Source organism: Bos indicus x Bos taurus, chromosome 29 (assembly GCF_003369695.1).
Source record: "Bos indicus x Bos taurus breed Angus x Brahman F1 hybrid chromosome 29, Bos_hybrid_MaternalHap_v2.0, whole genome shotgun sequence".
Taxonomy (NCBI): domain Eukaryota; kingdom Metazoa; phylum Chordata; class Mammalia; order Artiodactyla; family Bovidae; genus Bos; species Bos indicus x Bos taurus.
In genome coordinates this window covers 12,704,247-12,776,160 of record NC_040104.1, presented here as the reverse complement: position 1 = coordinate 12,776,160, position 71,914 = coordinate 12,704,247, and the positions used below count along the sequence as shown (strand labels likewise).

Here is a 71,914-nt window from a genome sequence, read left to right as displayed (position 1 = left end):
GGGCAGAGCAGTGCCTGGAGAATCCCAGGGATGGGGAAGCCTGGTGGGCTGCCATCTATGGGGTTGCACAGAGTCGGACACGACTGAGGTGACTTAGCAGTAGTACTTCAATTGCATGGTATCAGTATTGGAAGAAATGTCATATGCATCCACAAGATATTTTATATCATCCAACAAACGTACAAGGAAGAATTGTGTGCTAGGTTCTGGGTTAAAGGCTTCAAAGTCAAAGTTGATGAAGACAAAAGTAGTCTTTATCCTAAGAGTGCTAGCAGTCTAGTTCTCACAAATTCATGGCCCCAGGAGGCAGGAGATATGATACCAGGACTAGGTGGCCGTGTTTAACCCTAGGCCACAGAGGCCTTACCACTGGGATCAACCTTTCATCCACTTCACCCATGCGGGAAAGGAAGGCAGTTGGCCATGTTTTCAAGAGAATCGGAACTTAGGGTATTTATGTACAATCTACTGATTTTAATGTTAGCAACTAATTTTTTTCCAAAAAAACAGTGGTAATGGAACCTTCACAGTGATATGCTGGAATCAGCCTTCAGTTTCTGCAGGTTTTTATTTCTTGCCTACAGTTGGGAGTGCAATGGGGACAGAGAGGAATTTAATTCATGTGGGTTGATTTAAAAAGAGACTGAATGCATACTGAAAATGTGTGTTTCCTTTATATTTATAAAGAAAGATCATCAGCGACATACAACCCAACAAAATTTAACTGCTGAAGATAAATGGATATATTTCTTATATAATTTCCCTTAGGGTCTATGTCATGAAAAATTTTCTCTGCCAAACCAAACTTAGAAGAAAATAATTTTGAAAAGTCTTCCCAATCAAAGAAGACAAAACTACTGTGGCAGCCATAGTAAAGACAATCGTGTTTAATGATTCATCCAAGACTCCCAGGGCCTATTCCTGCTTGAGATCTATCCATGCCTGCCTCTTGAATACAACAGGGGCCTCTCCTGTTGCCAGGTGTGTTTACATGGGGCACTGTCACTTAATCCTAATTTTTGCATGTTGTTTAAATTCAGTTCTCCTGGTTAAATCCCAACAGGGGGAATATGACATCACTGACAAAGGACACAACTATATGCCTTTTGAACTATGGTGTTGGAGAAGACGCTTGAGAGTCCCTTGGACTGCAAGGAGATCAAACTCATCCATCCTAAAAAAAATCAGTTCTGAATATTCACTGTGAGGACTGATGCTGAAGCTGAAGGTCCAATTATTTGCTCACCTGATGGGAAGAATGGACACATTGGAAAAGACCATGATGTAGGAAATATTGAAGGCAGGAAGAGAAGGGGAAGATAGGATGAGATGGTTGGATGGGCATCAGCATGTTGATGGACATGAGCTTGAGTAAGCTCCGGGATTGATGATGCTTAGGGAAGCCTGGCATGCTGCAGTCCATGGCGTTGCAAAGAGAATGACACAACTGAAAAGACTGAACTAAACTGAACAAATTGAGAACAAAGAGACCAATAAATCTAATTGTATCAAGCTAGTGACTAGCTGTCCATAACAACACATTACTTAAGTGGCTTTAAAATTCAGAATTATGGCTACATTCAGAGTGGAATATCTTCTAAGGAAAAACAAAAATACTGCCCATCCAAAAGAAATCAAAAGAAAAACAGGAAAGAAATCTGAAACTATATTCAACAACTTACTGTTCCTCATAACTTCTGTTATTGTGACAGAATCATAAGCATGTTAACTGGTAAAAGCAAGACAATAATCAATACTGATATTCTGAAGTAATCCTTTCAGTGGCTAGAAAAAGAGGTTCACACATAACATAAAGAAGTTTAATTCAACCCTGCTGTCTTAAATCTTGAACTGAAAGCATAAGTTTGTACCAACTAATTATATTTATTTTTATTTTATTTTTTAAGGAAAATGTGTACTTCCTACTCTGACCAATGTAAAGCCTACAAGCAATGACAGCTTGATAACAGTGACTATTCTGAGGTCTAACATGTAGCTTCTAAATACATTTCCCATCAGACAATGCATGGATTCTTAAAGAGATGGCTGATTTCAGGATTGGGTAAATAAATGCACAAAATAATCTTGGGAAATGTGAAGGACCAGAAAGCTAAGGCACTTCGAAGCCCAATGGGGACTGGAAAGAAAGTTTAGGAATCCAAAGGAAAAGGCCAAACATCTACCAGTGTGTTGGGCAGAATGATGTTTCTACTTCTCAATACACTGTTTATGTTTGCCATACCTTTCCTGCCAAGAAGCAAACATCCTCTGATTTCATGGCTGAAGCCACCATCCACAGTGGTTTTAGAGGTTAAGATGAAGAAATATGTCACTGCTTCCACCTTTTATCCTTCTATTTTCCATGAAGGATGGGGCTGCATCCCATGATCTTAATTTTTTAATATTCAATTTTAAGCTGGCCGAATGTGTCCAGATGTTAATAGGCAACATTTAATTTGTTGTTGTGATAGATTGCTAGGGCACCAACTCACCATTCTGAGCATTGAGAAAGGAAAATGATCATGAATATTTATGCTATTTTTGTTTCTATTAAGCATATGTTATGTAACTACAAACAGTTCCAGGAAAACAAGCTAGACTGTCCCTTCTGGGAGTGATGAGAGAGTGATGGAGAACAGCTATAATACAGAAGAAGCCTCACTCACTGGCCTGCAGCTCACCTACTGCTGTGGAGGTCTGGTTCCTAACAGACCAAGGACTGGTATTGGTCCTGACCCACTGTGCTGGTATTGTGGACTCCTGCTCTAAACCCAATAGTGGGACATTCTGTAAGACAAACCACCCTGTTTCCACCCAGTTTCTGAATAAATAAAAGGCATTAAAATTGGGAGAGGAACAGCTATTTATTCTTAAAGGAGAACAACCACGTGCAACATATGACTACATTCTTTCAAGAAACTCTGAAAACTGCCTTTTGAGAATCAGGGATATTTGTACATGGACTGGATATTAGATGCTAATTTTATTGGGAACAAATGAGCATTTTTTTCACATCCTATCATTTTACCCCAAATACTCATTATGTATAATTTCTGAAATGTTCATCTTGTCCCTAAAATACTTCAGGAAAAATGAATAAGGAGTAAAACAGAGAATGAAATGAGGGTCTGTCTTGATTTAAAAACAGACCTGCATAGCTGCTATGGATTGAATTGTGTCCACCCTTGACTCCCAGTGTGATGATATTAGGAAGTAGGGCTTTGAGAGGTACACAAGTTGACATGGGGTTTTGATGGTGGTCCCTAATGATGGGAGTAGCCTCTCCCTCTTTTTCTCTGTTATTCTCCCTTTCATCCTTCTCTTCCCCACCACAAATGAGAACATAGCAAGAAGAGAAAGATCTGATGCAAGTCAAGAATGTCTTCACTGGGAACTCAATTGGCCACCACCTTGATGTTGCACAGTCTCTGGTTTATGACAACCTGTGAGAATAAGAAGTTAGTTTTTTAGTTATTGATGATGAATGGTGAAATATAGGTTTCATGACCCTCTTCTTTATTATATTTGTTATGTTTGAAATCGTTTTGTAGTAAGAAGTTTATAGAATGAAGTTTTTGTCTTAATGATACCCTGAGGGGCCCAAGATAGCAGATTCAGGCAGGTCCCTGATGAGTGAGTGTTTGGAGAATCACATGCTTCTTACTCTGACTCTTCTCGTCATCTGAAAACCATCCCCCCATAATTGACAACCTTACCTCCAACACTATCTGTATCTCCACTCCCCTGCTAAGCTACTGACTCATCTTGTTGGAGATCTAGATGATTCAGGACAGGCTCTGGAAGGAGAAGGAATACAGACAGTTTTAGAAAGAATGATCTGGACAGACCCTGCCTTGGTTTTCCCTTCTTTGTTGCCATCTGCAGGTGAGGGATAGGACCTGGGTTGAGAGGAAGCCACAAGTGAGACTGCATGGATATTTGCCAGAGAAGGGAGGAGGAATTCACAACCCAATAACCAGGAAGTGGGCAGCTTGCACAGGACCCAGGAGGGAAGGAAGAAGCACTGGGAAAAGAATTGCCTACCTGAGGGCCAGACATACTTGAATCTTCCTGTAAAACTTGGAGATTGCATCCTTCCTGCTTTAATATCTGCTCCAGATGTAGAGGGGATAGAGCTGTACTCACTGCTAATGAGTCACAGGGAGAGGGACAGCCTCCCCAAGGAGCCCTTTGATTCCACTCTAACTGTGGGTATCATCCCAAGCCAGAGAGCAAATGGCAGGTCATCCAAAAGATGACCTACTTTAAATAGTATTTGAAATGCTACAAAATTTGTCTAAGAGTTCTGGCATATCTTGTTCCCAGTGTTTTTTAGGAGAGATGATTCATTAGCCTAATTTGAGTTCTGCTGAGGATTCTACAAGCTTCCGCATTGGTAACTTCTGACTTATAACTACCTGATCTGATCCCACTGAAACCATATGATGGTAAGTTCCAGTGGGCAAGGCCTCTAAGGTCCTCGGTGTCACAGCAGCTGTGTGCCAAGTGGTCTACCACTCCCAGTCCTGAGCCAAGAACCCATGAATATCACCAGACAGTTACATCCCCCTGCCTATCAGAGGCAGCCTCAGCATCCCCAGTGACACCCACCTCTGAGCCACTTGTCCACTGATTGGCACTAAGCTTTAGTCTGGAACAAGTATTTTGGAGCAAGTCCAGTCTCCCTCATCCAAGAGGTGGGAAACTGAACCCTGGGGTGTTTGATTCACCTTAAGGCTGCAGGTAAGTTAGTGAAGACTTGGGACCCAGGAACTCAGGTTCCCAGGCTAGGAGACTTCCAGGAATGGAAAGATGAGAGAGAGCTCAATTGCATCATACTGATGGGTAGATTTCAGATGTCTGCAAGCACCAGAGTGGAATTTCCATTCCCTTTGCCCCTGAAGTCTGGTTCCAATTTTATCAGCAGAGCTGCCTCCATGTAGCAGCACAAAAGCAATATCCAGGGCTGTTTCTTTCGGGTTCCAGGCACAGTGGGGGTACCCCAGCTGTAGTGACCCCAAGAGGCAGTCCTGCAGGTGGTTACAACTCAATCCGAACTCAGAATTCAAAGAGCTCCCAATCCTCATTCACACAACACAGACCTTGGGTGACTGGATAACATGCACCTGCATTCAGGCGAGAAGCATTCCTTTCTCAGCCTTCTGGTAACTTAGATAAGTGTCTTATGTTTCCTCATGGAACCCCTGTGTGAGCGAGGGTGGGGTTTGAGACTAGCCTGGATGAAACGGATGTGTTCCCACTTCGATGCTCAAAATAGACCTTGGAGCTTCAAAGGCCTTGAGAGGGTTACAATCACACTTATATTTTTTCAGGACTTTGCTTTATGAATCTGGTTGGAGAAAAAGGACAGAAACACAGGACAAGGCTGGACATCTCTGGGTCCCAGCTGATTGTGAGTTGAGTTTCATTCACCAGGCTTCAGAGTCAGGTGCTGATGTTATTCACAAGCCACCTTTGAAGAAGGAATAGATTAAAGAGTTTTTGGGCAGAGAATAGTGTGGTCAAAGGGCCGTGGGAATCACACAGGGTGAGATGAAACAAGAGTCATTACTTGTTTCTTTGCTCTATCAGTTCCTTGGCGTTTCTACTCATGAGAACAAGTACATGGAAATAGAGGCATTGGTGATGCTCCTGGCACCTGATGCTCCTGGTGATAACCAGTTTGTGGACACATCCCTGAGTCCACAGCATATTCAGCCTCATGATAGCCCTAGGTTCTCCCTTCTTGGGAAGGCTTACATGCCTCATTGCTGCTAACTCACAAGTGAAGCATGGGATGAGGTCATGGTGGTTGTCCTGTAGGCCAAGTTCCAAGCATGGAAGGAAGGTTGGCAGTAGAAGGGTAGCTATTTATTAAGCTTTTTTTCCTTGGTACTTAGCAGGGTCTACTTCCCACATCTAAAATGATTTTCTCCCAGCATTTGCATGGCCAGGTCCTTCTCAACATTTACCATCATCTCAAATGTGTCTCTCTCAGGCTTGCTTTCCCTCACCACTGCACTCTCTCAAGCACAGACCCTGATCCAAAAAGTGCCTATAAACACTTCCCTCCATCAAAACAATAATTATAGTTACCAAAGTGGAAAGGTGGGAGAGGTATAAATTGAGAGTTTGAGATTAATATATGTATACTACTTTATTTAATAGATAATCAACAAATACCTACTGTACAGCACAGGAATTTTGCTCAGTAGTCTTTAATAACCTGTATGGGAAAAGAATCTAAGAAAGAATGGATACATGCATATGTATAAGGGAATTAATTTCCCATACCACTAATATTAATACAATACTGTAAATTAACTATACTCCTATATAAATTAAAAGCTGAATTTTGAAAAATGCATATGTCTAGAGAATCATGGAGATCTTTAAACTCACAGGATTCCAGATATGATGCTGGAGATGGCAGAGTGGGGGCAGAAATCGAGACATTATCTGAGGTTGCATTTTCCTGAGCTTTGGTGTCTTTTTGCTTCTAGTGTCACCTTTGATTTGTCTTTGGAGGATCTAATACAAAGGCTCTGAGACATCAGTTCAGAGTTAGTTGAAGGATGAGAGGGAGGTGCTAGTGGGAGAGTGAAATCCCAGCTCCCTAGTCTTGGGTTGGGGCACGTTTGAGGCATATCTTATGTCCAAAGTTCCCTATGAAAACAGGCTGTAGCTTCCCTCTGCATGACTTGCATGATATCAGATGCAGACTGATTCATCCATTTTCATGTCTTGCTTCCCCTGATACCTAATTTATGTCTCTTTAAGAATATTTTTAATATAAATTGATTTACTTTAATTGAAGGCTAGTTACTTTACAATATGGTAGTAGTTTTGCCATACATTGACATAAATCTGCCACAGGTGTACATGTGTTCCTCATCCTTAACCCCCTTCCTTCCCCCCTCCCCATCAAATCCCTCTGGGTCATCCCAATACACCATCCCCAAGCACCCTGTCTCATACGTCAAACCTGGACTGACAATCCATTTCACATATGATAATATACATGTTTCAATGCCATTCCCCAAAATCATCCCACCCTCACCCTCTCCCACAGAGTCCAAAAGATTGTTCTATACATCTGTATCTCTTTTTCTGTCTTGCATATGGGGCTATCATTACCATCTTTCTAAATTCCATATATATGTGTTAGTTTACTGTATTGGTGTTTTTCTTTCTGGCTTATTCATTCTGTATAATAAGCTGCAGTTTCACCCACCTCATTAGAGCTGATTCAAATGTATTCTTTTTAATGGCTGAGTAATATTCCATTGTGTATATGTACCACTGCTTTCTTATCCTTTCGTCTGCTGATGGACAGCTAGGTTGCTTCTATGTCCTGGCTATTATATACAATGCTGTGATGAACATTGGGGTACATGTGTCTCTTTCAATTCTGGTTACCTTGGTGTGTATGCCCAGCAGTGGGATTTCTGGGTCATGTGGCAGTTCTAGTTCTAGTTTTTTAAGGAATCTCCACACTGTTTTCCAGAGTGGCAGTACTAGTTTGCATTCCCACCAACAGTGTAAGAGGGTTCCCTTTTCTCCACACCCTCTCCAGTATTTATTGTTTGTAGACTTTTGGATAGTAGCCATTCTGACTGGCGTTACATGGTACCTCATTGTGGTTCTGACAACGCCGAAATCAGATTGATTATATTCTTTGCAGCCAAAGATGGAGAAACTCTATACAGTCAACAAAAACAAGACAAGGAGCTGACTGGCTCAGACCATGAACTCCTTATTGCCAAATTCAGACTTAAATTGAAGAAAGTAAGGAAAACCACTAGACCATTCAGATATGACCTAAATCAAATCCCTTATGATTATACAGTGGAAGCTAGAAATAGATTTAAGGGCCTAGATCTGATAGATAGAGTGCCTGATGAACTATGGAATGAGGTTTGTAACATTGTACAGGAGACAGGGATCAAGACCATCCCCATGGAAAAGAAATGCAAAAAAGCAAAATGGCTGTCTGGGGAGGCCTTACAAATAGCTGTGAAAAGAAGAGAAGTGAAAAGCAAAGGAGAAAAGGAAAGATATAAACATCTGAATGCAGAGTTCCAAAGAATAGCAAGAAGGGATAAGAAAGCCTTCTTCAGCGATCAATGCAAAGAAACAGAGGAAAACAACAGAATGGGAAAGACTAGAGATCTCTTCAAGAAAATCAGAGATACCAAAGGAACATTTCATGCAAAGATGCGCTTGATGAAGGACAAGAATGGTATGGACCTAACACAAGCAGAAGATATTAAGAAGAGATGGCAAGAATACACAGAAGAACTGTACAAAAAGATCTTCATGACCCAGATAATCATGATGGTGTGATCGCTGACCTAGAGCCAGACATCCTGGAATGTGAAGTCAAGTGGGCCTTAGAAAGCATCACTATGAACAAAGCTAGTGGAGGTGATAGAATTTCAGTTGAGCTATTCCAAATCCTGAAAGATGATGCTGTGAAAGTGCTACATTCAATATGCCAGAAAATTTGGAAAATTCAGCAATGGACACAGGATGTAAAAAGGTCAGTTTTCATTCCAATCCCAAAGAAAGGCAATGCCAAAGAATGCTCAAACTACCGCACAATTGCACTCATCTCACACGCTAGTAAAGTAATGCTCAACATTCTCCAAGCCAGGTCTCAGCAATATTTGCACCTTGAAATTCCAGATATTCAAGCTGGTTTTAGAAAAGGCAGAGGAACAAGAGACCAAATTGCCAACATCCGCTGGATCATCAAACAAACAAGAGAATTCCAGAAAAACATCTATTTCTGCTTTATTGACTATGCCAAAGCCTTTGACTGTGTGGATCACAATAAACTGTGGAAAATTCTGAAAGAGATGGGAATACCAGACCACCTGATCTGCCTCTTGAGAAATTTGTATGCAGGTCAGGAAGCAACAGTTAGAACTGGACATGGAACAACAGACTGGATCCAAATAAGAAAAGGAGTACGTCAAGGCTGTATATTCTCACCCTGTTTATTTAACTTATATGCACAGTACATCATGAGAAATGCTGAGCTGGAACAAGCACAAGCTGGAATCAAAATTGCCAGGAGAAATATCAATAACCTCAGATATGCAGATGACACCACCCTTATGGCAGAAAGTGAAGAGGAACTAAAACGCCTCTTGATGAAGGTGAAAGTGGAGAGTGAAAAAGTTGGCTGAAAGCTCAACATTCAGAAAACGAAGATCATGGCATCCGGTCCCATAACTTCATGGGAAATAGATGGGGAAACAGTGAAAACAATGTCAGACTTTACTTTTCTGGGCTCCAAAATCACTGCAGATGGTGATTGCAGCCATGAAATTAAAAGATGCTTACTCCTTGGAAGGAAAGTTATGACCAACCTAGATAGCATATTGAAAAGCAGAGGCATTACTTTGCCAACAAAGGTCCATCTAGTCAAGGCTATGATTGTCCAGTAGTCATGTATGGATGTGAGAGTTGGAATGTGAAGAAGGCTGAGCGCTGAAGAATTGATGCTTTTGAACTGTGGTTTTGGAGAAGACTCTTGAGAGTCCCTTGGACTTCAAGGAGATCCAACCAGTCCATTCTAAAGGAGATAAGCCCTGGGATTTCTTTGGAAGGAATGATGCTAAAGCTGAAACTCCAGTACTTTGGCCACCTCATGCGAAGAGTTGACTCATTGGAAAAGACTCTGATGCTGGGAGGGATTGGAGGCAGGAGGAGAAGGGGACGACAGAGGATGAGATGGCTGGATGGCATCACTGACCCAATGGACGTGAGTCTGAGTGATCTCCGGGAGTTGGTGATGGACAGGGAGGCCTGGCATGCTGCGATTGATGGGGTCGCAAAGAGTCGGATGCGACTGAACGACTGATCTGATCTGATCTCATCTGATAATGAGCGATGTTGAGCAACTTTTCATATGTTTGTTAGCCATCTGTATGTCTTCTTTGGAGAAATGTCTGTTTAGTTCTTTGGCCCATTTTTTGATTGGGTCATTTATTTTTCTGGAATTGAGCTGCAGGAGTTGCTTGCATATTTTTGAGATTAATTCTTTGTCCATTGCTTCACTTGCTATTATTTTCTCCCAATCTGAAGGCTGTCTTTTCACCTTGCTTATAGTTTCCTTTATTGTGCAAAAGTTTTTAGTTTAATTAGGTCCCATTTGTTTCTTTCTGCTTTTATTTCGAATACTCTGGGAGTTGGGTCATAGAGGAGCCTGCTGTGATTTATGTTGGAGCGTGTTTTCTCTGTTTTCCTCTAGGAGTTTTAGAGTTTCTGGTCTTATGTTTAGATATTTAATCCATTTTGAGTTTATTTTTGTTTTGTATGGTGTTAGAAAGCGTTCTAGTCTCATTCTTTTCCAAATGGTTGACCAGTTTTTCCAGCAACACTTGTTAAAGAGATTGTCTTTTCTCCATTGTGTATTTTTGCTTCCTTTGTCAAAGATAAGGTGTCCATAGGTGTGTGGATTTATCTCTGGGCTTTCTATTTTGTTTCACAGATCTACATTTCTGTCTTTGTGCTAGTACAAGTACAATACTGTTTTGATGAATGTAGCTTTTTATTCGAGCCTAAAGTCAGGCAGGTTGATCCCTCCAGTTCCATTCTTCTTTCTCAAGATTGCTTTGGCTATTCAAGGTATTTTGTATTTCCATATCAATTGCAAAATTATTTTTTCTAGTTCTGTGAAAAATACCATTGGTGGCTTGCTAGGGAATGCATTGAATCTATAGATTGTTTTGGGTAGTATACTCATTTTCACTATATTGAATCTTCTGATCCATGAACATGATCCATCTATTAGTGTCCTCTTTGATTTCTTTCACCTGTGTTTTATAGTTTTCTATAGATAAGTCTTTTGTTTCTTTAGGTAGATATATTCCTACATATTTTATTCTTTTCATTGCAATGATGAATGGAAGTGTTTCCTTAATTTCTTTTTTATTTCCTCATTATTAGTGTATAGGAATGAAAGGGATTTCTGTGTGTTGATATATATCCTGCAACTTTACTATATGCAATGATTAGCTCTAGTAATTTTCTGGTGGAATCTTTAGGGTTTTCTATGTAGAGGATCATGTCATCTGCAAACGTTGAGAGTTGTACTTCTTCTTTTCCAGTCTGGATTCCTTTTATTTCTTTTTCTGCTCTTATTGATGTGGCAAAAACTTCCAAAACTATGTTGAATAGTAATGATGAGAGTGGACACCTTTGTCTTATTCCTGACTTTAGGGGAAATGCTTTCAATTTTTCACCATTGAGGATAATGTTTGCTATGGGTTTGTCATATATACCTTTTATTATGTTGAGGTGGGTTCCTTCTATTCCTGTTTTCTGGAGGATTTTATCATAAATGGATGTTGAATTTTTTAAAAAGCTTTCTCTGCATCTATTGAGATAATCATATGGATCTTATCTTTCAATTTTTTAATGTAGTGTATTATGTTGATTGATTTGTGGATATTGAAGAATCCTTGCATCCCTCAGATAAAGCCCACTTGTCATGAAGTATGATCTTTTTAATATGTTGTTGGACTCTGTTTGCTAGAATTTTGTTAAGGATTTTTCCATCTATGTTCATCAGTGATACTGGCCTATATGTGGCATCTTTGTCAGGTGTTGGTATTCGGGTTATGGTGGCCTCATAGAATGAGTTTGGCAGTTTGTCTTCATCTGCAATTTTCTGGAAGAGTTTGAGTAGGATAGGTGTTAGCTCTTCTCTAAATTTTTGGTAGAATTCAGCTGTGAAGCTGTCTGGTCATGGGCTTTTGTTTGTTGGAAAATTTCTGATTACAGTTTCAATTTCTGTGATAGTGATGGGATTATTAAGATTTTCTATTTCTTCCTGGTTCAGTTTTGGAAAGTTTTTTTTTTCTAAGAATTTGTCCATTTCTTCCCAGTTGTCCATTTTATTGACATATAGTTGCTGAGAGTAGTCTCTTATGATCCTTTGTATTTCTGTGTTATCTTTTGTGATCTCTCCATTTTCATTTCTAATTTTGTTGATTTGATTCTTCTCCCTTTGTTTCTTGATAAGTCTGGCTACTGGTTTGTCAATTTTATTTATCCTCTCAAAGAACTAGCTTTTGTCTTTGTTGATTTTTATTTTGGTTTCGTTTGTTTCTTCTGCATTTATTTATGCCCTAATTTTTAAGTTTTATTTCCTTCTACTAACCCTGGGGTTCTTAATTTCTTCCTTTTCTGGTTGCTTTATGTGTCAGATCAGTTCAGTTCAGTCACTCAGTCGTGTCCGACTCTTTGCGACCCCATGAATCGCAGCACGCCAGGCCTCCCTGTCCATCACCAACTCCCGGAGTTCACTGAGACTCACGTCCATTTATTTGACTTTTTTCTTGTTTCTTGAGGTAAGCTGTATTGCTATGAACCTTCCCCTTAACACTGCTTTTACAGTGTTCCATAGTTTTGGGGTTGTTGTGTTTTCATTTGTATTCGTTTCTATGCATATTTTGATTCCCTTTTTTTATTTCTTCTGTGGATTGTTGGTTATTCAGCAGCTTGTTGTTCATCCTCCATATGTTGGAATTTTTAATAGTTTTTGTCCTGTAATTGAGATCTAATCTTACTGCATTCTGGCCAGAAAATATGCTTGGAATTATTTCAGTTATTTTGAATTTACCAAGGTAAGATTTATGCCCCAGGATGTGGTCTATCCCAGAGAAGTTTCCACGTGCACCTGAGAAAAAGGTGAATTTCATTGTTTTGGGGTAAATGTCCTATAGATATCAATTAGGTCTAACTGGTATATTGTATCACTTAAAGTTTGTGTTTCGTTGTTATTTACCTGTTTAGTTGATCTATCCATAGGTGTGAGTGGGATATTAACGTTTCCCACAATTCTTGTGTTATTGTTAATTTCTCTCTCTCTCTCTTTCTCTCTCTCTCTCTCTCTCTCTCTCTATATATATATATATATATATATATACATACATATAAATTTTGGCTGCACTAAGACTTCATTGCTGCTCAGAACTTCTCTATTTGCAGCGAACTGGGGCTACTCTGTAATTTCAGTACACTGGCTTTTCAATCCTGTGTTTCTCTTGATGCAGATCACAGGCTCTAGGGCACTCAGTCTCAGTAGTTGTGGCCCGCCGGTTTTGTTGCCCTGGGGCATTTGAAATCTTCCCAAGCCATGTCTCAAATGCGTATCTTAAGCACTGGATCAAAAGGGAAAACACTCTGGAAGGAATTTGAAATTCATCACTTTTACATGAAACTGGCACCATGGCCTATTTTTAAGGAGACCAATAGAGGATTGTCCGCTACTTCAAGTAACCTCCTGAGACCAGGACTGATTTAGGTTCCCCTCCCAAGTGTTCCTACAGCATCTTGAAGCTGTCCCCACCATGTCGCTTTGTTCTTGCTTGAGTTTATGAAACCCACAGTAGACCACAGCTTCCAGAGGGCAGGCTGTCACTTGAGTCACTTGGGAGTATATGTCAGTAGATCTTGTCTCATTATACGAGACTCTAATGTCAAGACAAGGCTAACACAAAGATCACTTATTCTATTATGAGTGTTAGGTTACAGGTTCAACTACTGTAATCGAACCTTAAATAACATTGTCTTAGATACAATACAATTTCAATTCTCTTTCATATAATATTAGTGTAGGTCTCTCCACAGAAATGGGGACCTGCTTCTTTCTTCTTACATCTTCCACCTTTGCTACTTACCTCTGGTCTAACATGGCTGCTCCAGCTCCTGTCATTACATCTGCATTCCAGCTAGTGGGAAAGAAAATAATACTTCAATTTGGAAGTGACATATCACCTCTACTCAAATTCCACTGGCCGAAGTATCTTCCATGGTCGTGGAAAACCTGGGGGTGGTGGGTCCACAGAAGGGCAGGGGAATTTGATCCTACTACAGAACATACATGATGAGTAACAGGGGCCACCACCCTTCATTCATGTCCCTCTAATGAATTCTTCTTTGGTTCTCCCCAGACAGCTTTCAGCCTGTTTTGGTCTGTAGATATAGATATGGATGAGGTTATAAGAGAGGAAATGGCCAAGGCTGTAAAAATATGGAGAAAACAAGAAAGGAAAGAAGATAAGAAAGTATAAAAATGCAAAATCTATAGCAAAGTATGATTATAATCATAATTTTTCAGTTATAAAATTTAGATATACCTGTGGTTGATGAATCAATTTATAAGATAAAAAATAAGAGAAATGTAAAATATAAATATATTCACTAAACCCAAGAAAATAATAAGCCTATATCATATTAAACACATGGTATTATCAGGATTAGTTTGGATGTACATTGCAAAAAACTAAAACAACCATAACTTTAGCAAGATAAACTTGATTTTTCTCTCCCACTGAAACAAAGCTGGAGGCGAGCCAGTGAGAGATTGGGTGGTATCTATCTCCAACGTTACATGATTATCCAACACAACTGCAGGAGTTCCAGCCATCACAACTAAAATCCAGGGAGCAGTTAGGAAGAAGGTAAGGAAGGGAAGAGACTCATCTCTCAGCTAAACCAGCTCTTTTAAAGCAGTTTTCCAAGAAATCCCTCTTATAGGTCTGCTTGCATCTCAGTCACCAGTCATGACCAAGAGCACGGAAGGGTAGGAAATGCAGTCCTGTAGCTACTGGGCTCATGGCTATATAACACACTATTTTCAATTTTCAAAAATAAGCAGAGAATAGACCATTTTGTAGGCATCCAGCAGTGTCTGCCTTAAATAACAAACCTTTTCTGTATATATTAGTCTGAACAGCTGGGCACAATGTGGGAGCTAGGAGGAAGGAGCTTCAATGAGAGACAGCTGGATGGATCTGAACTGTGCTCAGAAAAAAAAAAAAAAAAAAAAAAAAGACAGACTGGTCAGTAGAGATCTTCTTAGGACTAAAACGAGGATTATACATACCACATGGCTCAATTTGGTTTGAAAATTGCTTTTCCAACTCAGGTCCCAAATATCTCTCAATTCTTCAGTTTCTAAATACCTTGTTTTTGTTACCTCACATTCTGACCTACCTGTCTCACCTTCCCTACTTCTGTTCACATCACTTCTCCACCTAGTCCACCAGCATTACAATCTCCAGTACTGAGGAGTTAGCAACACTTTATAGAAGTATGTAGAAACACAATGACTATTTATACTTTAATATTAGTTTCTCCTAATCAAGGTCTTTTGAAGGACTGATATGGCTAGAATTATAGAGATCTCACATTTGAGGCCTTTTAAAAAACATTTCTTCTTACATTTGTCTGTTGGTGGTGATGCAGTCTCATAGTTGTACATCTTAGCAAGTATTTTACCTTGTTTTTGATATGTATTTTTCTTCGGTATAAAATTCTGAGTCAATTATATTTCTCTCAGCATTTTAAGATGTGGTGCCAGTGTCTTCTGGCTAACATTGTTTCATATGCCTAATCTGCTGTCATTCCCATTTTTTGTTCTATTGTGTCTGTTTTTCCTCCTGGTTACATTTCTTTGGTTGATTGTTTTAAACAATGAATTATCATGTACCTTTGAACAGTTGTCCTATTTCTTGTCCTTGAATTAATTGAACTTCTGTGTTGATGAGTTTAAAGCTTTCATCACATCTGGAAATTTTTCAGCCAGTAATTATGAAATTCTTTTCTCTATTCTCCTTCTTTCATTTCCTGTGGGATTCCATTCTCATATATTTCAGTGTTATTAAAGTTGTTTCAAATTTCTGTGATGCACAATTAAAAATTTTTCCCACAGTCTTTTCATTCCTATTTTCCATGTCTCTATTTAACACACTCAATATTCTTCAGCTTCATGACTATAAAGATTATTATTCCAGGAAGCATTTTAATGTCCTCCCCTGCTAATTATGTAATGCATATTTTAACTGTGTTTTTACTAATTGATTTTCCCTCATTATGCATATTTCCTTGCTTCCTTACACATTAGAAATTTTTTTCTTTTTAAATTTATGTATTTATCCTAAGTAGAGGATAATTACTTTACAATATTTGGATTGATTTAGGACAAATATTTTCACAATTCATATGGAAACTTTAAATTGGATATTGGATTAGAAAGATGGTAATGATTATCCTGTATGCGAGACAGCAAAGGAAACACAGATGTATGGATACGTCAATTTTTACCCTTTGGGTGCTGGATATTCTTAATTTTTATAAATTATTCCTGGCACCCTTTGCAAACACTTTTAATTTATTGGAAACAATTGTATTTTTTGAAGGCTTGCTGTTCAGGTTTTTTAGCTGATATAACACCAGCCTTTAGACCAGGTTTACTATTCCCCATTAGTAAGGCAATATTGTCTTCAGGGCCATACTGATGTCATGGGAATTATGAGTAATTTCCATGATGGTGGGTGTGGATACCAATAGACTTGGTGCAATTTGAGACTCAAGGATTGTTCCTTATAATCCTGACCAGTACTATCAACTCTCTGCTGAAAACTGGAAGGGTATCATCTGTACACTCACACAGTTCTCTGTGTGTAGCTCTCTCCTGTGAACTCTAACTATCTAGAGTCTCAAATCTCTCTTCTTGATGAGACCATTTGTCTCTGCCTAGATAGCCCTTCCATGTAAGTGTTGGAAACTATTTCTAGAGTTGGGGCAATTGTAGAACTCACCTTGCTTGCTCCCCGCCTCTGGAATCCATTCTCTGTTGCCTGACATTTGATGTAAAAAACTGCTCTTTTATTTATCTCATCTACTTTCAAGTTGTTTGAGACAGGAGGATAAATGTGTCATTTACTCCTTTATATCGACCAAAATGGAGGTTCCCCTGCAATCAGAACTCACTGAATGCCTTGTGAATGCTAGGCAGTGACTTCTGTGCATGGGTGCAGACTAACTAGGGATATGTGTTGGGGCTTTGGGGAGCCCCATACTGCTGGAGAAACATGACAATTACAACTAGCATTTGCTATGGGGTATGTTCAGTTCAGTCGCTCAGTCATGTCCGACTCTTTGCAACCTCATGGACTGCAGCACGCCAGGCTTCTCTGTCCTTCACCAACTCCTGGATCTTGCTCAAACTCATGTCATCGAGTCAGTGATGCCATCCAACTATCTCATCTTCTGTCATCCTCTTCTCCTCCTGCCTTCAATCTTTCCCAGTAATAGGGTCTTTTCTAATCAGTAAGTTCTTCACATCAGTTGGCCAAATTATTGGAGTTTCAGCTTCAGCATCAATCCTTCCAATGAATATTAATGATTGATTTCCTTTAGCATGGATTGTTGGATCTCTTTGTAGTCCAAGGGATTCACAAGAGTCTTGTCCAAAACCACAGTTCAAAACCTTCAATTCTTCATTACTCAGCATTCTTTATGTTCCAAATGTGCCATCCATACATGAAAACTGGAAATATCATAGCTTTGCCTGTACTGAACTTTTTCAGGAAAGTAATGTCTCTGCTTTTAAAAATGCTGCTAGACTTGTCATAGCTTTTCTTCAAACAACCAAGCATCTTTTAATTTCATGGGTGCAGTCATCATCTGCAGTGGTTTTGGAGCACCCCAGAATAAGGTATCACACTATTTCCATTGTTTCCCCATCTATTTGCCATGAAGTGATGGGACGAAATGCCATGATCTTCATTTTCTGAATGTGGAGTTTAAGCCAGATGTTTCACTCTCCTTTTTCATTTTCATCACGAGGCTCTTTAGTTTCTCTTCAAGTTCTGCCATAAGACTGGTGACTTCTGCATATCTGAGGTTATTGATATTTCTACCAGCAAACGTGATTCCAGCTTGTGCTTTATCCAGTCGGGCATTTCACATGATGTACACAGCATATAATTTAAATAAGCAGGGTGACAATATACAGCCTTTACATACTCCTTTCCTGATTTGGAACCAGTCTGTTGTTGCATGTTCAGTTCTGAATGTTGCTTTTTGACCTGCATACAGATTTCTCAGAAGGCAGGTAAGATGGTCTGGTATTCCAATCTCCATAAGTTTTCTACAGTTTGTTGTGATCCACACAGTCAAAGGCTTTTGCATGGTCAATAAAGCAGAAGTAGGTATATCCATCCAATGGAGGATGTCAATTTGATGTCTTGTTCTTCTGCCTTTCCTAAATCCAGCTTGAACATGTGGAAATTCACAGTTCATGTATTGTTGAAGACTTGATTGGAGAAATTACTTTTGTAGCATGTGAGATGAGTGCAACTGTGTGGTAGTTGAACATTCTTTGAAATCGCCTTTCTTTGGAATTGCAAAGAAATCGACCTTTCCAGTCCTGTGGCCACTGCTGAATTTTCCAAATTTGCTAGCCTATTAAGTGCAGCATTTTAACATCATCATGTTTTAGGATTTGAAATAGCTCAACTGCAATTCCATCACCTCCACTAGCTTTACTCGTAGTGATGCTTCTTAAAGCCCTCTTGACTTCACATTTCAGAATGTCCAGCTCTAAGGAAGTGATCACACCATCATGGTTATCTGGGTCATTAATATCCTTTTTGTATAGTTCTTCTAATATTCTTTCAACTTCTTCTTAATACATTCTGCTTCTCTTAAGTCCATGCCATTTCTGTCTTTTATTTGGCCCATCTTTGCATGAAATGATCCTTCCCTACCTCTAATTTTGTTGAGCAGATCTCTGGTTTTTCCCATTCTATTTTTTCCTCTATATCTTTGCATTGATCACTTAGCAAGGCTTTTTAAAAATCTCTTCTTGCTATCTTTGGAAATCTGCATTCAGATTGGTATGTGTTTCTTTTCTCTTTTGCCTTTTGTGTCTCTTCTTTTTTAAGTTATTTTTAAGGTATCTTCAGACAACCATTTTGCCTTTTTGCATTTCATTTTCTTGGGGATGGTCTTGATTAGGTATGTACAGATCAAAAAAATAAGATAACGGCATCTAGTTCCATTATTTTATGGCAGATATTTGGAGAAACAATGAAAGCAGCAACAGACTTTATTTCCCTGGGCTCCAAAATCACAGTAGATAGTGACTACAGCTGTGGAAAAAAAAAAAAAAGACACTTGGTCCTTGGAAGAAAAACTATGAAAAACCTTGACAGTATACTAAAAAGTAGAGACATTACTTTACCAGCAAAGGTCTGTATAGTCAAAGCTATGGTTTTTCCAGAAGACTTGAGCAGATGTGAGAGTTGGACCATAAAGAAAGCTGAGTTCCAAAGAATTGATGCTTTTGAACTGTGTGTTGGACAAGACTCTTGAGAGTCCCTTGGACTGCAAGGAGATCCAACCAGTCCATCCTAAAGGAAATCAGTCCTGAATATTCATTGGAAGGACTGATGCTGAAGCTGAACCTCCATCACTTTGGCCAATTGATGGGTAGAAATGACTCATTATAAAAGACCCCATTGCTGGGAAAGATTAAAGGCAGGAGACAAAGTTGAAGACAGAAGACAAAATTTTTGGGTGGCATCATCAAATTGATGAACATGAGTTTGAGCAAGCTCTGGGAGTTGGTGATAGACAGGGAAACCTGGCAAGCTGCACCCCATGATATAGCAAAGAGTTGGACTTGACTGAGAGATTGTTCTGAACTGATGTACAGAGGACAATCAGGGAGCAGGCAGAATTCTTTAAAGAAGGATGAAAGAACAGTTTCTGGATAGCTGAAAATTTTAGGTCAGCAGGCCATTTCAAGCTGGAGAAGCTCTAGGGAAGAAATTCTATGCCAGGTGGAGAGAATGGTAAGAGAAAGGCAGGGTGGCAGTGCTGGGATTTCCCAGATGACTAGATCCCACTTCTATTAAACTTTATCAATGGTCAATATTGTTAGGTGATTAGAAACATGAGTTTTGTTTTTAAGTGATAGAGCAATATTCAGTGGAAGGACTGATGATGAAGATGAAGCTCCAACACTTAGGCCAATGATGTCAAGACCAAGCTCTTTGGAAGAGACCTTGATGCTGGGAAAGATTTTGGACAGAATGAGAGGAAATAAAAGGATGAGATTGTGAGATGGCATCACCTACTCAAAGGACATGAATTTGAGGAAACTACATGAAATAGTGAAAGACAGGGAAGCCTGTTTTGTTGCTGACCATGTAATCACAAAGAGTCAGACATGACTTAGCAACTGAATGATACCAATGAGGACACAGGGTCCAGTGAAGGCTCTAGTCCTGGTTGGAGTAGAGAAAGCCTTAGTTGGACGGGGAGGCTTCCCATCCTGTGGTGCAGGTCCTTGAATCCAAGGCAAGGAGCACAAGATTTTGAATGTGTTACCAAGTATTGTTTTCTAAAAAACAACATTTTTTTATGCAGGAAAGAGAGCTTTGACTGAGTTTGTTCTCTAGATTTTACTGAGGGATGTTGAAGGGATCTGGAGTGGGATAAGTCTGAAAAAACCAGGTGACCAGCTGCTGAAGGACGAAGCTTGTGGTAGACATTCTGCACTAGATGGAAAACTAATCCAGAAAAAGTGTCCCTTCTGGCATGTACATGCCAATCTATCCCATTGTTTCAGCAGATCACTTCCATGTTGTTTTGGGGCAAGCAAGAAATGGATGCGTGGTTTGCTTTTGTAAATTCCTTTGAGTAGTTAGATGACTAAATGTTTGGTTACTTCATTGCATGGTTTGAATCAAAGAAATAAAAAAGGGGGAGATGTGGGGAGTGAGCTCCGCCTCTGGCAAAGGTCATGAGGAAGGAGGCTTGGCATACGCAAAGGCGGGATCAAGCCTCAGGAGTCTCCCTGGAAATTCTCGAGCAATCTACCCCCAAAACCAGAGTCTGCCTACTTTCTGCTTTGTGCTTTCACCTACACCTCTGACTTTACGGGGGGCTGTCCCCCACTACCTCTCTGAAAAAAGAGTTAGCTTATAGCTCCAGTTAATAATTCCTGGGTGTGACAGTGTTTCAACCTACAAACTCCCTTGGAAGTCCTCTAGCCTGCCTGAATAGGTTTTTCCGGCCACATGTGATTGCTCAGAGCCTCCAAACTGTGAGAGGCATGAGATGTTCTAAACTGTCTAAATACAGATTCCTTTGAGCAGTCAAAAGATTGATTAGAAATTGTATTGGTGAAGGGATTTTCACTTGTTGGGCCAATGTTTGCTGCTAAGTCTCCATATCCCTTACCTGCTGTGTCCCTGGCAGTGTATTGATTAATATAATTGGTTTAAATAGTAGCTTTAATGTTTGTAAGCTGGGACCCTTGAATTAATTCTTTTTCTTGTTATAGCCCACCACACCTTTGCTCTGTAGGAATGCAACTTTATCTAATGCTTTTTGGAGGCTGGCGCCTGACTTTAGAATAATCACCTTTAGAGAAAAAGGCCTCCGGGCCAGAAGATGATGCAAATCACCTAAACTTTTGCATATGATAAGTTTGCAGGAAGAAAGCCTGGCTTACTGCATGACTCTACCCCTTCCCCCATTATCCTCTATGCATAACTTAAGGTATAAAAACTACTTTGGAAAATAAAGTGTGGGCCTTGTTCACCGAAACTTGGTCTCACCATGTCGTTCTTTCTCTTACCTTCTGGCTGAATTATTCAGCCTCTTTTCTCCACTGAATTTCCTCACTGAGCTATCCTTATTTCAGCCTCTTTTCTCCACTGAATTTCTTCACTGAGCTATCCTCATTCTATTACTCTTTATATCCTTAATTAACGTTTAATTAAGCAGTTGTTTCCTGATCCTCGCCGACGCCGTCCCCACTTCGAATACCCTGGATCAGCCGGGGCTGGTCCCCGGCAAATCATGCTTGGGAAAGAAAACTAGATCAAATCCACACATATTTGGTGGTTAAACAGCAAGCATAGGAAGGTTTCTAAGGCAACTGTACACAATTTAAACATGAAGGGCCAAATGGTGACAGTTTCATTTAACAGGCTGAGATTGGACTCTACAGGTTGCTATAGTTGTTGCTATGACAAGTAGCCATAACAACTACTTCTTGCTACGCTGGAGATGTGGGAAATTGAAAAGAGATGAAAAGCCTTAGAACTCTCCTTGCAGTGTGATTTCAGGCTAGAAGTAGTTGACAGGGAAAGGCTGACTGGTAAGGTTGGGAAGGGAGCAATCTGAGCCTGTAATCATTAGCTCTTTTGGGGGCCCAGACAACAGAAGCTTCGGCACAGTCAGAGTTCTAGGTCAGGGTTCAGAGATAGATGTCATTTGGCTTGAATCAGTATTTAGCCTTGGGGATGGTAGCCATAACCTCTAAACAGAAGATTTCCTTCTCCCCAGGTGACAGAATAATTCATATTTGTTCCAGACTTAGGAACCCAGTAGGCCATCTCAGGGCCACCTGTTCTTAGTGGGCACACATGCATCTAGAGGTGGAATTATCATCATTGTGCCCATTGACCAGATGAGAATACTGAGGTTAATGTACTTGATCAAAGTCACACAGCTAAGCACATGAAAAGCCACAAACCCAGGGTAACAGTTCTCATATTGTGTGTTTTTGCTCCACATCCAGTGGGAGTGGTGGGTGGTGATCTGGTAACAATGCTTAGGCAGAAGCAAGCAGTATTCAGGCTTAAATTGAAGTAAGTAAGGAAAAGCAGTAGAACATTCAGCTATGACCTAAATCAAATCCCTGATGATTTGATAGTGGAGATGAAAAATAGATTCAAGGGATTAGGTCTGGAAGCCGGAAAAACCATGGATGGAGGTTTGTAACATTGTACGAGGAGTGGTCACCAAAATCATCCCCAAGAAAAACAAATGTGAGAAGGAAAAGGGGTTGCCTGAGGAGGCCTTAAAAACAGCTGAAAAAAAAGAGACGTGAAAGGCAAAGGAGAAAGGGAAAGATATACCCAATGGAATAGCAAGGGGATATAAGAAAGTCTTCATAAGTGAACACTGAAAGAATTAGAGGAAAATAATAGAATTGTAAAGTGTATAGATCACTTCAGGAAAATTGGAGCTACCAGAGGAACACTTCATGCAAAGATGGGAAAAATAAAGGACAGAAAAGTCAAAGACCTAACAGAAGGAGATGAGATTAAGAAGACATGGCAAGAATGCACAGAAGAACTGTACAAAAATGGTCATAAAGACCTGGATAGTGATGATGCTTGGGTCACTCATGTAAAACTTGATATAGTGGAGTATGAAGTCAAGTGGGCCTTAGGAAGCATCACTACAAACAATGATAGGAAAGGTGATGGAATTCCAGCTGAGCTACTTAAAAATCCTGAAGAATGAGGCTGTAAAAGTGCTGCATTCAATATGTCATCAAATTTGGAAAACTCATCAGTGGCCACAGTGCTGGCAAAGGGCAGTTTTAATTCCAATCCAAAAGAAAGGCAAATCTAAAGAATGTTCAACCTATCATGCAATTGCTCTCATCTCACTTGCTAGCAAGGTAATGCTCAAAATCCTTCAAGCTAAGCTTCAACACTACATACACTGAAAACTTCCAGATGTACAAACTGGTTTGAGGAACCAGAGATCAAATTGCCAACATCCATTGGATCATAGAGAAAGCAAGGGAATCCCAGAAAACATTTTCATCTGCTTCACTGACTATGATAAAGCCTTTCACTGTGTGGACCACAACAAACTGTGGAAAATTCTTAAGGAAATGTGAGTACCAGATCACCTTACATGTCTCCTGAAAAGTCTGTATGCAGCTCAAAATGCGGCACTTAGAATCAGACACAAAACACCTGAAAGATTTACAAGGGGGAAAGAAGCATGACAAGGTGTACATTCTCACTCTGGTTATTTCATTTCTATATAGGAGAAATCATTCGATATGCTGGAATGCATAAATCCCAAGCTGAAATAAAGATTGCTGGGAGAAATATCAACATCGACAGATATGAAGATCACATTGCCCTAATAGCAGAAAGCAAAGAATAACTAAAGAGCCTCTTGGTGAGGAGAGGAGATGCAAAAACTGGCTTAAAACTCAAAGTTCAAACAACTATTCACAAAAATATACTCAACATTCATGGCATCCGATCCCACCACATCGTGGCATATAAATAAGAGAAAAGTGGGAACAATGTCAGATTTTATTTTCTTGGACTCCAAAACCACTATGGACCTTGACAGCAGCCACAAAATTAAGACACTTGCTCCTTGGAAAGAAGAAAGGCTATGTAAAACCTGCACTGTGTATTAAAAAGCAGAGACTCACTTTGCTACAGAGGTCTCTAGTGTCAAAACTATGATTTTTCCAGTAATCATGCACAGATGTGCAATCTGGACCATAAGAAAGGGTGAATGCCAAAGAATTGAGGATTTGAACTGTGGTGCTTGAGAAGATTCTTGAGAGTCCCTTATCCAACAAGAAGATCAAACCAGTCAATATGAAAGGAAATCAACCTCTGACACCTGCTGTCTCAGCTGAGGCATCTACTGAGGGCCTCCAGGTGGAAAGAACAGATGCTTCCACTTCAAAAGTGCCTAACCATGGCAGCTCCAAGCAAATAGTTTGTAGCTCCACCCCTGGAGGAAGGTCAGAAAGGCTGAAGGCTCTGTGTAACCTGAGTCCCCCGATACATGTGTTGCATTCTCCCCAGCAGCATTGGAGGCAAGAAAGGGGCATTCTGGACCCTGGGGGGGGGGCGGGGATGGCTCAGGGGTCCACTGTGGCCACCAATTGCCAAGTGAGACTGTAAAGGCAGAGCAGGCGTATGTGGCAGAGAGCTGGTGACTGGGGTGTGGGAACAAGAGGGAACCAGCTCTGCATGAAGTACCTCACCTAAACTCCCCTGGAGGTGAAGCACAGTGATAAGATCATCTGAGATGGGATAAAGAGAGTCTGTTTCATTATCCCTTATAATTCCTCCGAATGAGGAGGTGGTGGAGTTGGTGGGTCATCACAAACTCTTCCATGGCCTAGACCATCTGCCAGTCACTATCCTTGGGGCTGCCTCTCCCCCGCTTCAGTCGTGTAGTTTTGGAGGAAATTGACAATCATGTGTGCTGCTAAGTCAGGACCAAGACCGTGTAAAGCCAGACATAAGACCCCATGTCTCTGCCAGGATGACTGATCTAGGGGTGTACATGTGATCTGAGGTGAGTCATTCAGAGAACACCCTTGAACTCTGATGTCTGCAATTTCTTTCCTTACTAGGTGATGCTTTCGGGATTTAAAACCCTAGGGCAGGTAGCTTGGATTCCCTCACTAGGTGTAGAAGCCTTAAGGAAAAAAGTTGCCAGGCTAAGACCATCAAAGTAAACTGAAGGGAAAGAGTGAAGGTGAAAGAATTGATGACTTCTGCTTTCTTGGGACTAGTCACTGAGATCTTTGTATTTGCTCTGATTCTTGTATCTTAGATTCCCAGAATAATTTCAGTGAGTCTCCATTTTTCTTGAAGCCAGTTGGAGTAAGGCTTCTCTCAATTTTGATTCAGACTTGGTTCTAGATCCTTCATTCCCAGACACAGAGGCAGCCATTTGTTTCAGCACCATTAAGAGTGAAACCCTTTATTCTTTACTGAGAATAGGGTGTACAGACCACCAAATACAGTTTACCAGCATCCTGGGCAGGAGTGCCTAAAGTGTGAGTGAATGTGTGTTAGGAGTGCTTTACTGATTCCTGAACCACTCCAAGCATTTACACTGCTGGTGCCAGGCCAATCCTGTCATTTCCTTGATCAAAGACTGAGAAATACAGCCTCAGGAAGACAGCACCCAGGATCCAGGTCTCTGTAGATGAACTGAATCGGTGCTCTCTAAAGGTGGTATAGCAGCGGCCTCTAGAATCCTGGGGGAGTCAGAGACACACACCAATCAGCATGAGCCCTTAGGAGTGACTTCCCCCAATATCCAGACCCAGCACAATTCTTTGTTTTATTTCCCTCTTTTGGTAAGTATCAAGGGGTTTTCTCAGCAGCAGGGGATGTGAGAGTTAATCCAAAAGCAAAGAGCGCCAAGACATGAGGTTGTCATGAGGAAGGGTGTGGTGAATGGAGGACTGGGAGTTGGGGAAACAAAGGAAGAAAAACAACAAAGTCCTACTGTAGACCATAAGGAACTATATTCAATATTCAGTGATAAGCCACATGAAAAAGAATAAGAAAAATATATTTTTTATGTGTATAACTGAGTCACATTGTTGTGCAGCAGAACTTAATGCAACACTGAAGATTAGCCACACTTCAATATAATTAGAAAAGAACAAGTGTGTCCATAGTTCCCCTCACTCCCTGTTTCTTTTCTTTTGACTCCTGCTCCTTGTTTTCTCTGCAGAGAATGCTGGTTCTCCTCCTGCATCCCCACAATCCATACTTTATTTAAAAAGTTTTTTGTATTGGAGTATAACTCATTAACAATATTCTGAGTTTCAGGTGGACAGTACAGACTCAACCATGTGTATCCAGGTATCCTGGTCCCAAGGACACCCCTCCTATCCAGGCTGTCATATAACTGAGGGGAGTTCCCTGTGCTACAAAATAACTCATTGTTGGTTATCCATGTTAAATAGAGCAGTGCCCACAACAATTCTTGAAGACTTAACTCAGGAACTCTGAGAAGCCTCCTTCGGCCTGCACTCATCCTCTTTGGCCACTCCAGGCTTGGGTGGGTAATGTACTCTGGTTCCCCATCCCCACTGGTCAGTCTATAGCCCTCATTACCCCGAGTAAGTCCCCAGTGACCCAGTGCAGACCACCTTGAGATGCCATTTGCATGGAATCCAGTGCAGTTTTGCTTAGAACCAAGCAAAACTCCCTAGGCTTAATGAGTTTGTGGTTTTAGAATTCCTGAAATTCCCTCACCCTCAAAGCCTTCTTTGAGCCCTTCAGCCTGCTCTGAACTGTCGTAGGGAGCTGACATGAAGCCTCCACCCTGTGCCGGGGCTGAGCAGTCACTGTGCACCATTTATTCAACTTAGGGCCCAACCTCCCCACAGAGGGGACAGGTACCCCAACTCACAAAGGAGGCACCTGGCCAGAGCAATGGGAAGATGCAGCCAAGAGCTAGGCTGACCATGCAATTTATCATCCAAACCAGGAGAAGTTTGAGAAGGGAAGGGACACTGTTAACTTATGCTGGGACATCACACTGGGACTGTCCCCAGCCATTCTCCTTGTAACATGGCCTATTTCAGGGACTGCTAGAGCTGACTTTCATGTTCATGCACCTATGTGTTCAGATTGAATTGAAGCTCTTTGAGGACTGACAACCTTAGTGTTCCCCTCTCCTTGTGACTCCCACCATGCCATATGGTATGGCATCTCCACATTTATTTCAGGAAGATCAGTGTCCCACACAGCCCTTACTTCTCAAGTTACCGGTTTTGTGGGAGGTACTGGCCCAGGCACAGGGCTGAGCAGCATCTGCAATGGTGTGACATGGCCTCCAGAGGGCGCCCTCCTCCCAGCAGCGGCCCATGGGTTCCTGCAAATTCCAGTTTGAGAACCAACCCTCAGTATTGTCCCCTCACCTTGAGGATGTAGGCTCGAGCTGGCACTGGGTAGTTGATGCCATTGATGGTGAAGATAATAGAGGGCAGGGTATTGACAGCAGAACATGAAATGTAGTACTGTTAGAGAGAGAGGGTGAGAGGTTGGCCCTGGAGATCCTTGTTGTGTGTGGAGACTGGGAGTGACCCTGGGGCATGACCCTTCACCTCGGAACCCCGTGGTGTGGCACCGATGAGCTTCTGTATGTTATTGACCAGTCTTCTTGGGCCTGCGATATCTGATGTCCCAGTGTCCACAAGGGCCTTGCAGCCGTCAGAGCAAGCAATAATCTTTCTTTTCATGGAGATGCTGAGAGACAATGGAAGAAAGCGGGCATCAAGGTCACTGTGAGTCTCTCCAGAGTTGTCCCCTTCCCTACTGTCTCATAAATAGCCCTTCATCTCTTGCCCTCTTTTCCTTTAATCTTGACACAGCACCTTTCTTGACATCCTCGAATGCAGTACTTGAACACACCAGGATCTTTTGTACCTTGACACAAGCTGATCTTCCTTCCTAGAAGACTCCACTCCCCTTTGACTAGCAAATTTCTTCTCCTCTTCCAGATTACACTTTAATTGTATTATTTTCGTGAAGTCTTTCCCTCGGTGTTTGTTAGTCTCGTATCTTGGTCGCTCTCTGTAGAACCCTCCTCATGTGTGCTACTGCTGCTGCTGACTGACTTCAGTCATGTCCAACTCTGTGGGACCTCATAGAGGGCAGCCCACCAGGCTCAGCTGTCCCTGGGATTTTCCAGGCAAAGTACTGGAGTGGGTTGCCATTGCCTTCTCCTCCTCGTGTCTAACATGTACCAAAGTCACAATTCACTATGTGGGCGAGTCACTTCATGTACATCTGCCTTCTTAGATGTGAGAGTGAGTTTTATTCTCCTTGGCTCCCTAAAGTGCCTGACACACAGTGGATGCCCAGTGCTTGTCTGTTCATTGAGTTAATGAAGACTGAGAAAACAATAAGAAATATCCAGAGAGCTGTATCTGATGGGGAACAAATAACAGGTCGCACACAGAGTGAAGATGGAAATTCATAGGGGCGTGAGATTCTCATAGTAGGGGGAGAGAGGGGCTCCTCTGGGAGAGGGTGTCTCCCAGCACTGCTCCTACAACCAGCTCACGCCCTGAGACCCTGGCAAGGAAATACATGACTAGGCCACAGAAACTCCAAAGGATAGTTCAGCTTTTGTCTGAGGGTATCACACAGAATCCTATCAATTATGCCTCTTGTCCTCAGGTCGCTCCTGGATCCCACCTTCCTGATTCTCTGTTATAGACCCTGTCCCACTGTGTGCCCAAGAATGTGGGGTGTCCTTTTTATTAGTTGCTTTCACATCTTAAGACTGCAGCCCACCTCTCTCCACTGATGGGTAGCTGCTCCCTAAGAAGACCAGTTTTCCCCATTTTCTCACTGTCCCTGTTTTTAAACTGACATTTATCTGTACTGAGAACTTCCTATGTCCTAGGTAGCCCTGGACAGTCGGTCATCTTATCATAACTCTGTTCAGGCTGGTGAAATTCTCCCTGATTCTCTGTTCAACACACTGTAGAGTCCTCTAACCATGCTCCCCACCTCAAAGGGCAGTGGGTGCAGCCCTCTCCTAGCTGCACAGACCTCTCTGGACCCTTTTAGGACCCTGGTCAGAGCCTTGCTCAGAAGGCCTGGGGATTATGAACCCATGGGTTGTTTGTGTATCTATGTGCTTGTGTGTTTGTTTGTATGTGTGTTTGTATGTGTCTCTGTGTGTGCTTGTGTGTCTCTGACTAGCTATGCATGTTTTTATGTGTCTCTGTGTATGTTTATATGTATCTGCTTGTGTGTTTCCATATGTCTGTGTGTCTGTGTTGTTGAAGGTGGTGTATATGTCTGTGTGACTGTGTGTCTGAGAATGCATTTGTGTGTCTGCCTGTGTCCATGTACAGTAGTGGGAGCATCACTTGGGCTGACCCTCAGATGGAGAGGCTTACTGGTCCATGTGTACACTCCAGTCACCCGCTCGGATCAATGGTACCCATTTGAGCTCTCCTTTGTAGTAGCGGTGGTCCACCCCACCAAACATCACCACACTGCCCTCCTGTTTGTCTCTGTAGAGAGAAGTGGGCGGGGGGGGGGGCGATCCTTGGAGGACAGTAACAGCAGCACTGTCTGAGAGCTGTGCTTGTCCACCCATCAAGGCTCTAATAAGGTCTCCATGTACAGATGCAGAAATAGCATCTAGGAGAGAGTGAGATCCAGACAGAGGTCTGTTACTGGCTAGTAAGTGACACAGAGGAGGTTAGAAGCTGAATCACTTGGCTGGGCTCCACCTACTATGTCTTCTGAAGACTCCCTGGACCTCCAGTGACATGAGTGCTCAGACACCGTCAGAGGACATGGTGCTGAAGTGTTTTGGTTTCCCCTTGTCCACCTTGTCATTTTTCAGGAAAATCAAGGCCTGAGGTTTCTAAGGGTGTGGGTTCAGTTCACCCAGAGTTGGCTCCACTGGCCTGTGACCTCTACTGTCCAAAGGGCCCCACACTCAGAAGGGACCCCACCTCTGCTCTCCCTGTCTTGAAATGCCTAATATTTCTTGAACAATGGGTCCCAGACTTTTGTGTCCCACACTTTCACTTCTCACTTGCTCCTACAAATTGGGTAGCTGGTCCTGGGCTCCCAGTGTAATTCTAATGAAGAAATAAAGATATCCACCATCCTTCTCCTTCCTTCCTTATCAAATTCATAGGCAAATAATACCCTTTCCTTCAACTTATTTCCTGTTTCCTTCCATTAGCCTTCCTCCTCACTCACTCCCCTAGACCATGTTACTGGTCTTGAGCCCAGGAGTAGGGTTGTGTTCCAATAAAATTTTATTTATTAAAGCCACGGTGAAGCCAGTTGGGGCCTGGGCCATAGTTATCCTGGGTTAGATTATCTCTCAGGATATTTCTTTATCAAGTGTTCTATAATTTTCATGCACCTGAAAGCATTTACAGCTAATTTGGAGAAAGGGATTGCCCATCTCAGACTTACTTGCTCAAGTAGAAGGCAAAAACAGGCTCAGAAATGGCACCTTCATTCTTCAGCTTGTAAAAGATGGGGATGGCTCCAGAGAAGGATATGTTGCGGTAGCTCAAGCCCAAGATGCCATCAAAACTTACGCCCTCAAAACCAGATTCTTCCATGCATAGACCTAATGGCTGGTCAGTACTTACAAGGTCCCCAATCTGTGGGAGAGAAGAGTGTTCCCACTTACAGATACATCAAGTGGGGCTAAGACTGGGCTGGGGTGCATTGTCATTAGATCCTCAAAGAAGAACTGAGTCTGGCATCTGTCTTCCGTGTCCCAGAGATGGTAGATCAAGTTGGGAGGGGAATTTGGGTTCCATTTTAGAGAGGTTGTGAATTTTAAAACATCTGCCCCTCTGAAAAACACCACCTAGGTGAGTCAAGTCCATCCAGGTGAGGCAACCAAGAGTCAGGCCATGTCTCACTGGTACCACCTTAGAGACAAAGCAATCAGGAGCAAGATAGCCTTCTCTTTGGCATCACTGTGACCTAATGACAGGAATGGACTGCATTCTCTGTAATGTACTGTGGATTCTGCATCTGTCGAGGAAGGCAGAAGCCAAAAACACAATCTTGCTTGCACGGTTCTGTGAAATTACTGCCTGGGGAATTCACTTTTGGAGATATGTGTATATTTCTTGAGTGTGTATGACAAAGAAAGAGAAAGAGGGGAACTACTCAGTATTTTGGGGGAGGCAAGCCATAGGTTTCTTAGACTCTCAAGGGTCGTCTAGAGTGAGAACTCATTTATCAGGCCCCTTGACTTCTCAGAGCCTCATTTCCCACTCTGGATACATGAAGCCCTTGACTGCCCCCAGGATCCCCAGATTAGTTTTATCCTGTCCCCAAACACCCAACGGCAACTTCAGTCCTGAAATGGCAGCCTAACTCCACCACTTACCACATGTGTGCCCTCAGCAAGGCCCTTGCTGTCTGCACCTCAGTTTCCTCATATGTCTCATGAGCTAATCAGAGTAACTGCTGTGTGGGGTTATTGCAGGATTAAACCAGTTATCACCTGAAAGTGCCTGTAATATTCAGTGAATATAAAAGTGGGTGCTTTTATCCCTTCTTCTCGCTCCTCGCAAAATGAACCTTGAACTGCTCATGGGCAGAGGAGCTGCAAGTCCACACCTCAAGCCACTCTCTGGGTTAGCTAATTTGTTTGCTCCTGTGTCAACAGGGGCACTACCTCCCCAGAGACATGATCCTGTGGATAAGATGGACAATATCTATGGGAGTTAGGCTAGGAAGGGTCCTGCCAGATGGTCCTGCATCTGTTTTTCAAGCAGTGACCACTCCATAGCCAGTCCTGATTCAGCATTTGTTACATTCTTACCTGAACTGTGTCATGAACAACAACTCCTTTAATTCTCCCAGATCCGTAGATGATGCTGAAGGTCTTATTGATAAGCCGGAAGGTGGAAGACTGAAGATGTCTGAACCTAATGTGTGTAGCTGCAGACACAAGAGATGAGTGTCATCAGGTGCCAAGGGTGGAAACAGGGTGGCATGGCAAGTGAAAGATGGTCCGGGTATGGGGGTGTCTGTACTCACAACAGGTTGAACTGTTGCAAAAGATGGAGGGCACCCACAAGAAAAATGAGCCTGTATCAAAGATAACCTGGAATTTCTGAGGGGGTGTTCCAATGGTGATGTTACCCACGTAGAACAACTACAGGGAGAAGGAGGGAGTGGGTAGTGCAGAACTGGCTACCTTTTATTCCCAAACTGATGCCTCCCTCTGGGTGTCAAATCTCTCTCTCTCTCTCTCTCTTTTTTTTTTAATTTAATTTTATTTTTAAACTTTACAATATTGTATTGGTTCTGCCTTATATTGAAATGAATCTGCCACATACATGTGTTCCCCATCCTGAACCCTCCTCTCCTCCCTTCACATACCATCCCTCTGGATTGTCCCAGTGCACCAGCCCCAAGCATCCAGTATCGTGCATTGAATCTGGACTGGCAACTCATTTCATATATGATATTATACATATTTAAATGCCATTCTCCCAAATCATCCCACTCTCTCCCTCTCCCAAAGAGTCCAAAAGACTGTTCTATACATCAGTGTCTCTTTTGATGTCTCATATACAGGGTTATCATTACCATCTTTCTAAATTCCATATATATGTGTTAGTATACTGTATTGGTGTTTTTCTTTCTGGCTTACTTCAGTCTGTATAATAGGCTCCAGTTTCATCCACCTCATTAGAACTGATTCAAATGTTCTTTTTAATGGCTGAGTAATACTCCATTGTGTATATGTACCACAGCTTTCTTAGCCATTCATCTGCTGATGGACATCTAGGTTGCTTCCATGTTCTGGCTATTATAAACAGTGCTTCAATGAACATTGGGGTACATGTGTCTCTTTCAATTCTGGTTTCCTCAGTGTGTATGCCCAGCAGTGGGATTGCTGGATCATAAGGCAGTTCTATTTCCAGTTTTTTAAGGAATCTCCGCACTATTCTCCACAGTGGCTGTACTAGTTTGCATTCCCACCAACAGTGTAAGAGGGTTCCCTTTTCTCCACATCCTCTCCAGCATTTATTACTTGTAGACTTTTGGATCACAGCCATTCTGACTGGCATGAAATGGTACCTCATAGTGGTTTTGATTTGCATTTCTCTCTTTTCTGACCACAATGCAGTAAGATTAGATCTCAAGTACAGGAGAAAAACTATTAAAAATTCCAACATATGGAGGCTGAACAACACGCTGCTGAATAACCAACAAATCACAGAAGAAATCAAAAAAGAAATCAAAATCTGCGTAGAAACGAATGATAATGAAAACACAACAACCCAAAACCTGTGGGACACTGTAAAAGCAGTCCTAAGGGGAAAGTTCATAGCAATACAGGCATACCTCAAGAAACAAGAAAAAAGTCACATAAATAACCTAACTCTACATCTAAAGCAACTAGAAAAGGAAGAAATGAACACCAGGGTTAGTAGAAGGAAAGAAATCTTAAAAATTAGGGCAGAAATAAATGCAAAGAAACAAAAGAGATCATAGCAAAAATCAACAAAGCCAAAAGCTGGTTCTTTGAAAGGATAAATAAAATTGACAAACCATTAGACAGACTCATCAAGAAACAAAGGGAGAAAAATCAAATCAATAAAATTAGAAATGAAAATGGAGAGATCACAACAGACAACACAGAAATACAAAGGATCATAAGAGACTACTATCAGCAATTATATGCTAATAAAATGGACAGTGTAGAAGAAATGGACAAATTCTTAGAAAAGTACAACTTTCCAAAACTGAACAAGGAAGAAATAGAAAATCTTGGCAGACCCATCACAAGCACATATCTCTTGAGATGACTTTCTAACCACCGTGCAGCTCACAGACTTTGGTCACAGAGGTATCTGCATTTGATATATTTTTCCTGTGCTACACTGTATGCAGGATATTGACTCTATGAACAGGCTTTGAAGTGGTACCTCCTGCATGGAAAGCCCAGAGACATAACCACGGGGCATCCAGGACCGCTGGACACCCAGGGAAGTCCTGGTGCCTTCATTTGAGAAGCTCTGTAGTCTCTTCAAATTCAGCCTTAGCACTCGCTTCTTTAGGAGGTCCTTGACCAATGCCAGCCACTCCCTCTAAACTCAGACCACATCCAATCAACAGCACACAGTTGACCCTCTAATTTGACATGTGTTTACTCTTTCCTTATGTCTCAGGCTAGCCTGGGCATTTTTTAAGACATCCTGAAGAAAAAGTAAGCCCTTTTTCTAATCTAAAAACAGAAACCACAGTGATTCTTATGACCGTACTCAGAATACAGGTTCAGTAACTTTTTACTGCTGTGGTTCTTGCCTCTGTGGAAACTGAATTACTCTACCTGGAGATTCACAATTGCTTTGCAGTTGGTTCTGCCTTTTGAGAAGTGATGGTTCACTCTTTATCTATAACTGAGTGGCTCACTTATTTCAGAAGGAACAATCACCCGCAAACTAATGACACATCTTTGACACAGAAATGGATGTTTACCTGCCACCTGGTAATTGCGAGGCCCAATCACAAAGACCAACAGTTGAGGATGAGAGTGCCTTCTCCTCTGGGTGGGGTCTCTGTTTTCCAGTGTCTTTGCCTCCTGCAGGTACCCCAACCCCAACATCCCACCTGACACCTCCAGATGAGCCCCAGTGCTAAGCTAGAACACCAGGGGGCGCTGTGGGGCACCATCCTCCCAAAATACTCACATCCCTGATGTTTCTCAGCGAGTGACTAGTTAGATTTGAGCCATGAAAAGAAATATGGGACAGTCTGTAAGCATGCTCCTTCAGGAAATTGTCCAGCATGTTTTTTCCACTGACGGTATTTCTCATGGTCTTCACTCTCCTTAGAGGTATTCTTTCACAGAGCATTTGACAAAGAAAACAAAGAAGATGCTACAATTAGCTGTCAGTGTTAAGGTATAACTGTTATTGTAATTTCCCTGTGTATTTTCTAATCATTTTTATGAGGTGCATTATTATCGGAATTTTATGCATATACCATGGCAAAGACATATATTTGAATACAGGTTCTGTTCTGTAGTCTTGGGTAAGCCATATGACCATGTGGTGTCTCAGTCACCCCTTCGGTAAAATGGTGGAAGGTAATGATACAAACCCTCCAAATAAAATATCTAGGGGATAAGTGAAGTGATGGATATAAGGTATCTGATAAATATGAAGTCTCAACAATGACAGCCATTAACATTGCTGTTGCCATCTCACTCATTCCTTCTCATAGAACCTCAAGGAAAGAGGTAGAAGGGGGACTTTTATCCTCTTTTACAAGGGAGCAATTTGAAATGCAAGAGTTTTCTGAGTTGACTGTGTTCACACTGCTTGTCCAATATAAAGTGTAAAAGAGTGTTTTTCTCCAAGTTGAAAGAGAAGAGAGAGTTGAAAGATAAATCCAAGATATAGGGAATAAGTAAGGGAAATTCTGAGGCTTGAAAAGGAAGTAAGAGTCAAATGAAAAATTAAAAGAAAACCACACAAAGAGAAATACACTCCCAGTGACTTCCAAAGAGATGGAGAGATAAATGATAGTTATACCGAGATGCAGACATGGGCATATACACACTGAAATAGACAGGGAAAAAAGAGGACATATTGAATAAAATGTAGAAAAGTGCTATTCCACAGGACCACATTGACATCTGCATAGATTATGCACTGAACAGTTGCAAGGAGTTGCATTTTCAATAGGTCACGACATGACTGGACCCCAAGAGCTGTGCAACCCAAATCTACACCAAGACCTTGGGATCCACAGTTCCTATAGCAAGTTACTTATCAATAAGAAAGAGTTGAACTTTAAGACTCTTAGGGAAATATTCCATTCCCTTCTAAACCTGATGGCTGGAAGAATAATCAGATGAAAACAAAAATCCGAGAAAGGAATATGATGTGACTTACAGTCCCCATACATACTTGACTATGCACTCTGAGAAGGCCACCAGCCCGAGGAGCACAAGCCAATTCATGTTTCTTTCCTGGCTCCAAGTACTCAGGGAAGTTTGGGTTTTTAGCATGTAGTGGTGACCAGGAGCCCCTAGTTATATATGCTCTGACTTACCCTAGTTTTCCCCTTTAGGCCACTAAAAGATCTGAGAAAAACACAAAGGTCTCGATAAAATCTTTACCTTCATCAGTTTCCTTGGCGAGTGACCTTTGAAGCTTTTCAGAATACGGAGAATTGAAGTGTAATCTCTTCTTTGAAGCTTTGCTGGAAAATCAAACTGATCTGCATGTACATCTAAGAAGACAGAGAACCTTGCCTACTTGGAGAAAAACTGCTAAGAACATCATGAAAATGGATACTAGGGGCCATGCTAGACACTTGTGGTTTCATGTCACCTTCTAGCCACTTCACGAGATATGCATTGCTGTTTTCATTGGAGAGGAGAAAAGCTGGAGGTGGACCAGCCAGAGCTTGGGTGCTATCCATCTCCAAGGTTACATGATTGTCCAGTACAACTGCAGGAGTTCCAGCCATCACAACAAAAATCCAGACAACATTTAGGAAGTAGGTGGGGAAGGGAAGAGTCTCATCTCTCAGCTGAATCAGCTCCTTGAAAGCAGTCTTCCAAGAAATCCCTCTTACAGATCTGCTTGCATCTCTAAGTCACCAGTCATGACTAAGAGCATGGGTGGGTAGGCAGTGCAGTCCTGTGGCTACTGGGCTTATATTTATATAACAAACTATTTTCAGTTTTGAAAGAGAACTAGAGAATACATCATTGTGTAGGTAGCCTGCAGCGCTTGCCTTAAAGAACAAAAACAAACAAACAAAAAAGGATGGAATAGCCTGAACAGCTGGGCAAAGTGTGGGAGCCAGGGGGAAGGAGCAGCAATGAGAAACAGCTAGATGGATATGAACTGTGCTCCAGAAAATAGAGGCAGACTGGTCAGTACAGATCTTCTAAGGACTGAAGTGAGGATTACACATACCACATGACCCAATTTGGTTTGAAACTTACTTTTCCAACACAGGTCCAAATCTCTCTCAATTCTTCAGCTTCTGAATACCTTGTCTTTGTTACCTTATATTCTGACCTACCTGTCTCACCTTCTTTATTTCTGTTCACATCACTTATCCATCTAGTCCACCAGCATTACAAGATCCAGTATTGAGAACTTAGCAACATTTTCTAGAAGTGGGTAGAAACACAATGACTATTTCTACTTTAGTATTTGTTTGTCCTGATCAAGTTCTTTTGAAAAGACTGAAATGGCTAGAATTATGGAGATCTCACGTTTCCTCTGAATTCCCAAACAACAATGTGACTTCCTTGGACCTGGAGGGGATGCGTTCACTTTTGGATCTACAGATCTTAGCAGAACAGTAAGTCCCCTGTATACTAACAAGTTGCATTTGAAAAGGGTGTACAAAAATCCCAATTTCTTCATAAATCCAGCAAAGGTACTTAGGTAGCCAATTAAGACAATTGGCTATATATTACTATAGTTTAATAGCTTTATGATGCTTTTCACATAAATAATACATAAAAAAACAAACACAATAAAAGAAACATTTTTAATCTTGCAGTACCTGGAAAGGGCATGACAACCCACTCCAGTATTCTTGTCTGGAGAATCCCCATGGCAAGAGAAGTCTGGTGGACTGTAGTCCATATGTTGAAAATTCAGACACAGCTGAGCAACTAAGCACACCTTTAAAAATAGAATAGTAGTACCATCTACATTACCACTGTATTTATGCTTCCTTGTAGACAGTGTAGGCTTGAAATAAAAGTCCCGCACTATTGTACTCCATACATTTCTGTACAGTAAAGTACACAAATACACATCAACTTGTCTTGGATGTGCCCATGACAATGTGTGTCAGATCTGTGAACTAACTAATGTGATTGCACATGCAAATGCACTTTTACATGTTTGAAAGTTTTCAACCTGAACGTTTGTATGTAATAAACTTGCTACACAGGTTTTCAGTGAATGTATGTAGTGAAGGATAAAGAGAGGAAAGTAAGGAGCTGCCTGTTCTTTCCCTTTTTGTGTGTATTATGACCACTCTGAATAGGAATTTCATTGGGTGTAATTTAGGCCCAGTGTATTTGAACATGCCTACCAATGACAGAGTACCAGAATCCCAGGAGGTAGGACAAGAGCCATGGTTGGTTGAAAAGAGCCAAGAGTGCAAAATAGGAGGAAACAAGTTTTCACTGGTTTATGTAAAAGACTCGGCAAATATCATCCGGATTTGTGTTTAGTGATTGAGCTGTGGTTTAGAGGAGCAGTCTCTGTTGCCCAAGATGAGCATAAAAGGAGAAGAGAGAATACGCTGAACCGTGAAAATCAAACATGAATGTCTAGTATTGTCTATGTATGTCAAGTATATCTAGTATTGAAGAGATGTAAGCCTTGTCAATTTACCTGCTCCCTCCTGAGAAGAATTAGAGTTGTAAAAGAGGGCAGGTCTGCACTATGCTAGCACCTTCTTCTTCGGTCCAGTGAACATTGATTTCTAATGCAATTTCTTTATAAATAGAGGATGTACTTTGTATAATTGAAGTCTTCTGATTTACTGTTCCATAAAAACTTTTGATGCTGTTCTGTGCGCAGGGACATGGGGCTCTGAGGCCTGGAAGCCTCTGTTTCAGCTGCACAGTGCAGTATATGGGGATCTGCTGTCGTCTGGGCCCTGGGTTATATCTTCAGTCTGGGTTCACATCTGAGGGGTTAACTCTGCTACTGCTACTGCTACTGCTACTGCTACTGCTACTGCTACTGCTAAGTCACTTCAGTCGTGTCTGATTCTGCGGCTCCCCCATCCCTGGGATTCTCCAGGCAAGAACACTGGAGTGGGTTGCCATTTCCTTCTCCAATGCATGAAAGTGAAAAGTGAAAGGGAATTTGCTCAGTCATATCCGACTCTTTGTGACCCCATGGACTGCAGCCTACCAGGCTCCTCTGTCCATGGGATTTTCCAGGTAAGAGTACTGGAGTGGGGTACCATTGCCTTCTCCAGTTGTGTTTAATTCAATCATCTTGCTCTTTATCTTCAGTTTGTCCCGTGTTCTGTCTTTCCATGTCTCTTTTTATCCCTGACTTCTCTGTGACTGAGTAGTTTTTCTGATTCCCTTTTATACCCTTTGACACTTTATTAACTGTAATTTTTTTTAGTAGTTTTAAGATCCATGGTAGTCTTAATAGCAAGTCTTAATAGACTTGCTAGTCTATCATTATTAATTAAGATAATTATTAAATTATTTATTCATTTATGATTTCTTTGTCTGTATTGGGTCTTAGTGCGGCATGCAGGATCTTTCTTGTGGTAGGGACTCTCTGTTTGAGGAGGAAAAGTTCAGTACTCGCAGCATGTAAACTCTATTTGAGACATGCAGGTTTAGTTTCTCAGTGGCATGTGGGATCTTAGTTCTCTGCTAAAGGAACAAAGCTTTGCCATTTGCAAATACTTTGCATTGCAAAGCAGATCCTTAACCACTTGACCACCAAGGAAGTCCCTATATTACATTTTGAGTACTGTTCATTCCCCCTGTAGATCCAGATTTTCACTTGGATTTAAATCCCTTCTGACGTGAAAACTTAAAAAAAAAAAAACATTAATTTCATTGGTCTGTTGCTGGTGATGCAGTCTTGCAGTTGTTGTATGTCTGAAAAAGTATTTTATCTTGTTTTTGATATGTATTTTTCTTGGGTATAGAATTATGAGTCAATTATGTTTCTCTCAGAATTTAAGATGTGGTGCCAGTGTCCTCTGGCTAACATTGTTTCTTTTGCCTAATCAGTTGTCATCCCCATTTTTTGTTCTACTGTGTCTGTTTTTCCTTCTGGTTACATTTCTTTGGTTGATTCTTAAACCATGAATTATGATGTGCCTTTGTATAGTTGTCATATTTCTTATCCTTGACTTAATTGAGCTTCTGTGTTAAGGGGTTTAAAGCTTTCATCATTCCTGGAAAATTTTCAGCCAGTAATTATGCAGTTCTTTGCACTCTTCTTCTGTCTTTAACTTCCTGTCAGATTCCATTTACATATATTTTAGCACTCTTAAAGTTACTTCAAAGCTCTCTGATACACAATTAAGTTTTTTTCCCCACAGTCTTTGCATTTTTATTTTACATGTCTCTATTTAACATACTCAATGTTCTTCAGCTTCATGTATATAGGATTATTGATTGTCACTCACCCAGAGCCAGATATCCTAGAATGTACAGTCAGTAGGCCTTAGAAAGCATCACTATGAACAAAGCTAGTGGAGGTGAGGAATTTCAGTTGAGCTATTTCAAGTCCTGAAAGATGATGCTGTGCAAGTGCTTTGCTCAATATGACAGCAAATTTGGAAAACTCAGCAATGGCCACAGGACTGGAAAAGGTCAGTTTTCATTCCAATCCCAAAGAAAGGCAGTGCCAAAGAATGCACAAACTACCACACCATTGCACTCATCTCACACACTAGTAAAGTAATACTCAAAATTCTCCAAGCCAGGCTTCAGCAATATGTGAACCGTGAAATTCCAGATGTTCAAGCTGATTTTAGAAGAGGCAGAGGAACCAGAGATCAAATTGCCAACATCTGCTGGATCATCAAAAAAACAAGAGAGTTCCAGAAAAACATCTATTTCTGCTTTATTGTCTATGCCAAAGCCTTTGACTGTGTGGATCACAATGAACTGTGGAAAATTCTGAAAGAGATGGGAATACCAGACCACCAGACCTGCCTCTTGAGAAACCTATATATAGGTCAGGAAGCAACAGTTAGAACTGGACATGGAACAACAGACTGATTCCAAATAGGAAAAGGAGTACATCAAGGCTATATTGTCACCGTGCTTATTTAACTTATATGCAGAGTACATTATGAGAAATGCTGGGCTGGAAGAAGAACAAGCTGGAATCAAGATTGCCAGGAGAAATATCAATAACCTCAGATATGCAGATGACACCAGCCTTATGGCAGAAAGTGAAGAGGAACTAAAAAGCCTTTGATGAAAGTGAAAGAGGAGAGTGAAAATGTTGGCTTAAAGATCAACATTCAGAAAACGAAGATCATGGCATTCAGTCCCATCATTTCATGGGAAATAGATGGGGAAACAGTGGAAGCAGTGTCAGACTTTATTTTTCTGGGCTCCAAAATCACTGCAGATGGTGACTGCAGCCATGAAATTAAAAGACACTTACTCCTTGGAAGGAAATTTATGACCAACCTAGATAGCGTATTCAAAAGCAGAGACATTACTTTTCCAAAAGAAGTCCATGTAGTCAAGGCTATGGTTTTTCCAGTGGTCATGAATGGATGTGAGAGTTGGACTGTGAAGAAAGCTGAATGCCAAAGAATTGATGCTTTTGAACTGTGGTGTTGGAGAAGACTCTTGAGAGTCCCTTGGACTGCAAGGAGATCCAACCAGTCCATTCTAAAGGAGATTAGCCCTGGGTGTTCTTTGGAAGGAATGACGTAGAGGCTGAAACTCCAGTACTTTGGCCACTTCATGTGAAGTGTTGACTTATTGAAAAAGACTCTGATGCTGGGAGGGATTGGGGGCAGGAGGAGTAGGGGACGACAGAGGATGAGATGGCTAGATGACATCATCGACTTGATGGATGTGAGTTTGAGTGAATTCCGGGAGTTGGTGATGGACATGGATGCCTGGCATGCTGTAATTCATGTGATCGCAAAGAGTCGGACATGACTGAGCAACTGAAGTGAATTGAACTGATGCATTTTAATGTCCTTCCCTGCTAATTATGTAATATATATTTTACTTGTGTTTTTGCTAATTGATTTTTCCCTCGTTATGGATTTTTTTTGCTACTTTACACATCTGGATTTTTAAAAAAAAATTATTTATTTTTCTTATTCTGAGGATAATTACCTTACAATATTGAGATGAAACTAAGACAAATACTTATCCTAGTTTTAAATTGTATTATGGATGTCCTAGATTGTTGATGTGCTCACTTTACCTTTGGATGCTGGATTTTTTTAAAATTTTTTATAAATTATTCCTTTCACTGTTTGCAAACGCTGTTAATTTCTTGGAAACAATTGCATATTTTGAAGGCTTGCTGTAAAGTTTTTTAAGCTGAGGTGAAACCAGCCTTTAGACCAGGTTTACTATTCCCCACTAGCAAAGCAATTTTGTCTTCAGAGCCCTATTGATCTCATAGGAATTATGAGTAATTTCAGGGGCAGTCCTAAGATGGCGGAGGAATAGGATGGAGAGACCATTTTCTCCCCAACAAATTCATCAAAAGAACATTTGAACACTGAGTAAATTCCACAAAACAATTTCTGATGCAGGCAGAGGACATCAGGCACCAAGAAAAGCAGCCCATTGTTTTCAAAAGGAGGTAGGAAAAAATGTAACAGATAAAAAGAGAGGCAAAAGAGGTAGGGACAGAGATCCGTCCTGGGAAGCGAGTCTTAAAAAAGAGAGAAGTTACCAAACACCAGGAAACACTCTAACTGGTGAGTCTATGGAGAGCCTTGGAACCTCAGAGGGCAACATAACTGGGAGGAAAAATAAGTAAAAAATTTAAATGCACAGATTACATGCCCAATGGTAACTCCCAGTGGAGAAGCTGCACAGACACCTGCATCTGCCACTAGCAACAGGGGGCTGGGCAGGGAGGTGTGGGCTGAATTGCTTAGAGTAAGGACCCGGCCTGAACACCCCGAGGGCAATCTGAGGGAACTAACTTGAGACAGCAAACCAGACCCTGGGATAGCTACCCCAGGGAAAAACCCTAAACTAAGATACTGCCAGGCCTGCTCACAGAACAAAGGACTGAGCAGAGATAGGCGCTGCGGACCAACCCATCCTCTGCCAGAGACAGGGGATCGAGGGCAGCCAGAGCCAGAAGGGGGCAATCGTGGCCGCAGAGAGGCATCATCTACCAAACTGCAAGCAGGCTTCATTGCTAACCAAGATTTCTTGGGATTCTGGACGGTCAATATCCGTCTGAGAAAGTGTGCTGATTGTACACCCAGAAAACTGAGCGGCATGGATGGGAGAGGTGATAAGTCGCAGCAACCGCGCTCGCCAAACACCTGATCTGCTGAGCGGCTCGGACCTGGGAAGGGCACAAAACACAGGCCCAACTGAGTCTGCACCTTTGAGGAGTACCAGAGTACCTGGACCTGAGTGGCTTAGACCTGGGAAGTACATGCAACCCAGGGCCTGCCTCAGATAGTTCCTGGCAGAGCAACCTAGAGCCTGAGCAGTGTAGACAGGGAAAGCATACATGCCGTGAGCGGGGGCAAACCCAATGTGACCGAATTACTGTGAGCACATGCCAGTGTTATCTGTTGGCAGTGACCCTCCTTCCCCACAGCACAACTGAACAAGTGAGCCTAAAAAATTGTCCACGACCACCCCTTTGCATCAGGGCAGAAATTAGATACTGAAGAGACCAGCAAACAGAAGAAGCTAAAACAGAGGGAACCACCCTGGAAGTGACAGGTGCAATAGATTAAAACCCTGCAGTTATCTCTGACTACATAAGAAGGGGCCTATAGATCTTTAGAAGTATAAGCTGGATGAAGGAACTAACTGAAAGTGAACTGACCCCACACTGTCCACAACAACACCAGAAAAAGTCCTAAATATATTTTTACTATTTTCATTCTTTAAATTTATTTTTTTAATTTTAAGTCCTCTACTACTCCTTTAATTTCATTTTTATAAGCTACTATTAGTTTGAAAAAAGACCTTATTTCTTAAAACAAAATTCATATATAAATATAAATAAATAAATATATATATATATATATATAATAAATTTTGTGACTTTGTTTTTTTCCTTTAATATTGTATTTTTGAGAATCCAACCTCCACTCTAGATTTTTAATCTTTGCTTTTTGGTATTTGTTATCAATTTTGTACCTTTAAGAACCCAATCTTCAGCAACGATTTTTACTTGGGAGTGAGATCAGTGGCCTGATTGCTCTCTCCCCCTTTGGATCTCCTTTTTCTCCACCAGGTCGCCTGTATCTCCTCCCTCCCCCTTCTCTTATCTACCCAACCCTGTGAATCTCTTTGTGTGTTCCGGACTGTGGAGAACATTTAGGGAACTGATTACTGGCTGAAACTGTCTCTCTCCTTTTGATTCCCCCCTTTATCCCCTTGGCCACCTCTGTCTCCTTCCTCCCTCTTCTCTTCTCTGTGTAACTCTGTGAACATCTCTGAGGGATCCAGAATATGGAGAACACATAGGTAAGTGATTACTGGCTAGCTTGCTCTCTCCCTTTTTAACTCCCCCTCTTCTCCCCCTGGTCACCTCTATCTCCATCCTCCCTCTTCTCTTCTCTGTGTAACTCTGTGAACAACTCTGAGGGATCCAGACTGTGGAAAGCACATAAGGAGTGATTACTGGATAGTTTGCTCTGGCCTCTTTTGATTCCCCCCTTCTACTCCTGGTCACTTCTATCTCCCACCTCCTTCTTCTCTTTCCCATGTAACTCTGTGAACTTTTAGGGGGTATCCCTCACTGTGGAGAAATTTTTCATCTTTAACCTAGATGTTTTATCATTGGTGGTGCTGTATAGATGGAGAAGTCTTGAGGCTACTGTAAGAGTAAGACTGAAAACCAGAAGCAGGAGGCTTAAGTGCAAATCCTGAGAACACCAGAGAACCCCTGACTGAACCAGGGAACATTAATTGACAGGAGCTCATCAAACACCTCCATACCTACACTGAAACCAAACACCACCCAAGAGCCAACAAGTTACAGGCAAGACATACCACGCAAATTCTCCAGCAACACAGGAACATACACTTAAGCTTCAATACAGAGGCTGCCCAAAGTCACTCCAAACTATTGACATCTCAAAACTCATTGCTGGACACTTATTGCACTTCAGTGAGAAGAAATCCAGCTCTACCCCCCAGAACACCGACACAAGCTTCCCTAACCAAGAAACCTTGACAAGCCACCTGTCAAACCCCACGCACAGGGAGGAAATTCCACGATAAAGAGAACTCCACAAACTGCCAGAATACGGAAAGGCAACCACAAACACAGCAATATAAACAAGATGAAGAGGCAGAGGGATACCCAGCAGGTAAAGGAACAGAATAAATGTCCACCAAACCAAACAAGGGAGGAAGAGATAGGGAATATACCTGACAAAGAATTCTGAATAATGATAGTAAAAATGACCCAAAATCTTGAAAAAAATAAGGAATTACAGATAAATAGCCTGGAGACAAGGATTGAGAAGATGCAAGAAAGGTTTAACAAGGACCTAGAAGAAATAAAAAGAGTCAATATATAATGAATAATGCAATAAATAAGACCAAAAACATTCTGGAAGGAACCAAGAGTAGAATAACAGAGGTAGAAGATAGGATCAGTGAGGTAGAATATAGAATGGTAGAAATCAATGAAACAGAGAGGAAAAAAGAAAAACGAATTAAAAGAAATGAGAACAATGTAAATGGGTTGAATGTCCCAAACAAAAGACAAAGACTGGCTGAATGGATACAAAAACAAGACCCCTATATATGTTGTCTACAAGAGAACCACCTCGAAACAAAGGACACATTCAGACTGAAAGTGAAGGGCTGGAAAAAGATATTCCATGCAAATAGAGACAAAAAGAAAGGAGTAGCAATACTCATATCAGATAAAATAGACTTTAAAACAAAGGCTGTGAAAAGAGACAAATAAGGACACCAAACAAAAGGCAAAGACTGGCTGAATGGATACAAAAACAAGACCCCTATATATGTTGTCTACAAGAGAACCTCCTCGAAACAAAGGACACATTCAGACTGAAAGTGAAGGGCTGGAAAAAGATATTCCATGCAAATAGAGACCAAAAGAAAGGAGTAGCAATACTCATATCAGATAAAATAGACTTTAAAACAAAGGCTGTGAAAAGAGACAAATAAGGACACCAAACAAAAGACAAAGACTGGCTGAATGGATACAAAAACAAGAGCCCTATATATGTTGTCTACAAGAGAACCACCTCGAAACAAAGGACACATTCAGACTGAAAGTGAAGGGCTGGAAAAAGATATTCCATGCAAATAGAGACCAAAAGAAAGGAGTAGCAATACTCATATCAGATAAAATAGACTTTAAAACAAAGGCTGTGAAAAGAGACAAATAAGGACACTACATAATGATCTAACTATCAACCCAAGAAGAGGATATAACTACTATAAATATAAATGGACCCAACATAGGAACACCACAATGTGTAAGACAAATACTAACAAGTATGAAAGGGGAAAATAACAATACCACAATAATAATGTGAGAGTTTAATACCCCACTCACACCTATGGACAGATCAACTAAACGGAAAATTAACAAGGAAACACAAACTTAAACGATTCAATAGACCTGTTATACCTAACTAATATCTATAGGACATTTCACCCCAAAACAATGAATTTCATCTTTTTCTCAAGTGCACACAGAACCTTCTCCAAGATAGATCACATCCTGGGCCATAAATCTAGACTTGGTAAATTAAAAAAAAAAAAAATTGAAATTATTCCAAGCATCTTTTCTTTTTAAATTTACATTCTTATTTATTTTATTTTTTAACTTTACAATATGGGTAGGGAGGAGGGAGGAGGGTTCAGGATGGGGAACACATGTATATCTGTAGCAGATTCATTTTGATATATGGCAAAACCAAGCATCTTTTTCTGACCACAATGCAGTAAGATTAGATCTCAATTACAGGAGAAAAAAACTATTAAAAATTCCAACATATGGAGGGTGAAAAACACGCTGATGAATAACCAACAAATCACAGAAGAAATCAAAAAAGGAATCAAAATATGCATAGAAATGAATGAAAATGAAAACAAAACAACCCAAATCCTGTGTGACACTGTAAAGGCAATGATAAGGGGAAGGTTCATAGCAATACAGGCTTAACTCAAGAAACAAGAAAAATGTTAAAAAATGACCTAACTCTACATCTAAAGCAACTAGAAAAGGAAGAAATGAAGAACGCCAGTGTTAGTAGAAGGAAAAAAATCTACAAAATTTGAGCAGGAATAAATGCAAAAGAAATAAAAGAGATCATAGCAAAAATCAACAAAGCCAAATGCTGGTTCTTTAAGAGGATAAATAAAGTTGACAAACCATTAGCCAGACTCATTAAGAAACAAAGGGAGAAAAATCAAATCCATAAAATTAGAAATGAAAATGGAGAGATCACAACAGACAACACAGAAATACAAAGGATCATAAGAGACTACTATCAGCAATTATATGCCAATAAAATGGACAACTTGGAAGAAATGGACAAATTCTTAGAAAAGTACAACTTTCCAAAACTGAACCAGGAATAAATAGAAAATCTTAACAGACATATCACAAGCATGGAAATTGAAACTGTAATCAGAAATCTTCCAGCAAACAAAAGCTCAGGAACAGACGGCTTCATAGCTGAATTCTACCAAAAATTTAGAGACGAGCTAACACCTATCCTACTCAAACTCTTCCAGAAAATTGCAGAGGAAGGTCAACTTACGAATTCATTCTATGAGGCCACCGTCACCCTAATACCAACACCTGACAAAGATGCCACAAAAAAAGAAAACTATAGGCCAATATCACTGATGAATATAGATGCAAAAATCGTTAACATAATTCTAGCAATTAGAATCCAGCAACACATTAAAAAGATCATACATCATGACCAAGTGGGCTTTATCCCAGGGATGCAAGGATTCTTCAATATCCACAAATCAATCAATGGAATACACCACATTAACAATTTAAAAAATAAAAGCTACATGATAATCTCAACAGATGCAGAGAAAGCCTTTGACAAAATTCAACATCCATTTATGATAAAACCCTCCAGAATGCAGGAATAGAAGGAACATACCTTAACACAGGAGAAGCTGTATATGACAATCCCACAGCAAACATTATCCTCACTGGTAAAAAATTGAAAGCATTTCCCCTAAAGTCAGGAACAAGACAAGGGTTCTCACTCTCACCACTACTATTCAACATAGTTTTGGAAGTATTGGCAACAGCAATCGGAACAGAAAAAGAAATAAAAGGAATCTAAATTGGAAAAGAAGAAATAACACTCTCACTGTTTGCAGATGACATGGTCCTCTACATAGAAAACCCTAAAGACTCCACCAGAAAATTACTAGAGCTGATCAATGAATATAGTAAAGTTGCAGGATATAAAGTTAACACACATAAATCCCTTTCATTCCTATACACTAATAATGAGAAAATAGAAAAAGAAATTAAGAAAACAATTCCACCCACCATTGCAATTAAAAGAATAAAATACTTAGGACTATATCTATGTAAAAAAATGAAAGACTTATATATAGAAAACTACAAAACACTGGTGAAAGAAATCAAAGAGGACACTAATAGATGGAGAAATATACCATGTTCATGGATTGGAAGAATCAATATAGTGAAAATGAGGATATTACCCCAAACAATCTATATATTCAATGCAATCCCTATGAAGCGACCAATGGTATTTTTCACCGAGCTAGAACAAATAATTTCAGAATTTCTATGGAAATACAAAAAGCCTTGAATAGCCAAAGGAATCTTGAGAAAGAAGAATCGAACTGGAGGAATCAACCTGCCTGACTTCAGGCTCTACTACAAAGCCACAGTCATGAAGACAGTATGGTACTGGCACAAAGACAGAAGTATAGATCAATGAACAAAATAGAAAGCCCAGAGATAAATCCATGCACCTATGGACACCTTATCTTTGACAAAGGAGGCAAGAACATACAATGGAGAAAAGACAATCTCTTTAACAAGTGGTGCTGGGAAAACTGGTCAGCCAATTGTAAAAGAATGAAACAAGAACACTTTCTAACGTCATGCTGCTGCTGCTGGTGCTAAGTCACTTCAGTTGTGTCCAACTCTGTGCGACCCCATAGATGGCAGCCTACAAGACTCCCCTGTCCCTGGGATTCTCCAGGCAAGAACACTGGAGTGGGTTGCCATTTCCTTCTCCAATGCATGAAAGTGAAAAGTGAGAGTGAAGTCGCTCAGTCGTGCCCAACTCTTAGCGACCCCATGGACTACAGCCTACCAGGCTACTCCACCTATGGGATTCTCCAGGGAAGAGTACTGGAGTGGGTTGCCAGTGCCTTCTCCATTCTAACATCATACACAAAAATAAACTCAAAATAGATTAAATATCTAAACGTACAACCAGAAACTATAAAACTCCTAGAGGAGAACATAGGCAAACACTCACGGACATAAATCACAGCAGGATTCGCTATGATCCACCGCCCAGTATATTGGAAATAAAAGCAAAAAGAAAACATATGGGACATAATTAAAATTAAAAGCATCTGCACAACAAAGGAAACTATAAGCAAGGTGAAAAGACAGCTTTCAGATTGGGAGAAAATAATAGCAAATGAAGCAACTAACAAAGAATTAATCTTAAAAATATACAAGCAACTCCTGCAGCTCAATTCCAGAAAAATAAACGACCCAATCAAAAAATGGGCCAAAGAACTAAACAGACATTCTCCAAAAAAGATATACAGATGGATAACAAACACATGAAAAGATGCTCAACATCACTCATTATCAGAGAAATGCAAATCAAAACCACAATGAGGTACCATTTCACGCCAGTCAGAATGGCTGCAATCCAAAAGTCTACAAGCAGTAAATGCTGGAGAAGGTGTGGAGAAAAGGGAACCCTCTTACACTGTTGGTGGGAATGCAAACTAGTACAGCCACTCTGGAGAACAGTGTGGAGATTCCTTAAAAACTGGAAATTGAACTGCCATACGACCCAGCAATCCCACTGCTGGGCATACACACCAAGGTAACAAGAATCAAAAGAGACACGTGTACCCCAATGTTCATCACAGCACTGTTTATAATAGCCAGGACATGGAAGCAACCTAGATGTCCATCAGCAGACAAATGGATAAGAAAGCTTTGCTACATATGCACAATGGAATATTACTTAGCCATTAAAAAGAATACATTTGAATCAGTTCTAATGAGGTGGATGAAACTGGAGCCTATTATACAGAGTGAAGTAAGCCAGAGAGAAAAACACTAATACAGTACACGAACAGCAAGAAGAGATAAAAAAAAGCCTTCCTCAGTGATCAATGCAAAGAAATAGAGGAAAACAACAGAATGGGAAAGCCTATAGATCTCTTCAAGAAAATTAGAGATACCAAGGGAAGATTTCATGAAAAGATGGGCTCGACAAAGGACAGAAATGGTATGGACCTCACAGAAGCAGAAGATATTAAGAAGAGATGGCAAGAATACACAGAAGAAATGTACAAAAAGATCTTCACAACCAAGATAATCACGATGCTGTGATCACTCACCTAGAGCCAGATATCCTGGAATGTAAAGTCAAGTGGGCCTTAGAAAGCATCACTACGAACAAAGCTAGTGGAGGTGATGGAATTCCAGTTTGAGCTATTTCAAATCCTGAAAGATGATGCTGTGAAAGTGCAACACTCAATATGTCAGCAAATTTGGAAAACTCAGCAGTGGCCACAGGACTGGAAAAGGTCAGTTTTCATTCCAATCCCAAAGAAAGGCAGTGCCAAAGAATGCTCAAACTACAGCACAATTGCACTCATCTCACACGCTAGTAAAGTAATGCTCAAAATTCTCCAAGCCAGGCTTCAGCAATATTTGAACTGTGAAATTCCAGATGTTCAAGCTGGTTTTAGAAAACGCAGAGGAATCAGAGATCAAATTGCCAACATCCGATGGATCATCAAACAAACAAGAGAATTCCAGAAAAACATCTATTTCTGCTTTATTGACTACGCCAAAGCCTTTGACTGTGTGGATCACAATAAACTGTGGAAAATTCTGAAAGAGATTGGAATACCAGACCACCTGATCTGCCTCTTGAGAAATTTGTATGCAGTTCAAGAAGCAACAGTTAGAACTGGACATGGAACAACAGACTGGCTCCAAATAGGAAAAGGAGTACATCAAGGCTGTATATTGTCACCCTGCTTATTTAACTTATATGCAGAGTACATCATGAGAAACGCTGGACTGGAAGAAGCACAAGCTGGAATCAAGATTGCCGGGAGAAATATCAAGAACCTCAGATATGCAGATGACACCAGCCTTATGGCAGAAAGTGAAGAGGAACTAAAAAGCCTTTGATGAAAGTGAAAGAGGAGAGTGAAAAATTTGGCTTAAAGCTTGACATTCAGAAAACGAAGATCATGGCATCTGGTCCCATCACTTCATGGGAAATAGGTGGGGAAACAGTGGAAACAGTGTCAGACTTTATTTTTTTGGGCTCCAAAATTACTGCAGATGGTGACTGCAGCCATGAAATTAAAAGACGCTTACTCCTTGGAAGAAAACTTATGACTAACCTAGATAGCATATTGAAAAGCAGAGACAGTACTTTGACAACAAAAGTCCGTTTAGTCAAGGCTATGGTTTTTCCAGTGGTCATGTATGGATGTGAGAGTGGGACTATGAAGAAAGCTGAGCGCTGAAGAATTGATGCTTTTGAACTGTGGTGTTGGAGAAGACTCTTGAGAGTCCCTTGGACTGCAAGCAGATCCAACCAGTCCATTCTATGATACTGGTTGCTTGGGGCTGGTGAACTGGGATGACCCAGAGGGATGGTACGGGGAGGGAGGAGGGAGGGGGCTTCGGGATGGGGAATGCGTGTATACCTGTGGTGGATTCATGTTGATGTATGGCAAAATCAATACGATATTGTAAAGTAATTAACCTCCAATTAAAATAAATAAATTCATATTAAAAAATAAAATAAAGGAGATCAGCCCTGGGAGTTCTTTGAAAGGAATGATACTGAAGCTGCAACTCCAATACTTTGGCCACCTCATGGGAAGATTTGACTCATTGGAAAGGACTCTGATGCTGGGAGGGATTGGTAGCAGGAGGAGAAGGGGACGACAGAGGATGAGATGGCTGAATGTCATCACCGACATGATGGACGTGAGTTTGAGAGAACTCCGGAAGTTGGTGATGGACAGGGAGGCCTGGAGTGCTGTGATTCATGGGGTCACAAAGATTCGGACACGACTGAGCATCTGAACTGAACTGAATGCACATATATGGAATTTAGAAAGATGGTAATAACCCTGTATGTGAGACATCAAAATAGACACAGATGTATAGAACAGTCTTCTGGACTCTGTGGGAGAGGGCGAGGGTGGGATGATTTGGGAGGATGGCATTGAAACATGTATATTATCATATGTGAAACGAATCACCAGTCCAGGTTCGATGCATGATACAGGATGCTCGGGGCTGGTGCATTGGGATGACCCAGATGGATGGTATGGGAAGGGAGGTGGGAGGGGGAACAGGATGAGGAACACGTGTACATGCGTGGCAGATCATGTCAATGTATGGCAAAACCAATACAATATTGTAAAGTAATTAGCCTCCAATTAAAGTAAATAAGTTTATATTTAAAAAAAAGAGTAATTTCCACACTGGTGGGTGGGGACACAATTAGACTTGGTGCAATTTGAGACTCAAGGATTGTTCCCTATAATTCAGACCAGTACTATCAACTCTGCTGAAACCTGGATGGATATCACCTGTACCTTCCCACAGTTCTATGTATGTAGCTCTTTCCTGTGAACTCTAACTATATAGAGTCATAAATCTCTCTTCCTGGGGACACTGTTTGTCTCTGCCTAGGTACACCTTCCATGCATGTGTTGGAAACTATTTCTAGAGTTGGGGCAATTGTAGAACTCTCCTTGCTTGCTCCCCGCCTGAGGAATCCATTCTCTGCTGCCAGATGTTTGATGTAAAACAATGCTCTTTCATTTGCCTTTTCTATTTTGGAGTTATGTGAGACAGGAGGATAAATGTGTCCTTTACTCCTTTATGTCGACTAAAATGGAGGTCCCCCTGCAACCAGAACTCACTTAATGCCTTGTGAATGCTAGGCACTGACTTCTGTGCATGGGTGCAAACTTGACTGGGGATATGTGTTGGGGCCTTAGGGAGCCTCAGTCTTGCTGGAGAAACATGCCAATTACAAATAGTATTTGCTCTGTGGTATGTTTAGTTCAGTTCAGTTCCTCAGTCATTTCTGACTCTTTGAAACCCCATGGACTTCAGCACGCCAGGGCTCGCTGTTCCTCACCAACTCTTGGAGCTTGGGCAAACTCATATCCATCGAGTTGGTGATTCCATCCAACCATCTCATCCTCTGTGATCCTCTTCTCTTGCCTTCAATCTTTCCCAGTAACAGGGTCTTTTCTAATGAGTCAGTTCTTTACATCAGTTGGCCAAAGTATTGGAAGTTCAATTTCAGCATCGGTCCTTCCCATGAATATTCAGGATTGATTTCCTTTAGGATGACTGGGTGTATTTCTGTGCAGTCCAAGGGACTCTCAAGAGTCTTATCCAATGCCACAGTTTAAAACCATCAATTCTTCATCACTCACCATTCTTTATGGTGCAACTGTCACATCCATACATGACAACTAGAAAAATCATAGCTTTGATTATAATGAAATTTTCAGCAAAATAATGTCTCTACTTTTAAAAAATTTGTATAGGTTTGTCACAGTTTTTCTTCAAATGAGCAAGCATCTTTTAATTTCATGGTTGCAGTCATCATCTGCAGTGATTTTGGAGCCTCCAAAAATAAAGTCTCTGTTTCCATTGTTTCTCCATCTATTTGCCATGAAGTGATGGGGCCAAATGCCATGATCTTCATTAGCTGAGTGTGAAGTTTAAACCAGATGTTTTGCTCTCTTATTTCATTTTATCAAGAGGCTATTTAATTTTGCTTCAATTGCTGCCATGAGGGTGGTGTCTTCTGCCTATCTGAGGGTATTGATATTTCTCCCAGCAATCTTGATTCCAGCTTATGCTTCATCCAGTTGGGCATTTCACATGACATACTTTACATATAAGTTAAATAACCCAGGTGACAATACACAGCCTTTATGTACTCTGTTCCCGATTTGGAACCACTCTGCTCTTCCATGTTCAGTTGTAACTGTTGCATCTTGATCTGCATACAGATTTCTCAGAAGGCAGGTAAGACGGTCTGATATTCCCATCTCTGTAAGTTTTCCACAGTTTGTTGTGATCAACACTCAAAGCTTTTTTCATGGTCAATAAAGCAGAAGTAGGTGTTTTTCTCAAATTCTATTCCTTTTTCTACGATCCAACAAATGTTGACACTTGGATCTCTGGTTCCTCTGCCTTTTCTAAATCCAGCTTGAACATATGGAATTTCACAGTTTATGTACTTACTGTTGAAGACTTGCTTGGATAAATTACATTTGTAGCATGTGAGATGAGTGGAACTCTGTGGTAGTTGAACATTCTTTGAAATCACCTTTTTGGGAGATTGCAATGAAAACGACCTTTCCAGTCCTGTGGCCAATGTTGACTTTTCCACATTTGCTGACATATTGAGTGCAGCACTTTAACAGCATCATCTTTTAGGATCTGATATAGCTCAACTGCAATGCCATCACCTCCACTAGCTTTGCTCTTAGTGATGCTTCTGAAGATCCATTTGACTTCGCATGTCAGGACTGTCTAGCTCTAGGTGAGTGATCACACCATCGTGGTCATATGGGTCATTAATATCTTTTTTGTGCAGTTCTTCTATGTAGACATTACTATGTAGACATACTTCTAAGAGACATTACTTTACCAACAAAGGTCTGTATAGTCAAAACTATGGTTTTACCAGAAATTGTGAGTAGATGTGAGAGTTGGACCATAAAGAAAGCTGAGTACCAAAGAATTGATGCTTTTAAACTGTGGTGTTGGACAAGACTCTTGAGAGTCCCTTGGACTGCAAGGAGATCCAACCAGTCCATGTTAAAAGAAATAATTCCTGAATATTCATTGGAAGGACTAATGCTGAAGCTGAACCTCCAATACATTGGCCACCTGATGGGAAGAACTGACTCATTAGAAAAGACCCTGATGCAGGGAAATATTAAAGGCAGAAGGCAAAGGGGAAGACAGAAGATGAAATTGTTGGGTGGCATCACCAACCTGATGAAGATGAGTTTGAGCAAGCTCCAGGAGTTAGTGATGAACAGGGAAACCTGGCATGCTGCACCCCACGATATAGCAAAGAGTTGGACATGACAGAGAGTAAACTGAACTGATGTACAGAGGATATCAGGGAGCAGGCAGAAGTCTTTCAGATCCAGTAAAGCCTGTGGCCCTGGTGGAAGTGGTGAAAATTTAGGTGGAAGGGGAGACTTCCCATCCTCTGGTGTAGGTCCTTGAATCCAAGGCAAGGAGCACAAGATTTTGAATGTATTACCAAATATTGTTTTCTAAAAATACAAAAAACAAACAAACAAAAAACTGTTTTCTGCAGGAGTGAGAACTTTGACTGAGCCTGTTCTCTAGATTTTACTGAGAGATGTGGAAGGGATATGGAGTAGGCTGAGTCTGCAAAAAGTAGGTGACAAGCTGCTGGAGGGCCAGGCTTATGGTAGACATTCTGCACTAGATGGAAAACAAATCCAGAGAAAAAGTGTCCCTTCTGGAGTGTACATGGCAATGTATCACATTGTTTCAGCAGATCACTTCAATGGTGTTTTCGGGAAAGCAACAAATGCATGATGGGTGGTTTGCTTTTGTCAATTCCTGTGGGTAGTTAGATGACTAAATGTTTGGTTACTTAATTGCCAAGTGGAATGATTGGAATTATGCTTAATGGTTGGAATTATGCTTTGGAAAGCAAACTAGATGAGGTCCACACATATTTCGACATTAAACAGCAAGCATAGGAAGATTATTAAAGCAACTATAGGTAATTTAAACATGAGGGGCCAAATAAGGAAAGATTAATTTAACAGGCTGAGATTGGACTGTACAGGTTGCCATAGTTGTTGCTATGATAAGTACCCATAACAGCTACTTGTTGCTATGCTGGAGATGTGGGAAACTGACATGAGACCAAGAGCCTTTATGACTTTCCTTGCAGTTTGATTTCAGGGGAGAAGTAGTTGACAAGGAAAGGCTGACTGGTAAGGATGAGGAAGGGAGTAATCTGAGCCAATAATCATTAGCTCTTCTGGGAGCCCAGAAAACAGAAAGAAGTACCAGCTCAGTCAGAGTTCTGGGTCAGGGTTCAGAAATAGATGTCATTTGGCTTGAATCAATATTTAGCCTTGGGGATGGCAGCCATAACCTCTAAACAGAAGATTTCCATCTCCCCAGGTGGCAAAATAATTCATACTTTTTCCAGACTCAGGAACCAAGTAAGCCCTCTCAGGGCCACTTCTTCTTAGCAGGCACACATGCATCTAGAGGTGGAATTATCATCATCGTGCCCATTGACCAGATGAGAAAACTGAGCTTAAGGGACTTGATCAAGGTCCCACAGCCAAGCACGTGAAAAGCCAAGCACAAACCCAGGGTAACAGTCCCCAAATTGTGTGTTTTTGCTCCACACCCACTGGGAGTGGTGGGTGGTGATCTGGCAACAATGCTTAGGCAGAAGCAAGCAGTATTCAGGCTTTAATTGAAGTAAGTAAGGAAAACCAGTAGAATATTCAGCTATGACTTAAATCAAATCCCTTATGATTTTATAATGGAGATGAAAAATAGATTCAAGGGATTTGGTCTGGAAGCCTGAAGATCTATGGATGGAGGTTTGTAACATTGTACGGGAGGTGGTCACCAAAACCATCGCCAAGAAAACCAAATGTGAGAAGGAAAAGGGGTTACCTGAGGAAGCCTTAAAATAGCTGAGAAAAAAAGAGAAGTGAAAGGCAAAAGAGAAAGGGAAAGATATATTAAATGGAATGCAGATTTCCAGAGACTAGCAAGGGGATATAAGTCTTCATAAGTGAACACTGCAAGAATTAGAGGAAAATAATAGAATTGTAAAGAATATAGATCACTTCAGGAAAATTGGAGCTACCAGAGGAGCACTTCATGCAAGAATGGGCACAATAAAGATCAGAAAAGTCAGAGACTTAACAGAAGCAGACGAGATTAAGAAGAGGTGGCAAGAACACACAGAAGAACTGTACAAAAACAGCCATAAACACCGGGATAGGGATGATGCTTGCATCACTCATGTAAAGCCAGATATACTGGAGTATGAAGTCAAGTGGGCCTTAGGAAGCATCACTACAAACAATGATAGGAGAGGTGATGGAATTCCAGCTGAGCTATTTAAAAATCCTAAAGAATGAGGCTGTAAAAGTGCTGCATTCAATATGTCAGCAAATTTGGAAAACTCAGCAGTGGCCACAGTGCTGGGAAAAGTCAATTTTCATTCCAATCAAAAAGAAAGGCAATTCCAAAGAATGTTCAACCTATCATGCAATTGTGCTCATCTTACTTGCTTGCAAGGTAATGTTCAAAATCCTTCAAGCTAAGCTTCAACACTGCATGAACTGAAAACTTCCTGATGTACAAACTGGTTTGAGGAACAAGAGATCAAATTGGCAACATCCATTGGATCATAGAGAAAGCAAGGGAATCCCAGAAAGCATTTCTGTCTGCTTCACTGATTATGCTAAAGCCTTTCACATAAAGGACCACAACAAACTGTGGAAGATTCTTAAGGAAATGGAAGTACCAGATCACCTTACCTGTCTCCTGAAAAGTCTGTATGTAGGTAAAAAAGCCGCAGTTAGAATCAGACACAGAACAACTGACAGATGTAAAACTGGGAAAGAAGCGTGACAAGGTGTACATTCTCACTCTGGTTATTTAACTTCTATATAGGATACATCATTAAATATGTTGGACTGCATAAATCCCAAGATGCAATAAAGATTGCTGGGAGAAATATCAACATCCACAGATATGAAGATGACACTGCCCTAATGGCAGAAAGTAGAGAGGAACTAAAGAGCCTCTTGATGAGGAGAGGAGATGCAAAAACTGGCTTAAAACTCATTCAAAACACTCTTCACAAAAATATACTCAACATTCATGGCATCCGGTCCCACCACATCATGGTATATAGATGAGGGAAACGTGGAAACAGTGGCAGATTTTATTTTCTTGGGCTCGCAAACCACAATGGACCTTGACTGCAGCCCAAAAATAAAAGACACTTGCTTCTTGGAAGGAAGAAAGGTTATGAAAAACCTGCACAGTGTATTAAAAAGCATAGACTCACTTTGCTACAGAGGTCTGTAGTGTCAAAGCTATGATTTTTCCAGTAATCATGTACAGATGAGCGATCTGAACCATGCGAAAGGGTAAAGACCAAAGAATTGAGCTTTTGAACTGCGGTGCTTGAGAAGATTCTTGAGAGTCCCTTATAAACCAAGGAGATCAAACCAGTCAATCTGAAAGCAAATCAACCTCTGACCATTGCTGTCTTAGCTGAGGAATGTACTGAGGGGTACAGATGGAAAGAAAGGACGCTTCCACTGAAAGGTGCCTAACCATAGCAGCTCCAAGCAAATAGTTTGTAGCTCCACCCCTGGAGGAAGCTCAGAAAGGCTGAAGGCTCTGTGTACCCTGGGTCCCCCGATACATGCATTGCATTCTCCCCAGCAGCATTGGAGGCCAAGGAAGTGGCATTCTGGGCCCTGGAGGAGAGATATGGCTCAGGGATCCACTGGGGCCACCACCACTTACCAAGTGGGACTGGAAAGGACAGATCAGGAATATGTGGCAGAGAGCTGGTGACTGGGGCATGGGAAAAAGAGGGAACCAACTCTTCATAAAGCACCTCACCCAAAAGTCCCCTGGAGGAGAAGCCCAGTGAGAAGTTTGTCTGAGATTGGATGATAAGAGTCTATTTCATTACAACTTATAATTCCTCTGAATGAGGAGGTGGTGGAGTTGGTGGGTTATCACAAACTTTTCTATGGCCTAGACCATCTGCCAGTTGTTATCCTTGTGGCTGCCTCTCCCCAGCTTCAGTCATGTAGTTCTGGAGGAAATTGACAATCATGTGTGTGGCTGGGTCAGGAACAAAGACCATGTAAAGCCAGTCATAAGACCCCATGTCCCTGCCAGGATGGCTGATCTAGGGCTGTACATGTGAACTGAGGTGGGTGATTCAGAGAACACCCTTGAACTCTGATGTCTGCAAACTTTTTTCCTTACTAGGTGATGCCTTCAGGATTTAAAACCCTAGGGCATGTAGCTTGAACTCCCTCACTAGGTGTAGAAGCCTTAAGGAAAAAAGTTGCCAGGCTAAGACCATCAAAGTAGACCGAAGGGAAATAGTGAGGCTGAGGGAGAATTGATGCCTGCAGATTTCTTGGATCCAGTCACTGAGATCTTTGTATTTGCTCTGATTTTTGTATCCTGGATTCCCAGAATCATTTGCATGAATCTCCCTGTTCCTTGAAGCCAGTTGGAGTAGGGCTCCTATCAATTTTGATTCAGACTTGGTTCTAGATCCTTCACACCCAGACACAAACAGAGGCAACATTTGTTTCAGCACCAATAAGAGTGAAACCCTTTATTCTTTACTGAGAATAGGGTGTACAAACCACCAAATACAGTTCACCAGCATCCTGGGCAGGAGTGCCCAAAGTGTGAGTGACTGTGTGTTAGGAGCAGCCTTACTGATTCCTGAACCACTCCAAGCATTTACACTGCTGGTGCCAGGCCAATCCTGTCATTTCCTCGATCAAAGACTGAGAAATACAGCCTCAGGAAGACGTCACCCAGTAACCAGCTCTCTGTAGATCTCCTCACTCTTTGCTCTTTAAAGGCGGTATAGCAGTAGCCTCTAGAATCCTGGGGAAGTCAGAAACAGACACCAGTCAGCATGAGCCCTTGCCGGTGACTCCCCCCCAATATCCAGACCCAGCAAAATTCTTTATTTCCCTCTTTTAGTAAGTATGAAGGGGTTTTCTCAGCAGCAGGGGATATGAGAGTTCATCCAAAACCAAAGAGGGCCAAGACATGAGGTTGTCATGTGGAAGGGTGTGGTGAGTGGAGGACTGGGAGTTGGTGAAACAGAGGAATGAAAAACAACAAAGTCCTATTGTAGAGCGTCAGGAATTATATTCAATATTCAGTGGTAAACCACATGAAAAACAATAAGAAAATAATATATTTCTATGTGTATAACTGAGTCACATTGTTGTGCAGCAGAATTTAATGCAACACTGAAGATTAGCCACACTTCAAAATAATTATTTAGAAAAGAACAAGTGTGTCCATAGTTCCCCTCACTCCCTGATTCTTTCATTCTGATTCCTGCTCCTTGTTTTCTCTCCAGAGAATGCTGGTTCTCCTCGTGCATCCCCACAATCCATACTTTATTAAAAAACTTTATTTTGTATTGGAGTATAGCTGATTAACAATATTATGAGTTTCAGGTGGACAGTAAAGGGACTCAGCCATATGTATCGAGGTATCCTTGTCCCAAAGATACCCCTTCCATCCAGGCTGTCATATAACTGAGTGGAGTTCCTTGTGCTACAAAGTAACTCTTTATTGGTTATCCATCTTAAATAGAGCAGTGCCCACAACATGTTCTTGAAGACTTAACTCAGGAACTCTGAGAAGCCTCCTTCGGCCCACACTCACCATCTTTGGCCACTCCATGCTTGGGTGGATAATGTACTCTGGCTCCCCATCTCCACTGGTCAGTCCGTAGCCCTCATCACCCCTAGTAATTCCCCAGTCCCTTAGTGCAGACCACCTTGAGATGCCATTTGCATAGAATCCAGTGCACCTTTGCCTAAACCAAGCAACCCTCAAAATGGCTCAATGAGTTTGTCATTTTAGAATTCCTGAAATTTCCTCTCTTCCTCAAAGCCTTCTTTGAGTCCATCAGCCTGCTCTGAACTCTCACAGGGAGCTGACATGAAGCCTCCACCCTGTTCCAGGGCTGAGCAGTCACTATGCACCCTTTATTCACCTTATTATCCAACCTCCCCACAGAGGGGTCGGTATCCCAACTAACAAAGGAGGTACCTGTCCAGAGTAAGGGGAAGATGCAGGCGAGACTAGGTTGAGCATGTAATTTATCATTCAAACCAGAAAAATCTTGAGAAGGGAAGGCAGACTGTTAAATTATGCTGGGATATCACACTGGGATTGTCCCCAGCCATTCTCCTTGTAACATGGCCTATTTCAGGGACTGCTAGAGCTGAATTTCATGTTCTTGCACCTACGGGTTCAGATTGAATTGAAGCTCTTTGAGGACTGAGGACCTTAGTGTTTCCCTCTCCCTGACTCCCACCATGCCATATGATGTGGCCTCTCCACATTTATTTCAGGAAGATCAATGTCCCACACAGTGATTGGTATTGTGGGAGGCACTGGCCCAGCCACAGGGCTCAGGAGCATCTGCAGTGGTGTGATGTGGCCTCCAAAGGGCACCCTCCTTCCAGCAGCAGCCCAAGGGTTCCTGCAAGCTCCAGTTTGAGAACCAACCATAAGTATTTTCCCCTCACCTTGAGGATGTAGGCTGGAGCTGGCACTGGGTAGTTGATGCCATTGATGGTGAAGATAATAGAGGGCAGAGTATTGACCACAGAACATGAAACGTAATGCTGTTAGAGAGAGAGGGTGAGAGGTTGGCCATGGTGATCCTTGTCGTGTGTGAAGACTGGGAGTGACCCTGGGGCATGACCCTTCACCTTGGAACCCCGTGGCGTGGCACCAATGAGCTTGTGTATGTTATCGATCACTCTTCCTGGGCCTTGGATAAGTGATGTCCCAGTGTCCACAAGGGCCGCGCAGCCATCAGAACAAGCAATAACCTCTCTTTTCATGGTGATGCTGAGAGACAATGGAAGAAAGCAGACATCAAGGTCACTCTGAGTCTCCTTAGCGTTGCCCCCTTCCTGATTGTCTCGTAAACAGCCCTTTGTCTCTTGCCCTCTTTTCCTTTGCTCTCAACATAGCACCTTTCCTGACATCGTCAAATGTAGTACTTGAATACACCAGGATGTTTTTTACCTTGACACAAGCTGGTCTTCCTTCCTAGAAGACTGCACTCCCCTTTGACTAGCAAATTTCTTCTTATCTTCCAGATTCCAGCTTAATTGTATTGTTTTCTGGAAGTCTTTCCCCTGGTGTTTATCAGTCTCCTGTCTTTGTCACTCTCTGTAGACCCTTCCTCATGACTGCTCCTGCTGCTGCTGCTAATTCACTTCAGTCGTGCCCGACTCTGTGTGACCTCATAAAGAGCAGCCCACCTGGCTCTGCCGTCCATGGGATTTTCTAGGCAAAGTACTTTAGTGGGTTTTCATTGCCTTCTCCTCCTCATGTCTAGCATGTACCAAAGTCACAATTCACTATGTAGGCGAGTCACTTCATGTACATCTGCCTTCTTAGATGTGAGGGAGAGTTTTATTCTCCTTACTGAGAGGGTAACAGGCAGGAAGGCCAGGGGTCTGCAAACTGAGGAAATAGCCTGCAAGTGTCAGACATTTTTATCTCTCTTAAGCGGCAGAAGGAAACAAACTAGTGATATTTTTTCCTTCTCTATATAAATTTAAAAGGAGGTGTCTCTTAAAATACTGTGTTGCCATAATGACACCTGGTTTCACCTGAAGTTAACTATGCTCAAACCTAGAGATAACCAATGCCTTTTTCTTATGGAAATGTTTATCTTAAGCTATGCTAATGTACTATACATTTACCCCAAAGTCTGTCTTCAAGTCTGTTCCTCCTTTGTCTCAGAACCTGCTTGACAAACCAGTACGTTATACTCAGATATTGTTCCCCTAATCTATGTAAATGAAACTATTTGTATGGTGATCTACCCTTCTTCAAGATTCACGTTAATCATTTTATGGCCCAGGATGAACCATTTGGTGCCAAGATTATCCCAGAATGCATCTTATGGGTGAGGGGCCTAGTGCCATTCTGAGTTTTAAGACATTCCTTTCTTTCATTAACAGACTGCTAGTGACTATGTAACATCCAGCTGAAGACTAGCAGGGGGGCACTCTTTCTGCCCCCTTCTGATGCCTATGTCAGAAGCTTTCTCTATCTCCTTTATACTTTAATAAAACTTTATTACACAAGAGCTCTGGGTGATCAAGGCTCATCTCTGGCCCGGGATTGAATTGTTCTCCTTTGGGGCCAAGAATCCCAACGTCTTTGCGTGATTCAACAACAACCTTTCATTGCCTCCCTAAAGTGCCTGACACACAGTGGATGCCCAATGCTTATCTGTTCAATGAGTGAATGAAGACTGAGAAAATAATAAGAACCCTCCAGAGAGCTGTATCTGGTGGGGAACAAATAACGGGTCACACACAGAGTGAAGATGGAGATTTGCAGGGGCAGCAGATTCTCATAGTAGGGGGAGAGAGGGGCTCCTCTGGGTGAGGGTGTCTCCCAGCACTGCTCCTGCAACCAGCTCAGACCCTGAGACCTTGGCCAGTAAATACATGACTAGCCCACAGAAACTCCAAAGGAGACGACAGATTTTGTCTGAGGGTATTACACAGAATCCTATCAATTATGCCTCTTGTCCTCAGGTCACTCCTGGATCCCACCTTCTTGATTCTTTGTTATAGACCCTGCACCACTGTGTGCCCATGAACATGAGGTGTCTTTTTTATTAGTTGCTTTCATGTCTTAATACTGCAGCCAACCTCTCTCCACTGCTGGGTAGCTGCTCCCTAAAAAGACCAGTTTTCCCCATTTTCTCAGGACTGTCCCTGTTTTTAAATTGATATTTATCTGTACTGAGAACTTCCTATGTCCTAGGTAGCCTTGGACAGTCGGTCATCTTATCATAACTCTGTTCAGGCTGGTGAAATTCTCCTTGATCCTCTGTTCACCACACTGTAGAGTCCTCTAACCATGCTCCCCACCTCAAAGGGCAGTGGGTGCAGCCCTATCCCAGCTGCACAGACCTATCTGGACCCTTTTAGGACCCTGGTCAGAGCCTTGCTCAGAAGACCGGGGATTATGAACCCATGGGTTGTTTGTGTATTTATGTGCTTGTGTGTTAATTTGTATGTGTGTTTCTATGTGTCTCTGACTAGCTATGCATGTTTTTATGTGTCTCTGTGTAGGTTTATATGTGTCTGCTTGTATGTTTCCAAGTGTCTGTGTGTCTGTCTGTGTCATTGTGGGTGGTGTATATGTCTGTGTGACTGTGTATCTGAGAATGAATTTATGTGTGTCTTCCTGTGTCCATGTACATTAGCGGGAGCATCACTTGGGCTGACCCTCAGAGGGAGAGGCTTACCGGTCTACGTGTACAATCCAGTCACCTGCTCGAATCAGTGGTACCCAGTTGAGCTCTCCCTTGTAGTAGCGGTGGTCCACCCCACCAAACATCACCACACTGCCCTCTCGCTTGTCTCTGTAGAGAGAAAAAAGTGGGGGGAGGTCCTTGGAAGACAGTAACAGCAGCACTGTCTGAGAGCTGTGCTTATCCAACTATGAACACCCTAATAAGGTCCCCATGTACAGATGCAGAAATAGTGTCTAGGAGAGATTGAGATCCAGACTGAAGTCTGTTAATGTCTCATGAGTGGCACAGAGGAGGTTAGAATCTGAATCACTTGTCTGAGCTCCATCCCCTATGTCTTCTGAAGACGCCCTGGACCTCCGGCGACCTGAGTGCTCAGACACCCCCAAAGGACATGGTGCTGAAGTGTTTTGGCTTTCCTCGTGTCCACCTTGTCATTTTTCAGGAAAATCAAGGCCTGGGAATTCTAAGGGTGTGGGTTCAGGTCACCCAGAGTTGGCTACACTGGTCTGTGACCTACACTGTCCAAAGGGCTCCACACTCAGAAGGGACCCCACCTCTGCTCTCCCTGTCTTGAAATGCCTAATATTTCTTGAACAAGGGGTCCCACACTTTTGTGTCCCACACTTTCATTACTCACTGGCTCCACAAATTGTGTAGCTGGTCCTGCCAGTAAAGCACTAATGAGGAAGGAAAGATATCCACCATCCTTCTCCTTCCTTCCTTATAAAATTCATAAGCAAATCGTATTGCTTTTTCCTCCAGCTTGTTTCCGGTTGCCTTCCATTAGCCTCCCTCATAACTCACCCCGCTAGACCAAGTTATTGGTCTTGAGCCCAGGAGTAGGGTTGTTTTCCAAAAATATTTAACTTATAAAAGCCAGTGCTGAAGGCAGGGAGGGCCCTGGGGCCATAGTTATCCTTGGTTATATTATCTCAGGATACTTCTTTATCAAGTGTTCTATAATTTTTGTGCAACTGAAATCATCTTACAGATAATGTGTAGAAAGCAATTGTCCATCTCAGACTTACTTGCTCAAGTAGAAGGCAAAAATAGGATCAGAAATGGCACCTTGATTCTTCAGCTTATCAAAGATGGGAATGGCCCCAGAGCAGGATAGATTGGGGTAGTTCAAGCCCAAGATGCCATCAAATCTTCTGCTCTCCAACCCGTATTCCGCCATGCTTAGGCCGAACGGCTGGTCAGTACTTACAAGGTTCCCAATCTGTGGGAGAGAAGCGTGTTCCCACTTACAGATATGTAAAGTGGGGCTAGGACTGGGCTGGAGTGCATTGCCATTAGATCCTCAGGGAAGAACTGAGGCTGGGCTCTGTCTTTGTTTGCCCGCAGACAGTTAGAGCAAGGTGGAAGGGGAATTTGGGTTCCATTTGAGAGACACTGTGAATTTTAAAACATCTTCCCCTCTGAAAAACACCACCTGAGTGAGTCAAATTGGCCTCGTGGCTTCTGTACAGGAGGGGCAACCAAGAGTAACACCAGGTCCTATTGGTGCCACCTTATGGACAACACAATCTAGAATAAGATAGCCTGCTCTTTGCCATCACTGTGACCTAATGACAGAAATGGACTGCATTCTCTGTAAGGTACTGTGGATTCTACATCTGTCCAGGAAGACAGAAGCCAAAAACACAATCTTGCTTGCAGGGTTCTATGAAATTACTCCTGGGGAATTCACTTTGGGGAATATGTGTATTTGTGTGAGTGAGTATGAGAGAGAAAGAGAGAGAGGGGAACTACTCAAGAATTTTGGGGGAGGCAAGCCATAGATTTATTAGATTCTCAAGGGTCCTCTAGAGTGAGAACTCATTTATCAGACCCCTTGACTTCTTAGGTCTCAAGTTTCCCACTTTGGATACCTGAAGCCCTTGACTGCACCCAGGGTCCCCAGATCAGTTTTATCCTGTCCCCAAACACCCCACAGCAACTTCAGTCCTGAAAAGCCAGCCTAACTCCACCTTTTATCGCTTGTGTGCTCTCAACAAGGCCCTTGCTGTCTGGACCTCAGTTTCCTCATAAGTCGTGTGAGCTAATCAGAGTAACTGCTTTGTGGGGTTATTGCAGAATTAAACCAGTTATCACTGGAAAGTGGTGGGAACGGTCTGTTAATATAAAAGTGGGTGCTTTTATCCCTTCTCGCTCCCAGCGAAATGAACCTTGAACTGCTCATGGGCAGAGGAACTGCAAGTCCACACCTCAATCCACTCTCTGGGTTAGCTAATTTGTTTGCTCGTGTGTCACCATGGGCACTTCAGCCCCAGAGACATGATCCTATGGATAAGATTACCAATATCTATGGAAGTTAAGCTAGGAAGGGTCCTGCCAGATGGTCCTGCATCTGTTTTGCAAGCAGTGGTCACCTCATATCCAGCCCTGACTCAGCATTTGTTACACTGTTACCCGAACTGTGTCATGCGCAACAACTCCTTTCATTCTCCCAGATCCATAGATGATCCTGAAGGTCTTAGTGGTAGGCCGGAAGGTGGAAGACTGAAAATGTCTGAACCTAACGTGTGTAGCTGCAGACACAAGAGATGAGCGTCATCAGGTGCCAAGGGTGAAAAACAGGGCGGCAGGGCAAGTGAAGGATGGTCCAGGTATGGGGTGTCTGTACTCACAACAGGCTGGACTGATGCAAAAGTCAGAGGGCACCCACAAGTCAGAAGAACCTGTGTCAAAGACAACCTGGAATTCTTGAGGGGGTGTTCCAATGGTGATGTTACCCACGTAGAGCATCTACAGGGAGAAGGAGGGAGTGGGTTAGTGCAGAACTGGCTACCCTCTATCCCCACACTGATGCCTCCCTCTGAGTGTCACATATCTCTTGAGACCACTTTCTAACCACTGTGCAGCTCACAGACTTTGGTCACAGAGGTATCTGCATTTGATATATTTTTCCTGTGCTATATTGTATGCAGGATATTGACTCTATGACCAAGCGTTGGAGTGGTATCTCCTGCATGGGAAGCCCAGAGGCATAACCACTGGGCTCCCAGGATTGCTGGACCCCCAGGGAAGTCCTGGTGCCTTCATCTGAGAAGCTCTGTAGTCTCTTCAAACCAAGCCTTAGCACCCCCTTCTCCAGGAGGTCCTACTTGATCAACCCCAGCCACTCCCTCTAAACTCAGACCACATCCAATCAACACCACAGAGGTGACCCTTTCATTTGACATGTATTTACTCATTGCCTATCTCTCAGGCTGGCATGGGCATTTTTGAAGACAAAATAAGCCCTTTTTAAATCTAAAAACAGTAAGCACTGTATTAGATTCTTATGGCCATATACAGAATACAGGTTTAGTGACTTTTTCCTACTGTCGTTCTTGCATCTGTGGAAACTGAATTCCACTACCTGGGGATTCACAATTGTTTTGCAGTTGGTTCTACCTTTTGATCAGTGATGATTCACTCTTCATCTATAACTGAGGCGCTCACTTAGTTCAGAAGGAACAATCACCCTCAAACTAATGACACATGTTTGACACAGAAATGGATATTTACCTGCCACCTGGTAATTGCCAGGCCCAGTCACAAAGACCAACAGTTGAGGATGAGAGCACCTTCTCTGGGTGGGGTCCCTGTTTTCCAGTGTCTCAGCCTCCTGCAGGAACCCCAACCCCAACATCCCACCTGGCACCTCCAGATGAGCCCCATGCTAAGCTAGAGCACCAGGGGGCGCTGTGGAGCACCATCCTCCCAAAATACTCACATCTCTGATGTTTCTCAGCGGCAGAGTAGTTAGATTTGAGCCACGAAAAGAAATATGGGACAGTCTGTAAGGATGCTCCTTCAAGAAATTGTTCAGCGTGTTTTTTCCACTGAGGGTTTTTCTCATGGTCTTCACTCTCCTTAGAGGTATTCTTTCACCGAGCATTTGACAAAGAAAACAAAGAAGATGCTACAATTAGCTGTCAGTGTTAAGGTATAACTGTCATTGTAATGGCCCTGTGTGTTTTCTAATCATTTTTATGAGGCACATTATTATCAGAATTTTATGCATATACCATGGCAAAGACATAGATTTGAATACAGGTTCTTTTCTGCAATATTAGGTAAGCCATATGACCACGTGGTGTCTCAGTGTCCCCTTCGGCAAAATGGTGGAATGTAACAATACAAACCCTCCAAATAGAATATCTTGGGGATAAGTGAAGTGATGGATATAAGGTACTTGATAAATAAGAAGTCTCAACAATGACAGCCATTAGCATTGCTGTTGCCATCCCACTCATTCCTTCTCAAAGGACCTCAAGGAAGGAAGACTCTTGTTCTCTTTTACAAGGGAGAAAATTGAAATGCAAGAGGTTTCTGAGTTGGCTGTGGTCACACTGCTTGTCAGATATAAAACAGTGTATCTTTCTTCAAGTTGAAATAGAAGAGAGAGTTTGAAAGAAGAATCCAAGATATAGGGAACAAGTACGGGAAATTCAGAGGCTTGACAAGGAAGTAAGAGTCAAATGAAAAATTAAAAGCAAACAACACAAAGAGAAATAGACTCCCAGTGACTTCCAAAGAGATGGAGAGATAAATGACAGTGATACATAGATGTAGATGTAGGCATATACACACTGAAACACTCAGGGTAAAAAGAGGGCAGTTGAACAAAATGTAGAAAAGTGCTATTCCACAGGACCACATCAATATCTGCATAGACTGTGCAATGAACAGTTTCAAGGAGTTGCATTTTCAACAGGTCATGACATGACTGGACCCCAAGTGTTGTGCAACCCAAATCTACACGAAGACCTTGGGATCCAATAGCAGTTGGATAGAAGTTCCTATAGCAAGTTACTTATCAATAAGTAAGAGTTGAACTTTAAGACTCTTAGCGAAATATTCCATTCCCTTCTAAACATGATATGTGGAAGAATAACCAGATGAAAAGAAAAATCCGAGAAAGGAATATGATGTGACATACAGTCCCCATACTTACTTGACTATGCACTCTGAGAAGGCCACCAGCCCGAGGAGCACAAGCCATTTCATGCTTCTTTCCTTGCTCCAAGTACTCAGGAAAGTTTGGGATCTTAGCATGTAGTGGTGACCGGGAGCCCTTAGTTATATATGCTCTGACCTGCCCTAGTTTTCCCCTTCAGGCCACTAAAAGATCTGGAAAAAAAAAAAAAAATACAAAGGTCTCGATAAAAACTTTACCTTCATCAGTGTCCTTGATGAATGGACTTTGAAGCTTTTCAGAATACAGAGAATTGAACTGTAATCTCTTCCTTGAATCTTGGCTGGAAAATCAAACTGATCTGCATGGACATCTAAGAAGACAGAAAACCTTGCCTACTTGGAGAAAAAACTGCTAAGAACGTCATGAAAATGGATACTAGGGGTCATGCTTAACATGCGTGGTTTCATGTCATCTTCCTAGGCACTTTGTGAGATATGCATTGCTGTCTTCATTGGCAAGGACATTGCTAGGATGATAAGTTGTCAAACGGTAAAGTGAAGACTTCAGGGACAGCCCAGGGATATACAACTTGGTTTAGGTAGTAGATATAATGGCAGACATAGGGGCACCTATGATGGCAGGCTGCATCAAAGATTTAGGGCAGAGTAGTACTTCAGTTTCATGATTTCTGTTTTGGAAGAAATGTCATATGCATTCACAAGATATTTTATATCATCCAACAACTATACAAGGAAGAACTGTGTGCTAGGCTCTGGGTTAAAGGCTTCAAAGTCAAAGTTGATCAAGACAAAAGTAGTCTTTATCTTAACAGAGCTAGAAGTCTAGTTCTCACAAACTCATGGCCCCAGGAGGCAGTAGATATGATACTAGGAGTAGGTGATCATGTTGGAATCTGGGCAGCACAGGCCTTACCTCTGGGAGCAGCCTTTCCTCCACTTCACCCATGCTGGAAAGCAGGCCAGTTGGCCATGTTTTCAAGAGAATCAGAAGTTTGGATATTTATGTACAATCTACTGATTTTAATGTTAGCAACTAATCTTATTTCCACCCCCCCCCCAAAAAAAAAATAGTGGGAACAAAATCTCCACAGCAATGTGCTGGAATCAGCCTTCAGTCTCTGCAGTTTTTTGTTTCTGGCCTAGAGTTAGGAGTGCAGTGGGGACAGAGATGAATTTAATTCTTGTTGGTTGATTTTAAAAGAGACTGAATGCATACTAAACATGTTGACTCATTGGAAAAGACATTGATATTAGGAAAGACTGAAGGCAAGAGGAGAAGCAGAAGACAGATGATGAGGTGGCTGGATAGCATCACCAAGTCGATGGACATGAGCTTGAGAAATCTCTGGGAGTTGGTGATGAAAGGGAAGCCTGGCATGTTGCAGTCTATGGCATTGCAAAGAGATGGACACAACTGAAGGACTGAACAATATACAGCCTTGACATACTCCTTTTCCTATTTGGAACCAGTCTGTTGTTCCTTGCCCGGTTCTAACTGTTGTTTCCTAACCTGCATCCAGGTTTCTCAAGAGGCAGATCAGGTGGTCTGGTATCCCCATTTCTTTCAGAATTTCCCACAGTTTATTGTGATCCACACAGTCAAAGGCTTTGGCATAGTCAATAAAGCAGAAATAGATGCTTTTCTGGAACTCTCTTGCTTTTTCGATGATCCAGTGGATGTTGGCAATTTGATCTCTGGTTCCTCTGCCTTTTCTAAAACCAGCTTGAACATCAGGAAGTTCACAGTTCACATATTGCTGAAGCCTGGCTTGGAGATTTTTGAGCATTATTTTACTAGTGCGTGAGGTGAGTGCAATTGTGTGGTAGTTTGAGCATTCTTTGGCATTACCTTTCTTTGGGATTGGAATTAAAACTGATCTTTTCCAGTCCTGTGGCCACTGCTGAGTTTCCAAATTTGCTGGCATATAGAGTTCAGCACTTTGACAGCATCATCTTTCAGGATTTGAAATAGTTCAACTGGAATTCCATCACCTCCACTAGCTTTGTTCGTACTTTCTAAGGCCCACTTGAGTTCACATTCCAGGATGTGTGGCTGTAGGTGAGTGATCACACCTTCATGTTTATCTGGGTCGTGAAGCTCTTTTTTGTACAGTTCTATGTATTCTTGCCACCTCTTCTTAATATCTTCTGCTTCTGTTAGGTCCATACCATTTCTGCCCTTCATCGAGCCCATCTTTCCATGACATGTTCCCTTGGTATCTCTAATTTTTTTGAAGAGATCTCTAGTCTTTCCCATTCTGCTGTTTTCCTCTATTATTTGCATTGATTGTGGAGGAAGGCTTTCTTATCTCTCCTTGCTATTCTTTGGAACTCTGCATTCAGATGCTTATATCTTTCCTTTTCTCCTTTGCTTTTAGGTTCTCTTATTTTCACAGGTATTCGTAAGTTCTCCTCAGACAGCCATTTTTCTTATTTGCATTTCTTTTCCATGGGGATGGTCTTGATCCCTGTTTCCTGTACAATGTCATGAACCTCCATTCATAGTTCATCCGGCACCCTGTCTATCAGATCTAGTCCCTTAAATCTATTTCTCACTTCCACTGTATAGTCTTCAAATTGTGTTTTTGCTCTATACCCACTGGGAGTGGTGGGTGGTCATCTGGCACTATTGCTTAGGCAGAAGCAAGCAATATTCAGACTTCAATTGAAGAAAGTAAGGAAAACCACTAGACCATTAAGCTATGATCTAAGCCAAATCCCTTATGATTATACAGTGGAGATGAAACATACATTCAGGGGATTTGGTCTGGTAGCCTGAAGAACTATGGATGGAGGTTTGTAACATTGTACAGGAAATGGTGACCAAAACCATCCTCAAGAAAAACAAATGTGAGAAGGCAAAGTGGTTGCCTGAGGAGGCCTTGAAAACAGTTGAGAAAATAAGAGAAGTGAACAGCAAACAAGAAAGGGAAAGATATACC

At 41.7% G+C, this 71,914-nt stretch overlaps 2 protein-coding genes across 2 annotated transcripts in view; both read right to left on the bottom strand.

Moving 5' to 3' along the window:
• Positions 1-25,340: 25,340 nt before the first annotated feature.
• Positions 25,341-35,952, bottom strand: LOC113885756 (pregnancy-associated glycoprotein 1-like). The gene is made up of 9 exons (XM_027531365.1): positions 35,852-35,952; positions 34,628-34,778; positions 31,962-32,079; positions 31,744-31,862; positions 30,369-30,562; positions 29,327-29,443; positions 27,518-27,659; positions 27,332-27,430; positions 25,341-25,651 (listed from the first exon to the last, which is right to left on the bottom strand). Exons 1-9 carry the CDS (start codon positions 35,950-35,952, stop codon positions 25,502-25,504), a joined length of 1,191 nt encoding a protein of 396 aa, XP_027387166.1. The 3' UTR covers positions 25,341-25,501.
• Positions 35,953-59,290: 23,338 nt separating this feature from the next.
• LOC113885742 (pregnancy-associated glycoprotein 1-like) overlaps positions 59,291-71,914 on the bottom strand; it is a 20,352-nt gene continuing 7,728 nt past the window's right edge. The window contains exons 4-12 of the mRNA XM_027531354.1: positions 68,989-69,164; positions 67,765-67,915; positions 66,674-66,791; positions 66,456-66,574; positions 65,069-65,262; positions 64,032-64,148; positions 61,459-61,600; positions 61,273-61,371; positions 59,291-59,602 (exon numbers count right to left, since the gene is read on the bottom strand). Coding sequence (XP_027387155.1) covers positions 59,453-59,602; positions 61,273-61,371; positions 61,459-61,600; positions 64,032-64,148; positions 65,069-65,262; positions 66,456-66,574; positions 66,674-66,791; positions 67,765-67,915; positions 68,989-69,089 — 1,191 coding nt within the window. The 5' untranslated portion in view covers positions 69,090-69,164 and the 3' untranslated portion in view covers positions 59,291-59,452. The remainder of the gene's footprint in view (positions 59,603-61,272; positions 61,372-61,458; positions 61,601-64,031; positions 64,149-65,068; positions 65,263-66,455; positions 66,575-66,673; positions 66,792-67,764; positions 67,916-68,988; positions 69,165-71,914) is intronic.

Excerpts from the sequence above, each read along its gene's own strand:
- LOC113885756 (XM_027531365.1), bottom strand. The coding sequence starts at position 35,952 with ATGCTAAAAACCCAAACTTCCCTGAGTACTTGGAGCCAGGAAAGAAAC. Across the intron at positions 27,660-29,326 it reads TGGAGTGTACACATGGACCA|CATCTCCATGAAAAGAAAGA; the intron begins GTAAGCCTCTCC and ends ATTGTCTCTCAG. Across the intron at positions 27,431-27,517 it reads CCACACCACGGGGTTCCGAG|TACTACATTTCATGTTCTGC; the intron begins GTGAAGGGTCAT and ends TCTCTCTAACAG.